The sequence below is a fragment of the Ascidiella aspersa genome, chromosome 5 (genome assembly GCF_963924565.1).
Source record: "Ascidiella aspersa chromosome 5, kaAscAspe10.2, whole genome shotgun sequence".
In the NCBI taxonomy this organism is placed as follows: Eukaryota; Metazoa; Chordata; class Ascidiacea; order Phlebobranchia; family Ascidiidae; genus Ascidiella; species Ascidiella aspersa.
Window position 1 is genome coordinate 6,402,460 of NC_139451.1, and position 66,485 is coordinate 6,468,944.

General features: G+C 35.3%; 4 protein-coding genes across 4 annotated transcripts; 2 read left to right on the plus strand and 2 right to left on the minus strand.

Annotated features, from left to right (window-relative positions):
- Positions 1 to 6,673: 6,673 nt before the first annotated feature.
- On the plus strand, positions 6,674 to 17,014 carry LOC146141637 (cytochrome P450 2U1-like). The gene is made up of 9 exons (XM_083390219.1): positions 6,674 to 6,943; positions 7,847 to 7,980; positions 10,831 to 10,930; positions 11,553 to 11,662; positions 12,175 to 12,296; positions 12,972 to 13,090; positions 14,039 to 14,183; positions 14,754 to 14,917; positions 16,706 to 17,014. The coding sequence occupies exons 1-9, from the start codon at positions 6,674 to 6,676 to the stop codon at positions 17,012 to 17,014; spliced, it is 1,473 nt and encodes a 490-aa protein (XP_083246345.1).
- Positions 17,015 to 21,621: 4,607 nt separating this feature from the next.
- Positions 21,622 to 33,597, minus strand: LOC146141638 (uncharacterized). The gene is made up of 9 exons (XM_083389755.1): positions 33,472 to 33,597; positions 31,776 to 31,922; positions 31,160 to 31,273; positions 29,125 to 29,305; positions 28,095 to 28,191; positions 27,376 to 27,491; positions 24,183 to 24,353; positions 23,732 to 23,883; positions 21,622 to 22,352 (listed from the first exon to the last, which is right to left on the minus strand). The coding sequence occupies exons 1-9, from the start codon at positions 33,518 to 33,520 to the stop codon at positions 22,219 to 22,221; spliced, it is 1,161 nt and encodes a 386-aa protein (XP_083245881.1). The 5' UTR covers positions 33,521 to 33,597; the 3' UTR covers positions 21,622 to 22,218.
- A 2,544-nt stretch (positions 33,598 to 36,141) lies between these two features.
- Positions 36,142 to 45,675, plus strand: LOC146141639 (plasminogen-like). The gene is made up of 14 exons (XM_083390220.1): positions 36,142 to 36,178; positions 36,736 to 36,844; positions 37,336 to 37,430; positions 38,473 to 38,686; positions 39,347 to 39,480; positions 39,951 to 40,173; positions 40,344 to 40,480; positions 41,114 to 41,209; positions 41,942 to 42,071; positions 42,764 to 42,911; positions 43,410 to 43,524; positions 44,136 to 44,272; positions 44,966 to 45,082; positions 45,628 to 45,675. Exons 1-14 carry the CDS (start codon positions 36,142 to 36,144, stop codon positions 45,673 to 45,675), a joined length of 1,740 nt encoding a protein of 579 aa, XP_083246346.1.
- A 1,113-nt stretch (positions 45,676 to 46,788) lies between these two features.
- Positions 46,789 to 51,589, minus strand: LOC146141640 (GTP-binding protein Rheb-like). The gene is made up of 7 exons (XM_083389625.1): positions 51,449 to 51,589; positions 50,825 to 50,896; positions 50,685 to 50,752; positions 50,472 to 50,554; positions 49,411 to 49,467; positions 48,892 to 49,021; positions 46,789 to 48,290 (listed from the first exon to the last, which is right to left on the minus strand). The coding sequence occupies exons 1-7, from the start codon at positions 51,498 to 51,500 to the stop codon at positions 48,201 to 48,203; spliced, it is 552 nt and encodes a 183-aa protein (XP_083245751.1). The 5' UTR covers positions 51,501 to 51,589; the 3' UTR covers positions 46,789 to 48,200.
- Positions 51,590 to 66,485: the final 14,896 nt, after the last annotated feature.

Sequence of the window (66,485 nt, forward strand, 5' to 3'; positions counted from 1 at the left end):
ACATTTTACTGCAATCTTCTATGGGTAGTTTGTTGTGTAGCTGTGAATAAACTCTGGGTATTTTGGTGTTTAGCCTATATACCCCTGTAGATAAAACTATGGGTATTTTGGTATTTAACTAATGTCTCTGTAAATAAAGCTAAGAATATTTGACATTTCAATTGATTAAATAGCTTCGGTTATAAAAATGGGACAAAGCCTTATGGTCATTGCGAACAAATATCGTTATAAGGTTACAAATTAGCCAAAACATAGTATTTCACGTCTCACCAGAGCTGCATTTACCTGGCATGACCAAATAAATTACTCACGCCTCAGGGTTCAGCCAGTACTATGATATGTAAGCCGTAATCGTTGGTCAAAAAGCAGCTTCAGAAGGGCTATAGACTCCAGTTGTTAACAGACATATATGTGTACATATGTTTCATTGATATTTTTAAAAAAAATGCGTTATATTTTTAAAAATTCGTAAAAACATTTACGATTTAAAAAATATTGAAACTATTTTTTTTAATTTAATTTATAACTAAAGTTAGTTTTTAAATATGTGTAAAAAAGTTTACGATTTAAAAATAACTAAAATTTTTTTTTGTAATTTGTTTATAAGCTAATTTTTTTTTAATTTCTTGAAAGCGAATAAACTTAAACCCTAAACCTATAATTAACCTAAGTTTTAATATGTAAACGCAGTCGAAGGGACTTCATCCTACAATACTGGAATAATTTAACAGATTTCGACAAAATCACTTTCGTGTACTAAGAAAGTGAAACATATCAAATCAATCTATCCAAACCGCTTACACAATGCGATCTGTAGTTGTGTAGAGGGTGTGATATTTCCCGTACATGGACCTCAACTGTTTCGTTTGTTTGCAGAACGAGTTAATCTAACAGGAAACATCATCACTAGGGCCCGCAAAAGTCAATAAAGTTAAAATTTTTTAAGGACCTCGTATGTCTACTAATCAAAGAATAAAGTTGTTTTCAGCACCTAGGGGACTGTTTCTAAGAAGTTTATAGGTTAAAATAAAGTTAAAATTTACAATAAAGTTAAAATTTTTTAATAAAGTCAAAATTTGTCAAATTCTGTTTTTTGCCAACTTTTTTGTGTTTCTTGAGAGTAATTTTTGTAAAAATCGTCGTGGAAGCATTGTAAATCAGGAACTGCGACACAACTAAACCATATTAAGCCATAAAAGCAGGAAAAATGTCACAATTCCCACTTGGATCAGCAGTAACTTTTATCGCAAATTGCCATTTTTTTTATTTATTGTTACGTATTTAAATAATTCTTATAAAATACTTTATCTTCATAAACGCGGTCTTTTCGAAGATCAACAGTTTGGATTTTAGGAATAAACTACTGACATTTTATAATACAAAAATGCCTAAGCAAGCTAAATCTATCGCCAAAAAACCGACGCACTTTTTATAATTCATAAAACACCTTGACTTTGCGACAAAATGTTACGTTTGGGTCTGAAATCGACAAAATATTATGTTTTTGAGTAACTGGCATCAATTCGAGGAAGAACTGTGGCCTCTAGAAGCAAGCAATTTCGTTAGGTTAAAATAAAGTTCAAATTTATTAAAAATAAAGTTAAAAAAATTTTTTTTAGGTTAAAATAAAAATGGCCCTAATCATCACACAAGTGTTATTCGGCAAGCGCTACCGCTTTGACGACGAGCAGCTAATTGGAATTGTTGAAACGACGGGTGGCTTGTAAGTAAACATATAGGCAGGGTTGCAATCTACTATGAACAAAAAAATAAACACGCTACTGATAACTCAAAAAAAAAAATAAACACGCTACTGATAGAATCGGTATATGGAGGGTTGGGGACATCGTAATACAAATAATCCTAAAAGCACTTGTTGTTCTCCGAATGCAGCTGAACTCAGGTTGAAACCTAAAATAAATGAAAAGTGCGTATAAGCAACATACAGATTTTAACTATTTAAAAGAAATTTTAGGGGAAATACATAACGTCTAAGCAGCGTAAAGATTAGCAGAACGTTAAGGTAATGATGTATATTATAGTTACATTAAGGTTACGGTGTAACTGAATCAAACCAACATAGTATAACTGGTTGCAGGTTAACCAACGCCACAGACTAACCAAAAAAAATTGTATTGAATTAAATATGTCTTTAACAGTTCCACCTGATTCCTCTATTCAGAATTAGACAAATACGGTATTTTACAAGTTAACAACATAACTGGTTGCAGGTTAACCAACGCCACAGACATGCCATTGCTGGTTGCGGTGCGGACTAGGTTTTCTGGTTTCCGGTGACGTACATTCCGCCATTTTCCGGTGCAGTGAACCGACTCCGGACACGTCAGTCCTATTTACTCGGTAAGCAAACATTTGCGACGTTTGACGCACATTGAAAAATACCCGCTGGAGATAAGATCGGGCCGTTTTTTTTTAAAGTGGCGCTTTAATCGTCTTGAAGGATAACACGCCACCAAATGTGGTTGTATTAGGGCTTTTTCTTCCGATTAGCCCGTAATTGCTATCAGCAGTATAAAGCAGTTTTATCCTGGACTTGTTTTCCACCTGGTAAGGTACGAACACAGCTGTTTTTTAACGTTCATTGAACTTTCCTTTTATTGAATATACTGTTGCTGTCAGCCATTGTATCAATTGTAAAATTGTTCTGCCGGCAATGTTTGTAACTTTCCGTTTAAACTAGAAAAAGATAAAGGATTTGCGAATTCGGCCTTTTTGGTTCTTTTATAAATTACACACAATGCGGACAAGTACTGTAATCTATACCCTTGTTAACTAAATCTCTTTGAGACAGATATGGAAGGAATATTCAGAGTTTAGAGTTAAAATGCCAACCCTAAATAGCACGTTTATTGATGGTCCTATATTCACTGTTTTTAATAAATTGTACTGAACAAACAAAATTGTATACTGCAAAATACTGTATACTTAAATACGAAATGTTATTTGTGTACTATAGCCCAGACTTGTACAACAAGATAATTAATTTTAACAACTAATTCTTGTCTTTTGTAGTATAGATTGTGTACTATAGATTGTATTTTTTGAATAATACAATAAACCAATGTGTGATTGAAAAAAGCATTTAATTTAACACAACTATCAGGCGACATTAAAAGAAACAATGAGCTGTGTTATACGCGTAATAAAAATCCGAAAATTTGTCAAAGAACGGAAAAGGAATTACAAGTCAAAATCGAAACTTTTGTGGATGCTCTGATTTGCGAGAAGACGATAAGCGGAGATTTAATTACTGAAGTCACAGTTAGTACACGTTTAGCTATGTTATGTATAGTGATATTTTTCTTACAACTGACTGTGATAAGAGTGGCCAAGAAAGTAAGAAACCACGAGCAGCATTTGTTACCTGGGTAACCGCAAAGAGCCACAGCTTTCACATGGGCAGAGATAAGTATCGCCTGTTTCTTCTTCCCTAACTTTACCAAGCTAGATTTATTATAAATGCTACATAAAAGCAATACTATGAAGATTAATTCAGTATAGAATCGAACGATACTACCATTTGGCATCGAGTATTGACGTGCTAAGGCAGTGGTTCTTAAACTTTTCCCTTGCTGCAACTCTTTCAAATCATCAACCAATTCTCGCACGATCTACAAAATTGCAAAAATGACAAAACGATTAATTTTTTTTTTAAACAAGTAAACATAATAACAAAACGTGAGTTAAAATCTAACTGAGAAAAGAAATAAATTACAGTAATACATTTTCTGTGTCTGATTCAGTATCCCCGCACCTCCTTGGAGCTGTTCTCATACACCTGTTTATGAAACAATGTGCCAAGTGAACAAATTCAATATAACATATGACTGATGCATTTTTTAAGAACGGTGTTATTGAGAGCTACTGCTTCGACATGTGGCTGATGCCCGGCTGATGGGTTTGGAATCTGCAAGTTCCCTTCTCAACTGACGCTTGCTTCTGCTTCTGCGTATTCGCCTTCCGACATTTGATCCGCAAAGAAGTGGTTGACACTGTGGTGAGTTGTTACATACGATCGTGCCAACTAATTTCAGTTGGAAAGGATAATGGTGAAGTTATGAAGCAAAAATATGCACTGACATTATAAAACGTAACACTTAATTGGTAAAAATTAACAGCATAGGAAGTTTTATTCATGTGAATAGTTATGTTTAGATTTACTTTTTGTGGCTGGTAGTTATTATTTAACCTAATAATCGTATTTAAGATGTGTCAATTTAATAACTGAAGTGTTGTAAAATGGAGAAAGAGTTGCTGCGGCCAAAGGAACTCTCGGTTGAGGCAAATCTAAACAAATCCTTGAGTAAAAACCCTAAACGTTTAGATAGAGCAGGGTTCTCAAAGTTCATTCCTTACGAGCCCAAACACTGTCAATTCCGTTACTTTCGAATGTTACCGGAAAAAATTTGATAAAATCTGTGCCAATAAGTCAAGACTTGTTACCATATTAGGATGCATTAATTGTCCAAAAGTTAAGTTTGTTGAAATGTATGACGTAAAGGTTTGTCACGCTTTGTGACGTCATTTAAGATGATCACGACTTGCCCCCTAGAAAAAACATTGATCTGCCCTGGTCTCCTGCTAACTCTGCCTTAAAATACTGGTTCTCGCCAAAAAAAATAGTTGCTCAGGAGAAAGAGAGAACAGTGAACAGTGGTTCTGGCTATAACTATTTTTAACTGCTTTAAAAGGAAATAATGTATAACAATTCAACTAAAATATAAAGCATCTTAATTTTTTTGCAACATCCTAATTTATAACAACACAATTAGAACAAATCGTTTAAGAAAACAATACGGTAGTTTTCCTTCTGTTAAATTAAAAATATTTTTTGTGAATTTAATATCAAAACAATTATGATTCGTGCAGTGAATAATTAAAAATTGCTTATTTTAACTAACACAAAGCTTTTTTTAACAGATAACGTTTAAGGCAAAGCATAAATAATAAGTTGTCAAAACAATAGTTAGCACTAATTTAATGTTTAAGCAATGCATAAAATTCTTTACATCTGGCAATGCATGAAACCTACTTACATGTCATCTTAAAAACAACGTGGTTCACTGACATGACCTATTGCGTGAGAAGAAAAATTTCAGCAAACTTTCTATGCCACGAACCCTAAGCGCGCCATGATCATGAAACAACCAAGATTTCCGATTAAAATCAGTAGGTGTCATTATTTCGAGTTGAACCTCTTTTCAACCGTGCATAGTGAGCGGGAAAATTTACCACGGTTGGGAACTTCCCTATAAGCAAACGTGCACCTTTAGAGATGCATTGGGTGAAAATGAACCAAAGTAACCGGATGGAACTATCAGTTCTCCTTAATGTCTTACTGCAAAGAGTTTCTTGTCCGTTTGAGACTAACACGGCGCAAAACTCGACAGGTTCGGGTTATTTTTATCGCTTACAGCGCGAAAACCTGCCTTAAGGCCGCAATACAAGGTCAAATTGGGGTCAAATCGTGACGCAAGTAGCCACGCGAAAATATTTGTATAAAAATCGCGCGAAGCTCTTGTCTGTTTAATAAACTCGCGATAAGTTACCAAACTGCATGGAAATCCCGCTTAGGGCCGCAGCTACAAAAAGGCGAGCACAAAGGGAATTGGAATCACTTCGATGTGAACCTTCGTGTGTTAACCTACAAGTCTCTAGTTGTTCTGCGACTTTGCGTATTCTGTTAAATGGCGGAATTGGCTTTATGCCTAAAAGCTTAATTAATAACTGTGAGGAATTGCAATCAATTTAAAGTGAACCTTCGTGTGTTAAGCTAAATGTCTTTATTGTTGTTCAGCCAATTGGCCATTTGTTTTAAAATGGTGTAATTGGCTTTATGGTTATGCGGGTGATACGTAATAATTGCGAAAGGAAAATATTTTGTAATTTTAAGCAAAACTGTTGTTTTTCGTGAACAATAAATAGATTTATAGAAGGTTAGTTTAAACGCTCTGAGTCGAGCCAAATTGGTAACTACATGTCCATGTAGGACGGAAGGAAATAATTAAAATAAACTAAACTTGTTCGAATTTGGTGTATACATCTGGTGCTTAAAAATGTCCCGCTGTACTGGTGCAACATTTCGTTTAAATTTAAAAATAATTGCATTGGGCGACAGTTATATAAAGACATAGCTTTACGTTTAAAAGGCAAAAAGATTCGTTAAATTTGTTTAAAACAACCTTGCTGATTAAAGTTTCGTGAATTTAGCTACTGGACTATGAATCTCAAAGGCGACCCACATTAACGGATGCTTAAAAAAAATTGGTATCAAAACGTCGTCGATTTGCTCGAATTTTTGGCTTTGAAATTCATTAACAAGTTTTGCGAAGTTCTGTACGAATCTCTTAAAGTTGAAAAATATTGCATAAAATTGTGCCAGACAGAAATACAACAGTGCTGGTTATATAACGATTAATATGGCAAATTCTAAAATATAATGGCGCAAATAGGTTTGTATTTCGCCACACCAATAGCAAAATAAACAAATAGCAGGCTAAATGTGTTGTACCTCAAAAATGAAAACATTGGAAAAAAAATGCAAATCTGATGTAACCAGTCTCGTTTTAGATTAAACGTATTAAATTTAAACAAAATAAGCAAAAAATAACGGAAAAATCTTTTTTCTGTAGAAGCAAAGTCGGCTGCTAAAATGTCGCACCAAATCATAGTGGACGTGGTGAGAGATCAATGGAAACTGATATTTTCCATCGGACTTCTGATGTGGTTTTGGTGGCAGCGAACCTGTCGCAACTTCCCCCCTGGGCCGAGGGGAATCCCGCTGCTCGGGGTTCTCCCCTGGATGAGAAACAACACGGCGGCTTGCATCAAGAAGTGGAGCGAGAAGTACGGCTCGGTGATGTCGGTTCGATTCGGAATGGAAGACGTGGTGGTGCTCAATAACCACGACGCAGTCACCCAGGTTTGAAAAGGCGATTTCGCTTTAATATAAAATATAACTTTCGCTTTGTTTTCATAAGATTTGAAGCGACTTTACCACTGCTGTTGGCATTAACGATTGCCAAAAAATACAGAAATAGACGAGTCGATATCTAAAAATATATATGCTGTTGCTGCCAGGCAAAATAATTTACAATAAACTAGTACCGGAACAGCTTTTTTTAGAATGTTGATATTAAATATATAGTTGTTGCCAGATATTGTAATAATTATAAAGTTGTTCTACCAACATACGTTTTTGTATTAAATGTGCCAACGGTTCGATGAGCTATATAGGTCATCTTGGTCACTGCAATGAAGCTGCAACTCAGCTAAATATAGATACAGTAGTCAAACAATAACGAAAAATACAAAGGACCGCGTCAGTGACTTTCTTTTTTCGACTGAATGTTTAAGATCAATATATTTTCGTATAAAATATCTCAGGCCATACAGTTTTCATGGTATTTTTCGTTAAGTATTTCGCCGAGTTTTAAGTTTATTAGTTAAATGTAGATTACCTTATTAGGGCATCAGAACGTTACCTGTTTAAATCATCGGATGGTATGGATTTTATATTTCAAAAGATAAAATTTGTTTGATATAAAACTGCCGTGCAGATGTAAGTATTTGGCCAAATTTTCAAAATGCTTAAATGGGTTCTGGTGAGTAGTATGTTCGATCTGTCTGAAAAAACAGCCATTCTATACGACCATAGCACAATATTTTTCGTCAATTTAAAAAATCGTCTTACGGCTGATTAAGCTTTTGTTGCTTTCGACTTTCTTTTAACACAATTATGTGAGAAAGTTTTTTAACATTTTATTACTGAAAAATAACGGAGTATGTAGCTTTTAGCGTTTTAACAATTGTACATCACTTACAGGCCTTTGTAAAACAAGCGAAAATCTATTCGGGCCGAAGGCAAATCCCTAAACTTGGTTTGGTTAAAGGACTGGTGACCAATGACACCCAATCGTTCACACCTCTGAAGCATTTCGGATTGAAATTTCTCAAGTTGTAAGTCGAACTAATGTAAATGTTGATGTAAACGCAGATTTTTAGATTATGTATGTTAAGCAGCCAATTTCAATTAATGTAGGGTAAGCTGTTTCACATTACAAAACATGCCTATGAACTTATTCAAATGAGGTTGAAATGATATTTCTCTATATTATTGGATATGAATCAGGAATTAAAACGCAACTATAACGGGCTGTCATAAAATAAGTAGTCTTAATAAATAATAGGTTGTTATGTGCTCTTCGCCTGAATCTGAATGTAAATATTTTAAAAAATTGGGCAACATAGCACTTGTGCGAAACCAAAATGCCTTTATTTGATTTCATATTGGACCTTGTATATTTCAACAGGGGAGACATGACCACCGTGATATCTGAACTCCACTAAATCGAAACTAAAACAAACTGCCATTGAATTTAAGGAGCATACCGTCAGGTCGCTTATAGATTTATTGTACATTCACATAATTCAGCATAGTTCGCAAACACGTCTCACAAGTAAGGCATGCATCTGTTGACTGTAGTGCAGTAGAAAGGACACTTTGACTAACGTTGCATTCAAAGCGAATGCGTTGAGGATTAAAACTGGCCAGTTAACTAGCAGGATGCAGCGCACAGGAAACACGCCAGAAAGACTTTAGCAGACTTTAGCACACGCACAATAAACACAGTACTGTTAATAACAAATACAGACGCTGATTCGCTACACCATCCGCCTTCCCCCAGGAACACAAAAAAAGTTCCTAGCAGTTCGTTGAGCCGCGCTTCTTCTTTCAAATCTTCCCAGGATCCGATCAGAAGTCGACCAACAAACGCAGAACGTCGGACATTTGTGCAATATGGAAACAGCACGTGTTGGGAACCGTGGTGTTCAATAGAGCGAAGACGGTTCATGAATTCCTTGTCTTGGCGGCCCACGAACAACTCCAGGGGTAGCTGGTTGTACGACACGATGTAACGTCTGAAATGGTACTTGAAAGGCACAATAAACAACAATGCAAAACACTTTTGAATAGCCTATAATGCAGAAAATGATCGTCTTAAAACGCAATTCTAATTTCAAATCGCAAAACTGAAGTTAGTTGCTTAGAGTCTTTTGCTCTAGAATACCAATTAAAAGGGGCAAGGTGCTAATCTCAAAAACGCGAAAACAAATTACATCGCCTAGTCCACATTAGATGGGTTCCCTAAAGCAGACATAATAACCTTGGCGCAAAAGGTTATTCTAGAAAGTTACTCTCTGCATGCTAGTAACTTCATGTGGGCTATATGACGGTTATCTCACACCGTCTGAAAGGTAAATGAGGCATCAAAGGCCTTAGCAATCATGGGTTTATAATACCCAGAGCATTTTCGCTTGCAGTCACAAAATGAGATAAATCTCGCGTTATGTTGGGAATTGGCAACAAGGTTTGGCCTTCTGCTCTGTTTTCCTTCTTATAAATCATAACGGTTAAGTGACGCAGGAATTTCAGACAAAGTGATCAGGTTATTTTGGGTGAGATATAAAACATCAATCACCATAACACGTGACCAGAGACAATAGCCGCAGTGGCTTTGACACTTTAAAAGTAACGACTTCTGTAAGTGCTGGTTGAGATAGAATCTATCCGTTTATTGGTTTTGAGATTAGGCCTAGTTATCACGAGAGGTGTTCAACCTCGATCGTAATATTTTCACCTTTAAAACTTTACCAAAAAAGGGCCATAATTTCGCAACAATAACTATAACAGTCTTGCGTAACCACTAATTTAAAGCGTCAAACGATTTTTCTCTGCATTACGGCTAATCAAATATCAATTTAACAAGCAATAACGCTGGCATAAACTAGTCAACAAACGTTTCAACAAATCATAACTGATCGGCGTAGCTTAAAAATACTTACAAGCGAAAAACTGCGCTAGCAAACCAAATGAATACATACTTTCTATGCAACCTGACAGTATGCATAAAATTTAAATCAGAAGGGTTTAATTGCGTGTTCATATCACGTCGGGCTCACCAATGTATATTTCAACAGGTGAGACATGACCACCGTGCTATCTGACTCCACTAAATCGAAACTAAAACAAACTGCCATTGTAATTTAAGGAGCATACTGTCAGGTCGCTTATAGATTTATTGTACATTCACATAATTCAGCATAGTTCGCAAACACGTCTCACAAGTAAGGCATGCATCTGTTGACTGTAGTGCAGTAGAAAAGGACACTTTGACTAACGTTGCATTCAAAGCGAATGCGTTGAGGATTAAAACTGGCCAGTTAACTAGCAGGATGCAGCGCACAGGAAACACGCCAGAAAGACTTTAGCAGACTTTAGCACACGCACAATAAACACAGTACTGTAAATAACAAATACAGACGCTGATTCGCTACAACCTAAACATATTTGCAAATTGATCGATATAATGACATTTAGATTCGTTTTGCAATACCGGCCTAAATTAGACAAAACAAATAGTTTTTAATAGCTTAAGAAGCGCACCGCTTTGAACAACAGTCAGTTAGTAAGGTCTAAAACTTTTAGTGTAAATAAGCATTTTCATCCGTTTATCTATACAAATGGCGAAATGCATATTTCTATCAAAAGTTTTAGATCTTGCTAAATGATTGTTGTTCAAAGGGATGCGCTTCTCAAGCTATTAAAAACTTTTAGAACTTTTATCGTCGGCATTATGTTTTCTGTTGAAGGGCAAGATTCTGTTGTGGTAACCATATAAGAACATGTCATTTTGAGACATTGACTCATAGAAAATCATACTTACCTGGTTGTGGCGTACCGGCCATAAATAGTTCTTTTATTGGACTGTTTCGGCTTACGTATAAAGAAGGCAACCAATTTTGCAGAAACATGGGCACAACTGAAATCGAAAAGATCTGCAACGAAGAAGCAAATTCATTCGTCAACCATCTGAAGCAAAAAGACGGAGAAATGGTGTCAATCGGGGTAAGCATTTTTTTGATATATTTTGTATCTCAGTGCAAAGGATAACGTAAAGCGGTTATTCAAGCCGCTAGTATCAAACTGTATTCAATCGAATAGCATAAAGTAGAATGAAATTGCAAAACGTCGATATCGTTCGGTTGGGGTGTCGGTAAGATAGGAAAATGTACTTCCTAACGCTACACCATAATTATTATAAAAAATGTGGATTATTAAATGCATGAAAAGTTATATATCCCCGTAGTAAATTAGTGATTCAATTAAATACCCTGTTTAAAATAATTTATTGGATGCAAAAAAAGAGAATTGTGTTTCAACAAGAAATGATTCACTATATAGTCTTTTTAATGTTGAATAATTCATGAAATAACAATTTTGAAGCATAATGGTTGAAAGTTGTATTAAGACGTACTAAGAATCAAAGCCCATACAGAAGTAGATTAAATTTAAAGTTTCGAATAAAATACAATTACTTAAATATTGTCTTCCATTAAATCAAAACTTTAGTTGAAACACAATTTTCGTATGTATCTAGTAGTACAAGTGACAAACTAAGTGACGACGTGGGCCAATTAGAGAGCTGCTGATTACGTCTATTTTCTATAAGATCCGTTGTTTTATTCAGGACGAACTTGTGAAACTCACGGGAAACATTAGCACCCAAGTTCTCTTCGGCAAACGCTTCCAATATGACAACAAGGAACTTGGCAAGATTGCACATATGATGGGAGGAATGTAGGTCACCTTTTTATAATAATAAAATAATCAAACTTAAAATAGAAAAACACTGTCGGATTAATCGCATATGTATTCGCAAAATTATTTTTTGTTTTAATAAAATGTATAATACACCTAGGATAAGAAAAGGGAAGGGGCTTTTGAACCCGACAGCAAGGTAGTTCAAATCGACATACAATCACTAACGGGTGCAAGCGTAATAGAGCGATCCGGTCAAAAAGCCTACAGGAATTTTCTGAGGTTATTTGCCCGGCTAACAATTTAATTTAAATCGACTTCCGAAAAAAATCAACAAAATATGCAAAACTCGGAAAACCACGAACCAAACCCAAACGCTAACCCAAACCATAATTCAAAAAATAAATAATCACGTATTGGTGAAGGTGTAAAAGCGCGATCCTGTCAAATAGCCACTTTCTATAAAAATCGTTCTCAATGAAAAACAATTGATCCCAGATTTTAAACCTCGCTTCTTTTCGACACAGTTCATTAAATCTTTCTTTTTTTAGGTTAACAAACGACAAAGACATGACCCTGGTTGTTCTTGTACGCCTCTGGATTCTGCTTCGAAACCTGCCGCCATTTTCCGGTGCTGTGAACCAGTTACGCACACGACAGGCCTTCTTACTTGGTGAGCTAAGACACGTCGAACTGTCGTTTATTAGTTGCAATGAACAAGACTAGACAACCAATTGCGAATAATGTGCACAAAAAGTCAACCTTCATAATAATGTTTAATTAAGATTTTATCTATCAATATGTGTAGTCCTATCAATATGTGTAGTTTGTATGATATTTGTTCGGTGAGAGAAATATATTTTTTTACATCAAAAAACAATCTACGTCAAAATGTGATGTCACAAAGCAATGTTAAATGTGACGTCACAAAGTTACTTCTAAACAAATTTTTTTAGGGAAATTTAATTCATAGCGTGACGTCACGAAGCTACGTCAAAATGTGACGTCACAAAGTTACGTCAAAATGTGACGTCATATTGTTACGTTAATACAGTTTGTGGGTGGCCATGGCCAATGTCTTCTGCAAGAAATTTTTTCCTAACTTTTTTTAAACGTTTAAAATAATTGTTTATTACAATTAATATCGATTATTATTATTGGATGGATTTATTACAAAGACAGCCTTACATGAAAATATCGGTAAAGAATAATTAAAGGTAAAGAATTACCTTATACTGGCGAGCATCACGAAAGAAGTAAACTTTTTATTGTTTTCCATCAAACTGCAACCACCAATACAGATTTTCAAGAAGAATACCATAAGTTACTAACGCACATGCTTTTGCAGAAAAAGTGAAATCGCTGATCAAGGAACACAGACAGGAATTTAATCCCGATAAAGTGAACACTTTTCTGGATGCCTACATCTACGAGCAGATCTACGGAAGCCAAAAAGAAGCATTTACGGTAAGACCCAACTGGTGCCTAAATCAAGTAAATTTACATAGACAGGTTTTGACAGTGTTGTGAACATGTCATTTCAAAATGACTTAAGTCAAGTCAAGCCTTTGCAAATATAACAAGCACAATCCAAGTCACTATGAGAGCAAGTCAACTTCAAATCATGTCATTGACATAAATTCACAACGTTAAGGTATTAAAATTGGTAAATTCATCCGATTATTATGAGCAAAAATTCAACGAAAAAATAACACCAAAGCAATATACAGCAATAAAATGGTTAACGTGCAAAATTTGCGAGTAATTTTAATTAAAAGCATTTTATGAAATCCCAAGTTATTCGACAAAATCACTCAGGTACAAGTCAAGTTAAGTTATTCAAAAACAGTGGCTTATATGAAATTAAGTCAAGTCAATGACTTAAGTCTTTACAACACTATAAGGTACTGAAGATTAAAATATATTGGAAGAGGGTATATCGTACCAAACTATTAACACTTATCTCTAGTGGTACTCTGTATTTTGGATTGTGATATAAGACCATACAAATCAATAAATGTAAAGAGCTTGTTTGTATAGGAAGAAAAATAGCATTCAACTCAAAGCATTTTACCACATGTCGCAGTTCATTTGGCAGTTACAAAGTCTTGTAACTAAATTCGAAAATATTTTTAAATATGTTGTAAAAATACCTGAATTAAAACAGTTGTAACGAGAATGTGAAAGTTTTACATAGCTTTCATTTATGTTTTGCTTGTTTGCAAAAACGCGATGTTTTTTGCTGAACCTTAATTTGTTAAATCATGATTACGTTATTAGGTTTATATTCTGCAAAAATTCCACAAAAAAAGAGTCAAATTAAAAAATTATGAAAATATCAATCTAAACTCTAACATATCATACGCACTCTCTTTATTTATTTATTTAGTCCTTTAATTTACTAAAAAATTGCAGGACTCCATGCTGGAAGGATTTTGCTTCGATATGTGGTCGATGGGTTTGGAAAAAGGAAGTTCTGTGATCACGTGGTGTGTTTTCTCCTTTGTTCGCTACCCTCAGTTCCAGGAGGCAATACAACAGGAAGTCGACCAAGTGCTAGGTATAAACAGTTTCCAGCAGTTATCATGTTTTGTGATGCGCACTGTGGGAGCATTCTTCTATAAGAATGACCTACGATACAATCTAGAGATTGAAAGTGAATAAAGAGCTGTTATTTATTCTACGCCTATGATATTTATTCTACGCCTAAGTAAAACCTTCAACCATTATCATAAGATTTATTCGAAGCGTTCAAAATGCTACTTACTTCTATATGGGGTTTAAAATTCTTACTTGGTCTACCTACAACCTCCAGCCATTATATTAAGAATTATTCGTTCACAAAATGCTACCTACTTCAGTATGGGCTTTGATATTCTTAGTACGTTAACTACAACCTCCAATTATTATCTTAAGATTTATTCGAAACGTTCACAAAATGCTACCTACTTCTGTATAGGGTTTGATAATCTTACTATGTCTTTCTACAACCTCCAGCCATTATCTTAAGATATATTTTATAAACATTCAAAATGCTACGTATACTACTGTGTGGTGTTTGATATTCTTACTACGTCTTACTACGTCTTACTACAACTTCCAACGATTACTAACCAACCACATTTTGCAGGCAACAACGGCACACCGTCTTCAGCGATCAAAAAAGACATGCCGTTGACAATGTCGTTCATTCAAGAAGTTCTGCGCTTTAAAACCATGGCTCCACTGGGATTTGAACACGTCACTACTGCAACCAGCACCTTGAACGGATACACCATTCCTAAAGGAACAACGGTATGTACATTTCGCTTGAGAGTTGGGTGTTTTTTTTAGCCAGGGCTGCGGAGTCGGTTAAAAATGTTCCCAGCCTTGGGTCCCGAGTCCGGCTTAGACTCTACAGCCTATATTTGGCCAATTCACGTAACTTAATACGATGAATATTCAACAATGAAAGACACACACAAACATATGTGTTTAATAACATCTGTGATCTAGCCCCTCGGAAGTTGCTTTATGACCAACGATTACGGCTTCCGTATCAATAGTACACCGAAAAGCCATCGCAGACTCGCCGAATCTGTCGATCTATGATGCAAGCAGAGCAAGCCAGAAAAACAACTGGCCTGCAGTGAGGTTCGAACTCACGACCTCCGGTAAAGCCGGAAAGTACGGTCCCGGCTTTACCGGCGGTCGTGAGTTCGAACCTCACTGTAGGCCAGTTTTTTTTGTTTTTTTTAGTTTTTTTTCTGGCTTGCTCTGCTTGCATCATAGATCGACAGATTCGGCGAGTCTGCGATGGCTTTTTGGTGAATATTCAACAATTTACTTATAAGGTTGCCATACAATTGGTCCAATTACAAAACATGAGTGGAAAATGTCCACCATTACGCTATTCCGCATACACAGTTTAAAGTCGGCGGCCATATCAGTTTTGCTACTGTGCATGAGCACGACGAACTCGAGACTCGTTTCTCGTAATTTACTCGAGTTCAGAGCCCGACTCCGACTCTATAGACCTGGTTGTAATAATTTGTAAAGTATTCGGTCAGGTTTACTTTTAGAGGGCATTTTTTTAGAGTTTAAAACATTAGTTAAAATTGATTTTAAATAAGGATAAATACCAATTTAAACGACCAGCCGAATGTTTGCCGTAAACGATAGGTTGGTTGACCTGGGAAACAAAATGGCGGTTTACACCGCGGAGGTAAGTAACACGTCAAATGATAAAATAGTTGAACAATAGAAAATATTCGATATAACGTTTCAATTTCACTATTCTACCTCGTTAAAAAGTGATGTCGTCTTGGGAATCGTATCGGAAGATGCTAATTGTGGTAGTGAAAACCTGCCAGATATATTTGGTGCATTTGCTTAGCAGTACTAAGCAACATTAGCCTTGTTTAGAATTTCTACTAACAGCCACTTTGTAAGCTTAAAAAATAATAAAAAAATAAATAAAATTGAAAAGTTGAAATAAATTAGAAAATAAATATGCTGTTGCTACCTGGCCTAGTATAATAAAAATAGGTTATTTTGGTATATATGTGTTAAACCAACGTTTCGGCTTATTATTCGATGAAGGCTTACCGAAACATTGGTTTAACAAATATATACCAAAACAACCTATTTTTATTATAATGCCAGGTCTTAAAAATATGATTTAAATTCAGGAAGATTAGTTCCCTTCAGTCTTTAACCTACTATTTATAGATAAATTTACCTTTCAAAGTAGAATCGCAAAGTTAGCTCGTAAAGCATCGCTAAAATTTATAAATTTATTAGCTATCGGATGTGTGTAGGAATAAAGTGTCGACAGTTTGATCCTTGATTAAAAGTCTTGGCGGTTGTTATAATAAGATGCGTGAAGTCTAAGTCTTTCTGAGATTGATTTTGGCCCACGAATAGAAAAAGGTTACCCACTCCTGGTTTAAGCATTAATGATGTTATATTGTATCGGAGCGTGATTTTTTTTTTGTTTAAAAGATTGTGTCTCACTATAGAAATAAAATGTCAAGTACTCCATTCACAGCTATGAGTACGCCTACAGCCTGTGCCAATTTAAATCTGCTAACTTTACTATAGGTTCTTGCCAACCTGCTTGGAATTCACATGGACCCGGAAGTGTGGGAAGAACCTACAGCGTTCAACCCTTACCGACACATGGACGCCAATGGGTGTCTGAAGCCTTCCAGCAAAGTCATTCCCTTCTCGATGGGTTCCCGTTCGTGTTTGGGCGAAAGCATGGTGCGCAGCGAGATTTTCGTTGCCTTCGTCAAACTTGTTCAAACCTTCGAAATGTCGCTCGGAAAAACTTGCCAAAGCAACGAGACGCCGCAAAATTTCGTCACCTGTCCTCAGTCCTTTGAGGTTTCGTTTAAAGAACGAATGTAAAGAAAAATACTTTATTATGGTAGCCGTTGGCATCGCATACCTTTAACATGTTGTTGTATACTAGCTTTCATTTAGAATACTAACCACGTCAATTTCCCAGTGCTGCAAACGAGTAGTTTTAAAATGAAGTCCAAGTCAAGTCTTTTGAAAATAACTAAAGTCCCTGTCAAGTCATTTGAAAAATAACTTAAGTCCAAGTCAAGCCATTTATAAAATAACTTAAGTCCAAGTAAAGTCTTTCAATAAATCACAAGTCAAGTCCCAGTCAAGTCATAACTAAGAAAGTCAATTCCAAGTGAAGTCTTTGTCATCAAAAGTGAACGTTAAACTACTAAAGTTGGTAAACTATCTCGATTACGAGCAATAACTCAACTTGAAAATTAACGATATGCGAAATTGCTTAAAATAATTTTTTTAGGATATATATAAAAAAAAAATTATTTTAGGATATATAACAGAATTTAATAAAAAAAATTCTTTATGTAAACACTTTATTTTAACCCAAGTATATCGTACGAATGACTTAAGTCAATTTAATTTATCCAAATGACAATTCATTTTAAAAAAAAAGTGACTTAAGTGCACTAGCGTCCTAATTCCAAATAATTAGTTGCATGCCGGTTTCATGTATATTGCATATATTTTTTCTACAATAACAAAGGTTTGGTTGGTTTCAAATGTACATGAAAAAAATAAAAAAAATAATAAAACGGGAGTATGGCGTTTTATTTGTGGCAAATTGAAAAAAATAACCATTTATTATTATAATTATTATTGAACAAAAATTACTTTAACTAAAAAAATATTCAGAATTTAGAAAGGTTAAAGTGAATTTGATTGTCGTTAAATCAATAAAAAAGTGAATTTGTTTTACTTTTACGTTTAACTCTTGAAACGTAGACTGCAGTATACCAAAGCTTCATAGCTTCATGCAGTCAATTGTGAAGTAAAAAGAAAGGGTAAAACCGGGAAGCAGGCAGCTCCAAATTTCGTTGTGTATCTTCATTAGCAAACAAGATATAGATCAGATGAATTTTTAAACATTACTTAAGGCAGGGATGGCGAACCACTGTCCCGCGGGTCACGAAGTGACCCACCACATTTCACAGATTTTTAATGACCCACTTGCCTCTCTAGAAATACGGAAATGTTATAAATCATTTTCATCAAAAGGATAAATGCAAAAAAACAGTTCTCCGTTAGATAGCTCTATACTGTTTAAATCCAGACTGCCCATCTGTGGGTCGTGCAAAACTGTTTTAAGGGTGACGATTATGCCTACATTAACTGCACTTCAACAAATGCGTGCAGAAAAGCAGACAACTAAAAGCATTTTATTTATCGCCGTAAAACGTAAAGGGTGGCGATCCTGGGAAATTAAGAGTTGGCAAACAAAAAATTCTAGAAACTCTGGTTAAACCAATAAACAATGCTGAAAAGCTTTCTGTTGAACTCTTGTAATCCCATAAAAAATGCTGCTGCATTTCTAAGCTATTTAGCTTCTTAAATTTGCGGTAATCCGAATTTGTAAATCATACAAAAATTACCAACCCAGACAATAACACTTAAAACGACGCAGCAGCAGAGCTTCGCATAAAAATAGCAAATAACTAAATAAATGAGCCACATGCGCATTTTGTAAGGATTAAGGTCAGGTTTGTGACCCGCGGGATGATAAGGTTCGCCATCTCTGACCTATGGCAATGGTTCTCAAAGTGTGGGCCATGGCCCAATAGAGGCCTCGAGACCAATTTTAGTGGGCCATAGAGCCTCGATCAGTGGGTATAGGTAGTCTTACTTATGTGTTATTCGCTATGCAATTAACACGGCAGTGCACTTTTGAATTCATTCTGTTGAAAAAGATTTCAATTTCATTTAAACCCGAAAAGGGATTATTCAGTTACTGTTAGATTAAAGATCGCTTTATATAGTAACCAGGGCGATAAGTCAATTTGGAAAATTGTCTAAATGTCCTACAACAAAGGGTTTGCGTCAAATGGTGAACCGCGAACTGTTTTATGGACCAAATTTGGGCCACGGAATAAATACGTTTGGAAACCAGTAACCTAAGGCAAACTAACTTATCCATAATTTATACTTTTATAAAAAAATAAGTGTTGAAATATTAATATTATTATTTATCATCATTTTGTTTCAAACTATTTAATTGTATTATAAAGTAAAACACCCGCAGCTTAATAAGTTAAACGCATTGTCAGTTGTTTTGTCCTTTGAGCGAACCTTTTACGTTTTCTCTGTGCAACCTTGCAGCTGTTGGGTCAACCGCCTCACAAATTGATTCATGCCAATATTTCAAGCAATCTTAGTAAATGCTTAGTGTGGCACGACCTTCTTCTAAATTTAATTTAAAGTTTGCCTTTAAACCAAACAGCCGTACATTTTTGTGCTTTGCACGACGCCATGTCACCCTTTTATTTCGACATCAGTTGCACATTTTCAACTCCTAAAATAATAACGGGTTTTTTAGCTTCGTTGTTTTATAGCGCAGTGGTTCTTAACTTGTTTCTCGCGACGTCCTTGCATATACAAAAAACAGAGAAAGAGATTTAAATAACATATTAGGTGTGACATGTGATCTTCCAGGGGAGTCATAAGAAGATTAAACTTTTCAACAAACAAACCCTTTGGCATCTTATACAAGCTTATTGGGCATCGTAATTTTGTATACTGGCCTACACCTCGCTGCGAATACACACTATAGGGATTCCTCGCAATTTCTCATGATAACTGTCAACCAAATATTTTGGTCATTGCACTATCTATTAGCAGGACGATCACCTTCAGTCGTATATATGCGTTTTGACTGCAACACTACCTTTGTCTTTCTATCCATGTATAAGCAGAATCACAATTAGAAAATGTGATAAAACCCTAATAAACAGGTACAGTTTTATAATAATGAGTTCAAATGCACATGTCAGGGAATAATAATATCCGGGAGTATTTCGCTGTGTTTTAATGCAGAATCATTGAGAGACGCCCTTGGACAAATAGCGGCGCAAAGTTTGAGAACATCTGTAATAAGGTCACAGTATGACGTCATGTGGTGTGTAGCATAGACATTATACATCTAAAAAGTATCAGGCTATATCCCATTTTTATCAGGCCATCCCACCATGCCCTTTAATGGATGTAAACTAGGATTTTAGTTGTATTTTGGAATTCTACATCGAACGGTAACCCGAGGTTTTCTTTACGGTAATTTGTTTAAGACATACTCCATTATGACGTAACTTTGTGGCGCCATCCTTGAAAAATTTTACGCGTTCCGGTAAAAACAACGAAGAAAACTTATTCGACCTGCTTAAAACACCTGGCGGCACCAGCGTGGATCAGAAAAGTTTTACCGCCAAAACTAATCTCCTGAGCGCGTCCAGCTACTTGCAATAATCTAAATTACTAAATTGCAAAGTCTTAAATTCCCTGGCAAATACAGCAAAATAAACGTTGTTGATAAGCACACAAATAGGTGTAACTTTAGATAAACCGGATTTTCGTGTTGGTTTCTATGTTTTGACTTTATTTTGTGCAGTAGACCTTTTTTGTAATGTATCTGGTTGTGTGACAGAATTATTGTCTACGTCTACTCGCACCAAAGTATGAAGTGCTTAATGGCACATTCCGCATTCTCTCTGTGCGGTCAGCATTTGGATTTGTGTACTTAAAGACCGCTATCCGCTTGAAAACTAACGTCTTCTTAGCTATCGACTGGTGCTATTCATAGTTTGAAACTGGTTGTTCGTTCATCAACTAATACAATTCTAATCACCAGAACGTCTTGTGGCGGCTCGCGAGTTAGATATGCAACTTGAAGTTGGAGTTAGAACGAAAGCGTCAACTAGAACGCTCTTCTATTTGAATAAACTATTATAAGCTCAACAATCTAAACTCGTGACTACCATATTATTTAAATAAAGAAACATTAACAAATATTTACCAAAATATATAATTAACCTAATGAAATTTCGTTTAATAAATTTTTGATTAAAATTTAGCTTAAATTTGCATTTAGCAAAGCGTTATGTTACTGTAAATAACAGTTAATATACTTATTTTAAAGAATCTTTCACAAGGCGAAAGCTGGTGGAAATGATGATCACTATTTCCAGCAATCCGTCTCTAATATATAAGGGAACTTTGCGAAATTTTTGCTTTATATGTTTTCCCAAGTGCTTTGCGTATAGGTTAGTCTCGTCCAAGCTGTGTATTTCTGCAAGATTCTTACAAAGTTAAAAACTTTTTAGTGACCCTTTATTCCTTATAAGATAGCGCTAATCTCCACCTTTAGTATATTTAGGCAGTTTTAAATCGTACATTGCCTTAAAAAAAGTGACGTACAGTAAATTTAAGTACGAAAATGACTTTAAAGATTGAAGGTATGTCTTGTTGCCGAAAGTATATTAAAAACATATTTTAAGCAATCATACTTGGTAATAGTACGCAAAACAAGTGGCATGTTTATAAAAATAGGACATTTAAAGCTTACCAATGGACCTATATGTCAATAATGATGGAACAAAATTCTATAATACGATGAACAAAATACAGTAATATTGTTTGCTGGTAACAACCAACCACACTTGAAGATATATAATTTTTATTCGCTCAAGACGCAGAATCAGCAAAAACCTGGTGTCACAATATTTGAACAGGATCAAACAAGTCAATTCACAGATATGTCAAATTGAATCAGTAAAATACCAGCTAACAACATGCAGTTTAGCCCGCTGGTCTACTTTAAAAGACAAAGCTTAAAAAAGCGTTTATCTTTAGTAAACTTGTGAAATTTTATGTTTAATAATGCTATTATAGTAAAACAGTGGCACGAAACAATGCATTTATTTGAAAGACATTTTAAAAACGGATATAGAAATTTGTTAATAAATCGCAATTTGCAAAAATGAAGAAACAATCTTCACAACGCAGTCCTAAGAGATGTTTCTCAGTTTTGTCACATTAAAAAAAATAGTGCTGTACCCGCAGTTCGAAAATACCAAATAATTTGTCAAAGATCATTGCAATTTCGAGAAGAAAAAAGTAATAGAACAACATTAAACGGCTTAATCAAGAAGGAATACAACTGATAACACAATACTATTTTATTTAGATTTATCCTGAAATCGCAATAGTATTGCATAAAAGCAAATTAATAATTGTCAAATGTGTGCTTTTGTTTTTAGTTTTTAAAAACTCAGGTTGTCAATTTTATTGTTGAAGGCCAGCCCATCAGTCCATTTTGTTGGAATTGACTTTCCAGATGCCCCAATTGACGCCGCAAGTAATGTTCCAACAACCGAACCACGATGGCAGTTTTCTCCTGGTAAATAAAGAATTAGTCAAAAGCAGTAATGCACTAAGCCAGTGGTTCTCAACCGGGGTGCCATTTTCAACGCTCAAGGGGGCCGAGAGATATTTCAAACTATTTGGGATTTCAATTCTTGCTCTATTGGTAAGCTTTCCAATGCAATTTTTTGTGTTTGAGAAAAGTGGCAATAATTAAAAAGGTTTTATCGACCTTATTGCACAGTTAATGTGTTGTCTCAATTCTAGTTTTCCCAAATTAGACATAAAAAGCATAGTATGTAAAATTATTTAAAGATGCGTGGTTAGAGAATGAAAATTTAAACCAGTGGTTCTCAACATTTTATGCTTCGTGTCCCCCTTTGAAAGCATTGTGTTTAACGTATATATTGTACCCGAACCAGACCTTTATAAACCGGTTTTGAAAAGAAATTTAATCAAACCAGAGCTGAACCGGAACTTTTAAATTGCTCCGAACCGAAACCGGAATGAAACCGGATTTTGAAAAAAAATCCTTGTACCCGAACCGAACCTAAACCAGAAGTAAAACGGTTCCTGTGTAAAACACAAAAATACTACCAAAGAGTTCTTGTTGGAGCATATAATGGTTGGAGGTTGTGCTAAGACGTAGTAATACCATCAAAGCCCATACTGACGTAGGTAAGCATTTTGAACGTTTCGAGTATCCCTTCATGCATTATGGATGCCTACTTACGTAATTACCTACGTTAACAACGACAACGACAATCGAAGGGGATCAACAGCCTGTATCTTAGATAGGAAAGCATACATATGCACAATGTATATTCACAAATGTTTCTGAAATACTGGCTGTTGATGCTTTTCGATGGATGTTATATGTACGGACAAGCTGCAGCAGGAAATGATTCTTAGGTTGATTTTCTTGCCTCCTTCTAAACCTGTGTATTTTAGTCGGTAGGACGACGGCCCCCGCTATGAGGTCGTAGGTTTAAACCTGACTTCAGGCTAGTTTTACAAACAGGATGCAGTAGGGAATGGTACTATGGTTGCTTCTCGACTCGCCCCCTACTAAACCTGTGTAGCTCAGTTGTTAAAAGCGACGGTCCCTGTATGGCGTGCAGTCGTGAGTTTGAACATCACTGCAGGCTAGTTCTACAGACAGGATGCAGCGGGAAACAGTGTTATGGTCGGTTTTCGGATCTCTCCCCTTGAGCCTGTGTATTTTCGTCGGTAAAGCAACAGTCCCTGTATGACAGAATTCGTGAGTTCGAACCTCACTGCAGGCTAGTTGTTTTAGCCTGGTCTTGCTTGTACTACAATCCTGATCAGGCTGACTGATTTCGGTAAAGCCTTTTCGAAGGCACTTTAAAGTGTGTTGAATTAACGATGAGAGTTTATTTGTTAAGCATTTACCTCCTACGTTGACATTTGTTAAAATGCCGGCTTCAAAGTCCTGATGGTAGTATCTGCAAATGTAAAGCAGCAAAGCAAACGAGCTGTTAATGTAGCAAGCGATTCCCAGTTGTCTGCCGATGTCTTGAAATGCACTTAGCTTGTCGGAGGACCTAAAACATTAACCAAAAACATCAGAGATCTAAAAACAGCTCTTCCGGTGCAAAACGGTTTTGTAACAACCGCCTTTCGGGGCAGGAAGATGCCAGGTTACCCACATACGTTGCCTGAAAGAGCTAATAGTTTTATAAGCGTTCAAAAATTAACCTCCTATATTTTTATTTTTACGCTACATGGAGTTTGACTATAAATAAGAAAAAAAAATACGAATAGAAAATTACGACCGTTTGGGCTGTATTATACTTAGAGGTTACGTTATTGACTCAAGTCATTACAACAATGCCAGCTGTACCGTTCCACAGTGGCGTCAAATGACTTGAGCATCGCTTTGGATGGAGGTCCAAGAAACTCAAGGAGTGCTTTTTCCGCCTCTTCTTTGAGCGAAGAGCCTCTCACTACAGAGTGGAGAATGCTGACGTACATTCGAAAGGGTTCAACTATTCCAGATATAGGATGCGTGAGGCTGTTCAGTGGGAGAAAAAATCGCAAATTAAACACGGCTGAAATAACAAGATATCGTTACATTGTGGACCAACAGTGTTGTAATGACGCAAGTCACTGTTTTCAAATAACTTGACTTGACTTACGTCTTTGGGCCAAATAATTTGACTTGGTTTGACTTAAGTGTTTTGGACAAATGGCTTGGGTTGAAAATGGTTTTCATTCGCCTTTTTTTTAATTAGGTTGTTTCTTTCAATTTTACACATAAGCAATTTATTTGTCATATGATAAGTTGATGTTGTTTTTTACTTGTAATATTCCTATAACCGGACAAGTATACACGTTTTCATAAATTAACGTTTTATGAGGGTTTTTTTAACTTGAAATTGACTTGTTCTCATTATGACTTGACTGCGACTGCGACTGAAATTGTTATTAATTCGTAAATACATAATCGCTATTTGTTCGTAAAGACGAATGAATTGACCGGGACTTAAGTCATTTTAAAATTACTTGTTGACAAAACTGTTGACTAGTAAACCCACGTTCCGTCCGTGTGTCATTTGCTATCTATAAAGGTACGCCTGAATTATTGTTTTAACTTTCCTGAAGGAAACCACCACAACTTCCAGCTACGACAGTGCATAATAATTAATAATTAAATACCAATGTGAAAAAATGCAAAGTGGGCAAAGAAAAGAATAAAGCAAAGAGTTTTCATATATTCTTGTATGATAGTGTCAGAGTAGTAACTGCCCACTTTCCCAAAGCGGTAACATAATACTGAAATGTGTACATAAAAATGTGTCGGAGTAAAAGATATGGCTGCTGAAATGTGTCGAAGTAAAATATATGACTGCCGTCATATCTATACGGAACAACGTCAGTGCATATACAAAACAACAAAGTCTGTTATATAGCGGAAATCGAATGCTTTCGCAATTTTCAAAGTAGTAAATAAAAACGCATGTTTTTCTTTCTGTGAAAAAAGACAGCGGATATCTAATTTTAATTATTAAGTGTCACTCACCATCCTGACTAACTAAGGCAATTAATGCAAGATTACCAACACAAGCCAAAAAGTTTTACCAGCTTACCTTGAGTGTACTGTTTAGCTTCATAAAAATGTTTCGCCATACTACGATGTATGATACATTATTCCGATACCCGATATTTCGGACAAAAAGCATTGCGATTCGATACCAAATGACGTCATAACTATACTGAAACAAGCAAATATAGAAAACTAAATGTTCAAAGGTAATTTCTACAGATTTTTGATCCAAACTGTGCTTTAGTGTTCAGAAGTTTAATGACCTAAAATTGTTAAATGCAACCCTTATCAAATTTGGTCGACGGAGCTGATACGGATTTTTTCCGAGATGCAAGATTTTGATTTGGACTTGGCCTAGCGCTCTGGGGCCTCTAGTGGTTTACGTGTTCGTCAGATAATTCGTGATAATAAATAGAAACCAAGAACGGGTGTACCGATACTACTTCTTTACGGGTATCGGTCCCGGTCCGATATTATGACATCCCTATGTGTTATGCAAAATAAATTCAATGTGTATGAACCTTACAATTAAAATTATTAACTAAACCAGGGGCGTGCAACCTGCGGCCCGCGGGACCAAAATATGTGGCCCGCGGAGTGCTTTGGTTTTTGGGCCGTACCGCAAAACACTTAGGTAACTGTTAAATTGTTTGAAACCATATATAGCATGTAAATTTCAGTTTATTACAGTATGAGGTGGGAAGCGATTTACCTAAAATTACCGCCAACAGTCATTTTGACCGTAAAGCAAATTATAATTCCTCCACGATTAAAATCACCTTAAACGATATCCTTTTGTTGAGCTATTGTTTTGAAACAACCATGGAGTTATAGCTGCAGTAGCTGTTTCAGTTAATTACTAGTTTGTTCATAATTTTGATCAAACTTTATAGCAAAATTCCTTGGTTGACGACAGCAGAAAGCGAAAGTAATTCCAAAGTAATTTGACCTGTTAACAAAATAAAACTACAAAAATGTGATTTGGATGCTGTTGCGGAAATTGTACAAGTTGTGTGAAAGTGTTCAAGTTGTGTGAAAGTTGAATGTGTGGATTGCCTTAAGCGCTGCAGTTTGTTTTGTTCTTGAAATGGATTTGAATAGCTACTTGTGGTCCATATAGCAAAAGTATAATAAAGAATGGGGTTAGGTCGTTTTACCTCATTTGAAATGTAATTGTTTTTCAATCAATTTTAATGTTCATGTGAGTTGTAAAAAAATAAACAACTTTCTCTCTGCGCAGCTAAAAATGAGTTTTTTTACCGAAACATCTTGATCTAAATAATTTTTTATAGCTAAGAAAATTTGTTACTTCAAAAAATGCATTGTTCGGTTAAACGTACGTGTGTGAACAATTTTTTGGGCTTTCATGAAATCCTCTCATCGCTCAGAACTGACTAATGCATACCTAGTGAATAAACGGGTTGCCAGCACTTAAATTCAAGTGAACCTAGATAGGGTAGTTGGAAAAGCAAGCCATTCAAAGCTTTCATTAAAGTGATATTAAAACCTTTCCGTTGATTCTCAATAAACTAAAAACGAAACGGTTTAATTTTCGTGGTAGTCATTAAAACTTATAGTCGACGAGATATATGCAAGTGGCCCGTGGTTTAATCCGAATACACATATTTGGCCCGGCAGTATAAAAGGTTGCACACCCCTGAACTATACAGAAGAGAAGACCAACAACATATTAAATCCAAATATGCAGTAAAAACTACGACAGAAAAACATCTTAAATTGTCCTAAATTTGGCGGAATAAGTCGTCAATTAAACGGAATAAGGCCTAAATGGACAAAATAACGCCTAAAACTGTAGGGACAGGGTATGAGACGATCGTCATTTTAGCGCCTCCTTCGTAGTGGTTTTACGTAGTGGGCCTTCAATAGCTCTAAAAATAGTACTTTGGGCAGCGACAAAAAAGTTTGCCGAAAACTGCTATACAATATATTATAAAAGTAAATGTATTTATAAGAGTAAGCAGTCAGTTACCTCAAAAAAGTTTCAGCGATGCTCGTTACTTCCTCCAACGGCCGATCAATGAAGTAAAGAATGATTGGTGTTGGGACAACGAAGGCTCCAATAACCTCCAGCTGTTTATCTGGAGGCTAATACATAAAAAATATAATTTTTAATTTAAATGTAAATATTTCGAGCTTCGCTACCCACTAACACCGCCCGTTAACCGCTCTGAAACCAGAATGATGCACAACTTGTTGATTTGCAAGTCGATACGACTTTGAAACAGTTTCCCGGGGAAATTACGGACTGTACTATCAGTATCAATATTTTTGAAAAATGTCATCCTTTTTTTGTAAAGTAAATTACTGTCCTTTGTACGTTGAGATAAGGTCAAGTCCACTGAACATATCTAACACATTGTTTGGCTTGTCAAATGACAAAAATAATAGGCTTGGCGATGTGAATATGACAGACTAAACTAAACAAAAATCATGTGTTTTAATTCAGTGCCCACGAGCAGATACACATAGATATGTATTTAATACATCAAGTGGGTCAACGACATAATTGCCGTAACTATTATTTGTCAACAACGCTTTTTTCATCCTATACCTTGGCAAAAGTACTTTTTCATCGCTTCGTTGCCCATGAGCAGATACATTCACCAAATAAATTATATTTAATACACCCAGTGGGTTAAATAGGTGCTAGGACGAAATTGCTGTAAATAATATTTATAAATCTTACACCTTGGCAAAAGTACTTTGGGATCGCTTTGTAAGAAATTGATAGAGGTCTTCTTTGTTGGTCGGTTTTCCGTTTTTCACCCAATCAGAAAACAACGATCTATAACAAGTACAAAGGCTTGTTATATTTTTTATATAATTTTGCGATATTATACCAAACCGAAAAAGTTTAGTTTTATGTAGCAGTACATCACAGCCGCAAAGGCCAATACAAATATTTTATTAATATCTGATAACGGCTTGGATTGAAACCATGGCAAAAAGTTAGAAAGAACTAAATCAATAAAAGTAAAAAAACTAAAAATTACAGAAAATTGCTAATTGCGCGAATATACCACATTTTAATACTTTAAAAAAATAAACGTACAAAAAGTAGTCACCTACTACCAAGCGCGGATCATAGATTTTTTTTAAGGAGAGCATCACATTTTTTAGTCATGACGTTACACGTGACGTCATAAAAAGTAACCCTAAAGCACAAAATATTTCGTTATTTTGTTGAAGATTTAGTTCGGGGAAGTTGTTTCTGTATTTACATAAGCTATAGATTACCAATACGATGTCTATTCGCGTAAAGGGGAATGCGCCTTTATATCGTTTAGGTTGCCAAAATTTCAATTTTCGAGGGTGCGAGAATACTAGAAATATAATTCAGATTTTAAATTGATTTTCATTTGCGTAAGTTCAAATAGTAGGCGAATGGCAGTAGGGGAGTCACGTGCCCAGTACCAAATTTCGAATCCGAAAGCAGTAAACTGTAAATTGTAAACGTGCAATGGAAAATGTTGAAATATTTTCCAAACATGTATTATGGGTGGATCAATTATATGACACCGCTATAATTGGACTACGAGGTGAACCCGGAACTCGATAAAATCGCACATTTAACCGGGGTTGAACTCGGGAATTGGGAGTCGGACTCGGGTTTTCAGCAGCCCTATGTACCATGCGATTTTAAATCAGCCCTAAAATATATGCGTACATTAAATCCCTACAGTGTGTTAATGTAATTCTGTTTGAATATAACACAAACCTGTGCCACGATTCTGCATAGGTATCGTTGTGTGAGTCTGGGGTGGTCATGAACTTAATGTAGTCTACAAATATCTGTTTGATCACTTCTTCGTCGCTAGCAGTTGCCTTGCAAGCTACGAGGGTTTCCATAACGCGAAAGGCACAGTGGCAGTTCAAGGTGTTGTCGCCCGCTTGCATACCTGGAAAAGAAATCGCATTTTACGGGTATTTTCTTGTGAATTTTACAATTTAAGATGAAATCAAAAATCTCTTTTTACGTTTTTTTCTCAGAAATTTACAATTTACGACAAAATTAAAAACGAATTTTAGTTTTGTTTAGAAATTTACAATTTAAAATAATATGAAAAATCGCATTTTACATTCTTAAAAATTTACAATTCAAGATGAAATGAAAAATCGCATTTTACGTTTTTCTACTATAAATTCACAATTTATTATGAAATGAAAGATTGTATTTTACAGTTTTTTCTTAGAAATTTTGCAATTTACGATGAAATTAAAAATCTCGCTTTACGGTATTTTTAAAAAAATATTCAATTAACGATAAAATAAAATATAGAACTTACCTTTTTAAAAGAAATTTACAACTTATAATGAAATAAAAAAAACGCATTTTACGCTTTTTCAAGAAATTTACACTTTACGAGGAAATGAAAATTGCATACTACGCGTAACGAAACATACAACTTTTATTGCTAAAATAAAAAAAAATGATTTACAGTTTTCGTTTTCAATCTTCATAAAAACAAATTATATAATTAGCCTTGAAAAATTGACCCTGGTATCCTAATATTGATAAACAATCAAACCTCGAATAGTGAAACTCAATATTTGAAACAAAAAATAGGTAATTTTATTTACGGTTCTAATCCAATTAGGTAGTGTTTTTGAAAATATTCTGGGAAATAAAAACACAGCGTTTATAGTTATATAGTGTACACTTTTATCACGAAAACAACAATATATAATCATTGTCACTTAAATATGACAAAACCCTTTTTTCGTATACGCATGCGCCGCACCAAACTTGAAAAGTAGTAAGGTCGAAAACTGTCGTAAAGTTGAAATATCAATATTAGTCAACCATACGTATTGTTGGTGAATAAATTAATTATTTGACACCCCTATGAGTATTGCTGATTATATAATCCAGTGTATTTAAAACAGGTTCCTCTGGCAATATATATTATTTTCTACCAACGTTTCGGCTTACTATCCGGCAAGCCTTCGTCAGGGACTGACACACAAAGCCAACAAGACACACTTGTTACTTTGTGTCTTGTTGGCTTTGTGTGTCAGTCACTGACGAAGGCTTGCCGGATAGTAAGCCGAAACGTTGGTAGAAAATAATATATATTGCCAGAGGAACCTGTTTTAAATATACTATGCCTGGTAGCAAAAGCATATTTATCTAATCCAGTGGTCGACAAACTTTTTGTCGCGGTCCAAATTGCTCTGTTCAAAGCTATTGAAGGCCCACTACGAAAACCACCGGCGGATTCAGGATATTTGATTTTGAGGTGAAGTATTACACGACGCCTTCATTGCCAAAACACTGCCATGCCGTGAGTAAAACATGTTATAAAACGAATAACACACGCGCGAAAATTTTTGCGTTTACATATAGTTTATAAGTTGGCATTGGTAAAATATATAGTTCGAAACAACCGACAGGCTCTCAGGACCACATTTGGCACGTGGGCCTTTCCAAGCTGAGCGAATTTAAAAATGCTATGCCACACCAAATTTAAAAATTCTATGCCGCACCAACAAAAGTGCAATAAATTTAAGGCTATCACGCGGCCACAACTGCATGATAACACTTAGCTATTCAAAAGTAACTCGCGGCCCACAGCTTGCCCACCACTGATTACATAAATGCGTTAAATACAGGCTGTAGAGTCGGAGTCGGACTCGGGACTGAAGGCAGCCCTGATTTTCAGCAAAACTGATAAACGAAGTGTTATTAATTTCTTCGAAGTCTTTAAAGACTCACATAAAATATAATATATAATATATAATATAAGTTGTACCTTGGTGGTAATGCGAATGGACGGCCGTTTCGCTCCAAGCATTTTCCTTGCCGTGCAAAATCACGTGACCGATGACGGAGGGCGTCGATTTTCCGTCGTCTCTTCCACTTCCACCTTAAGCAACGTTTGTCGATTAAATTTCAAGAAATTGAGGAACGCAAAGCTTGCTGACACTAAGGAGCAAATAGATTGTCGAGTCAGACTCAGAGGCTGTCAAACTGTGCGTCGCGACGCCCTGGTGCGTTGTTTTAATTTTCCAAGGGCCTCGCACAACTCATTACTATAAACTAGTATCGTTTGATTATTTATTATGAATTTTATCAAAACTCGTGGTTTACATTTATCTTGAGTAATGCGAAAATCTTAGTGTGTTATTTGCAGCGAGGTATAGGCCTTTTAGAGCAGTGGTTCTTACCCTTTTTATTTACTGCACCCCTTTCAAATCACCTGAACCTATGACTATAGGACACCATTTTTGTAAAAGACTTGACTTTGACTTGAGTTATTTTTCAAATGACTTAATGGGGACTTAAGTCATTTCAAAATGTTTACAAGACTGGTGTACTACGTTACCGTGGGTCAAAAAACGTGCTACTACAAATACAAAAAAGCAGACCTTTGTTGGACGTGCGAAGAATGCTCGTCGGGTGGTTGTCCTTGGGCCTTTCGTACTTCGAGATCCAGCCTTGGAAATCGCGCTTTATGGCTGGCACGTCGTAATACCAATGTACAGGCATCGAAACAGCGTCGCCGACAAATAAGCCTGATAAAACATAGTTACTTCGAACACTTGTTGAAAGCTGACTGTAAATAGCATTTGCGAAAGCATGCTAATTGCTAGTGTAGGGTTTTAACAAAGCGGAATACTTCTTCAGTTTATGGATCCTAAAATAACGATACAAGGCTGAATTAACTTTTAGGCGAAACAAGCACGTGCTAAGTGCACAAGCATAATGGGCACCACAGAAAGTTTAACAGCCAAAACTGATGCACGTAGATGCACTTTAGTGGCTTCGTCACAAACCTGTCTTAAAAAGAAAAGGCAAATTTGGTTTCGAGTATTATTGCTTTATAAAGTACAAAGCCACATCGCCGTCTCATAACACAAGTTTACCTTTGTGAGAAAGCAAATGAGTTGGGAACACAATGTAAGTCCTTTACAAAGGGTGGATCCATAATATTTGTTTTTGGGTATGCTTGACAATTTTTTAACACAAATTTTCGTCCCAACCTGACGTCATAAAATGATTAATCGTACAATATCTGCTTTTCTCGAGCGAAATGGTGCGCAAATATACAGCTAAAAGGCAGTCTGTTTGCGCAAGCAAAAATCATATATTTGGTTATTTTTGTTATGTATACCAGACGCGTAGGGTACATAAAGGACATTTATGTATTTCTTAAAATAATGACATTTTTGGTTTATAAGAAATTGCACTTTTGTAGTGTTTAGGAGTTTAAAGTAGACAACACTTTATCTTTACATAGCGCCTTTGGGCTGCACAGATTTCCCTTAACGAGCAGAAAAACTTAAAAAACGACAAAACTTTGCAAAAAAACATAGTTTAGGCGGTTTTGGTATGAACGTTTAGCCCACTGAAACAATCGAGTACAACCCTGTTCCAAGAATTGATTGTTTGGCGATGTTTAGCAGAAAAGAATAATTTGAACCCGGGTCAAACGCAGTGCTACAGAGCAAACAAAACCGCTGGTTTATCCAAAGGCAAACAATAAAGCTGTAAGTTTCATGTGGTGTGCCGCAATAGTAATTTAATCCTATTTCGATAATGCCGCCCTAAGGATTATCGATTTAACTCGCAAAGTACGCTTGTTATAAGTTCCAGCTTTCTAATTTCAAGAGAGGTTTTATCGCATGTACTTTTGATTATTTATCGTGCTATAATAATGGCGGTTAGTAATCCAATATTCTCTGAACGATTGTCAAACGCCTTTCACTTTACCAATCAAGCAGTGAAAACGAATGTACAAACGTACTTTATGTTGTGTTACCTTTACTACACAAAATCCAACACCAATCCAATACTGCGAACAATCTATGTTCATGTTCATATGCCCTTAAGATTAAACATGTCCTTAAAAATGATACTGAAAGAGTTGAAGAAAACAATACAATTTTACTCCGGCCTTAACACAGCAGTTACATAACGCACATTATCAAGTTACAGAAATACACCATTGGACGCCAACAACAGTGTTTACAGCAGGTCCAAATTCCCTTAATTGCCCGCGAAACAGCATTCTGTACAACAGCATTTAAAGCAGAAACCAATATTTTCACCAGGTCTACATACCCTTTATTGCCTGCGAAACAGCATTGCGTACAACAGTTGGATCTTTCATTCTGCCAGCAATTTACTTGAGGCAACCAGCTTGAAAGCTAAGCAAGTGTAAAAATTACAGTCAAAGGCAGCAACAGCACAAACGCGTCCGTATTTACAATTGAGCCGGTCTGTGATTACGTAAGGCTGCCTTTTTTCTTTTTTTGTCCACTTGGCAAACAGATCTCTCTTTTCCACTGTACTGCGACAACCTTAGCCATTAGGGTTACATCACAAGCGTTGGAAATTAAAGTTGTATAACAAACCACAACATGCTAGTTATGGTTAAGGCATTGCATAACAACACAATTCTACGCAAAAGGGTTTGTCAGACTATACGAAAATTTTATTTTACGATTGCTTTACATTTTCTAGCAATAAACTACTCTGTCCATGAAGCTAATTGCAAATAATAACAGATTTCAGTTTGGTAAAATCATCAATGAAATTTTTTTTTTATTTCTGTTGTTTTCTTATTCAATATCCATGAATCAGCGATTGTGTGGGAAAATTAGAAAATTGGAATCATTATTTCACCAACTGTAGATTAAATTAATTGGTTGGCATTCGATTGCTTAAAATGTTCGTTGTAACTAGGGCGATGTTTATTTACCTAAAATAGTAGAAGTTTTGACATATGTTTTTGATGCTTTACTAACAACCGGTGGAACACAACAGTTAATTTCTCGGGTTTATGCAAAACTCAGAAAATTCTAAGTTTATATTTTTCGCAAATAAGTAAGACAAACAACTACAAAAATGGCAAGAAAATAAGTTCAGTGATTCTCAAAGTGGGGTCCGCGAGACAATTTTCTGGGACCGCGAAGCACCTAACAAATAATCAACACGACACTTCAAAAGAAAAAAAAAATTGTGCAATAAAATTTTCAGGCAACTTACTTTTCCAAACCAAGCTTAAGACACGCAATGTAAAATAATAACTATGCCGTACATAGGCATAATGTTTTTTTTGACAAACGAAAAAAAGCCAAACTTAGGCTCGAAATATGTGCGAAGTGACATTACGCTAACGTAATTCAAACGTGTTTTCGCTCGTCATCACAAGCTACGATTATTTTTCATTCACGTGATTGCATGCTTTGAGTTGAATTGTGCATTGTGGCGTAATAATGTTGCGTTGTGCTCCAGAAAATTACGATCCATTCACAATAAAATGTTCCAGTGTCAATCTGCATTTTCGGCACTACTTTTCATTAAGCCAAAAGCTGGAAACCAGTTGGATGTGATTCACGATTATTGCATTGTTCAAAACGGAACCAAACATAGCCGAGCTGATAACAAAGAAGCAAGTGCACCCTTCCCGTTAATACCATTAAAGCAACGTGTTATTTTGTGTTTATTTATGTATATTTTGAAGGGGACCGTTGCGTTATTTTTTTTTTTAATTCTGAAAACCACTGGGCTAGTTATTTAGAACATTGTGGTGTGATCAGTAGTTGATATACAAGTTGAAAAAAGTCACAGCAAAATACTGTTCAATGCATTTCTTCAAATAAAAGCAAATTTAGTCCGAAACATTCTTTTTTTTTTATTTTGTGATGGACATCCGATTCCTTTAAACTTTCATCGTTCTTGACCAGAAATGCTTTGGGGACTTCCCCGCTATCGGGATCCGGCACTCCGATAATTGCAGCGTCAGTGACATTTGGATGAGTCAGCAGTAATTTCTCTAGTTCGGCTGGAACTACCTTCAATGAACACATGTAAAATATCATTAAGTAAGTATTTGTCCGACTCGCTATGCTTGCGTATAAACCTATTTGTAATTGTAGGTTGAGTTTAGACGTTTATAGAATTCTTAAAATATTCCATCATTTGTAATTTAAGATTTGGGTTTATCGTAGATTTGGGTTTATCGTACTAGCTGAAGCACAAACCAAGTTCAATCGGAACCTAACGTGATGTGTGGTTCATTCTGTAAGTTCGCGTATAAATGCTCCAAAGAAGATATTGCACGTTTAAAATGCTGTTGGCTGTAATTCAAAACTAAATTTAAATAAAAATATTAAACCGAACGACAATTGTAAAACTTCACTACAGTTTTTTGGTAGTTTTGTAAACGATTTTCACTTAAAACAAGTTTAACAAATTTGACACAATGTGTAAATGTTGACTTTTGTTTCAAGTCAAAAAAAATCGCCCTATAGTTATAACCTTACTTTTTTGCCAAGTATAACGTTTATTGCTTGAATTAATGAAAGGTGATTAACGAAATGCAGATGTAACTCTGGGTAATTTCGGAGGATGTATATTTCTAGTGAGTTACGCCCACGCAGTTGTTAGAAAAACAATACGTTTTAATGTGCCGTGGCGCGATTTCAATTGCACGGCTCGGGAATTTACAAACAGACTTTAGACATTAGAAGCTTAAAAAAACTCATAACGTCGATTCTCACAGTTAGTTTCAAACAAGAAACAGCCGAAACGAATTTCGGCCACTTATCAAAATACTTAATGCGGCAGACGGCAATTATCGACAGGGAATAATCTTTTGTTATTTCTGGCGTTCGATTGTCTTCGATTGAATGGGCGTCTGCATTCTTTGCCCGCCTACCTGTATAAAACCTAGGGGCGCGCATGCATCTTCATAACAAGTGTTGAAAGTACAACAGTGAACAAGACATGGCAAAGATGCTTCAACTGATCGTTTTGTGTCTCGGTAAGTAAAGTTCGATCTAAAATGTAATGTTTTTGCGTTAAAATTGTACTGTTTCCTCGCAGACCTGGACAACTAAACAATTCTAGTTTTCTAATTTTCAATCAATTAGAGCAAAATGCGACTAATTCTAATCTAATTTGTAGATTGCTTGTGTGTAATTCTAGTTCTAATCTACTTTGGATTTGACCAAAAGTGCTATTTTGTCCAACTGCATTTCAGTGTAAAGCGTGCGCTATGGTAAAACGTATGAAAATCCACATTTCTAACAGAATAAATTGCGATTTAAACTAAATTAATTGTGTATCATAAAACTTAATTCTTGTTTAAATTCTAGTTTATATTCTGGTTTTCAAAGATCCAACAATTCAAATTCTAATCTAATTCGAGAAAACTGAAATACTCCAATTTTATTTCTCATCTTACTTTAAAAAGTTAAAATAAATCTAGTTTCGTAATTTCTAGAGCAAGACAGAAGTGTCGTGTGTTTTCTAACTTTGCATTCTAGCATCACGCAGTGTATTAGGTGTAGGCAATAATATCAAAACTGTCATTTAAAGGCCTACGCTCGACGTTCGGAATGGACGACGTTATGATGTCTGGAGTTTGGACAACTTGGTCAAACTGGGAGACCTGCTCGCAAACGTGCGGAACTGGAGTCGAATACAAGTAAGTTGTAAAATAAATTTAGAAACTAAATGAACCTTAGTCATTACAGCTACCGTTGGCTAATACAGATTTTCACAAGGATGACTAGGACATAAATCCATGTGTGTCGTTAGTTATTCAGCCGACTAAACCCTTTTTAATTAACATAATGCAATGAACAAGATCAAAATTATTAATTTCCTATCTATCTTCGCTAAACTACTGAAACCAATAAAGAATTAAATTACGAAGTAGATATCTTAAGCTCTTTATTTCACAATAAAATTTTACATTTTTTTACGGTTTCTAATTAGAAACAAGATGTTAGATTTATTAGAAAATAATGTAAGCCAACACTTGTTATCTAAAATTGCTAAACTGTTGAAATCAATTAACTTAAATTAACAGCAAATTATCTGCGTTAAACACTTATGCAATAATATTCCCCCATTTTTTTTGACAAAAACAATCGACATTTTTACAAAATTAATAGCGTCATTTTTCTGTTTTAGAACACGTAATTGCACCGATGGAATCGCAGGTCGCGGCGGTTGCAGTGGCTCTTATTGGGAAGCAAGGAGGTGCAACCAGCACCCGTGCCCAACAGGTTAGTAAATAGATAGGGATGTCCGATAATATCGGTTCGGAGCCGATACCCGATTCCAAGTAGAATTGGTACTCGTCCGATACTAGGGTGGTTTCGGTGCCGATCCGATAACAAAATGAAATGGGAATTTCATCCGTGACTTTTGTTTCACAATAAAAACTAAAAACAGAGTTTCCTTAAAAGGTAAATTTATCACACTATAGCAAGTTAACCACCAGAGTTAACATACCTTTATACAAAACAAATTTCGGCCTAATAACCTGCAAAAAATGACCTCTAAACGTTTCAATTTTTTGGTTTGTTAAAGTATAGTAATGACGCCATAAGGTATCGGTTAAGATCGCAATACATTTGTGCAACATATCGTGTATCTGTAACGAAATAAAATGTCAAGTATAAGGCATCCCTAATAATAAGAATGTCCGATATTATGGAAGCACTCTCCCCTCTTTTAAAGGACCTTTACTCAAATTGTGCTAAACAATCAATTTCAGTAGCGGCCTAGCGCATTACATATCAAGAAATTTAAATTTTGCTTTGTGAAACACAAATTCACGGCGATTACAGCCAGTGATTAACGCGTGAAGCGTGCGAGATTTAACAAAACCTTTGCGGTAAATAACATTCCGAAAGTCGAAACGATGCACTTGCCATGTTAGAATGAAAAAAAGCAAATTTTTTCCACATTTGCTTTTAAGCGCTTTTATGCAGACTTGTTAAAGATGCAAATAAAATTCATGAGTTGGGAGTTGTTAACCTAAATTTTGAAATCTAACATACTAAAACACGTTTGCACAATACAAATACTTATCTGTTCCCTTCGTTTTTTCTGCAAACGTCTGTGCATTCTGTTCTGTGAACAAATTAAACACTTAACAAGTGCCTTATATTAATTTAGCAACACACATGTTGTCTGACTTTTAGGTAACATTCAAGAACTAATAGGAAATTTTTGGAATCACACATTACTTTCAAATCCAAAAAAGGCTGCAGCAAAGTATCGACCAACAAAACTTGATCGTAATCGATATTTTCCCGCCAGAAACAAAACCGGCTGCTGACGTAGTCTCTGACGTCACAGAAGGCTCAGGCGACCCGAACGAAGTGACGTCACGTCCCTCTGACGTCAGCAACAACACCGGAATCTCGTGTTTCGAAAACGGGAAGGCTGTCGACTACAGGGGGACATTGTTTCACACCCGCTCGGGATACACTTGCCAGAAATGGACAGATCGACAGCCGCACTACCATACATTGTGAGTGTTTTTCTTTGCTCAAAATCAATGAAACGCAAAACTGTGAAAACATATTTTCTTATACAATGCAAAAAAATATTTTTCTCGTACAAAGTGCTCTATGTTAACTCAAGATTCTAAAGTGACATTTCGTATAAGAAAAGTAAACGATGATGTCTTTAGAATAGATGTTTTTTCTAATTACGTTTTTCGTTTAAAATTCTACGCGTTTCCTATAAAATATTCATGTAGAAAAATAAATATTTTTATAAAAAAAAATTTTTTTGTCTAAAATTCTAATCGTTTATTATAAACTATATATTTGGAAAGATAAATTGTTTTTTTTTAATTTTTACCGTTATTAAGTTATATCTGTTAATAACTGAATAATATTAAAATAAGGTTGTAAGGGAATATTCATCCCCGGTAGTGTAAATTTTAAAGGGTTTGATGACAAAAAATTTGTTTAAAATTTGCTCCACCAGGCAATATATCAATAGATAGAAATCCCTTTTCTGCGGTCAACTTAATTAACCCTGGGAGTTGACACCTGCTGCATCAACCTCGGCTTATACCTTCATTTACACCAGGATAGCGATTCTATCTATTAGGGATTGGCTAAAACAAATCCCAAACGATTTTATTAGCTGGTGTTTAAGCTTGTTATTTATTTTAATCCAGCACACCACAGCGTTACCCCAACAAAGGTCTCGGCGTTCACAACTTTTGCCGCAGCCCTGACGGTGACCACACCCCTTGGTGCTTTACGACCAATCGATACAAGAGATGGGAATTTTGCAGTGTTCCAGTATGCGGTAAGTATAAGAAATAGTCTGGACTCCAGTCATAGTTTCTTACAGTATTGTAATGACTTAGGTAAAGTGCACCTAAGCTTTTTCATTAAATGACTTTACAGTTTTCGGGCAAATGATTTTACTTGATTTAAAGAAGTCTAAAAAGGTCGTGAGTTAAAACGAAGTTTTTTCATTAAGCATTTTTTATAAAATTGGGTGATTTATCTTAATTTTTTTACATCAGCTAATTTGCTTACTGTATAATGTGTTTTTTTATAATTAATTGTTAAATTATCGTAATTAGACGAGCTTTCCAATTTTAGTTTAACGTTTAATTTTTGTGGCAAAGATTTGACTGCGACTTGACTTTTTATTTATTCAAAAAGACTTATTTAAGTTTTTTTACGAATTACTTGAATGGGACTTAAGTCATTTCAAAACTACTTGTGTAAAACACTGTGCAATAGGTTTATGTTTGCCTTACATTACAGCTATTACCACAACACCCAAACCAACCACTACAAAAGCAACAACAACAACAACAGCAACTACTACTACAACTAGTACAGCGGCGGTAACCGTTGCACCCACCAACTCCCCGGTCGGTTGTTTTAACCCCCAAGCCCCAACGGAGTACAGAGGCACCCAATCGTTTACGAGCGGAGGAATTAAGTGCCAAGTGTGGGATTCGTTCCAGCCACACGCCCATATTTAGTAAGTAAAATTGTAGTTTCAAGGATAGGTATTTTTAAGCCTGCTCTTTGGAGTCAGGTGAATACAACAAACGTGTAAGGGAATTAAGCAGCCGTCGGCCTCGCTTTAAGGGCCAGCAGCGCCTTACTTACCCGTAGCAACACACCTTTAACGCTAAATTGATATTGCAGCACCTCGTCGCGATTTCCCAACAAAGGTCTTGGAAGCCACAACTTCTGCCGCAATCCTGACGGCGACATCAAGCCGTGGTGCTTTACAACCAATCCGGGTATCAACTGGGCTTATTGCGATGTGCCTGTTTGCCCACGTAAGTTACATATATTCGCTTTTCAAAAGGGCTAACTTCTAACAGCAATGGAGTTAATCAGAGTTTATAACAACAACTGAATTACAAGAAAAAATTGTAATTATAAGCAAATAAAAAATAAAAATAAAATAATAAAAAGGAACAAAGAGTTACATTGATAAAATTTTTGTATTTTAAATAATAAAACAGATAATGAACTTTAGAAAACACATGTCTATAGCAGCAACCTGTAACTAAGTTTCAACAATAAGCAGTAACTTATTGCCAACTTGTAATAGTACTGGTAATCGATAAAGTTGTAAAAAGTTCGAGCAAATCTTTACATTTTGACTCGGTTTGGCTGAATGACTAAGATTGAGTAGCTAAAGACAATCACAAGCATTTAATTACTTTTTACATTTAATAAAAGTTCATTTTGGAAACATTAATAGACCTATTGTAGGTCAATAACAAAATAAAGGTTACAAATTCGATTGGGATAAATTATATAACCTTATCTTTGTTATATACTTGTAATAATAAGGCACAAGTTCAAGCAAAATCATTTACGTTGCGATTCGGCTTGGCCAAATAACTAAGGCCGGGTAGCTAAGAATAACCACAAGCATTTAAATACATTTTTTATCTAATTAGAATCGACAGCGCGTCCAAACCCAACAACCACGCCGACAACCTGCGGAAGGACTTTTGAAACCCTGGCACTCGATTTGCCCTTTCGAATTGTCGGAGGTAGGTTGAACTTCTGCCGTCCCAGTCATTTTACTTTAGCGACACCCAATGGCAAGGCAAACGCTATTTTTCTAGCCGTTAGGTGGCACTGTTGTAATACAGGTTATAAAAAACTTGCAGCGCATTTTTAAGTACAATTATTTATTTCAGCAATATACTCTAGCAAAGGTAGCAATTCAGGTCAGACACAATTAACAGATCTTAAAAGATATATGTATATATATATTGCCAACAAAGGCATCGTCAGTATATCTTAATTCAAATGAATTCATTCAAAAAAATATATATTTATATCTTTGAAGATCTGTTAATTGTGTCTGACCTGAATTGCTAGCTTTGCTAAAGTATTTTGCTGTTACTGATCAGGAATTAAGGTCGACATTTTTCTTGCAAGGGTCAGGGTGATTTCTATTATCACATATTGACTGCAACAATTATTTACTTAACAACTTAACCATTTTTTAAGATTTATTTTTTATATTGTTTGCTACGTTTTTCGCTTTATTGTCTAAATATCATTACCTGGTTTGGTAAGTTGGTATGTAAGTCAATGACCAACCGTAAATTGCACTGTTTTTGCAAAGTTGTAGACTTTTATGCAGTGTAGCCTAATAACCAGTGTATTTACACCAGTGTGCTTAGCAATTAGAAACTTCTCTAAAACAAACTCGTTCTTTTAACTGGAGTTGTATGCTCATATCCTTCATTTATTAAGGCATTATATTTGTTTAGGAATCGAAGCGAACCCAGGAAGTCTTCCGTGGCAAGTCTCATTGCGTCGAAGTTCAAGCAACGGTCATTTCTGCGGGGGATCCATAATTAGCTCAAGATGGGTTATCACCGCTGCCCACTGCATTTCAAGGTACCATCAATGTTTAGTTTAGAAAACAGCTAATAAATTTAACCGATAAATCGTATTAAAATCTTGACAAGCTTTCGCACAGCCGTTTTTTGTCAGGTCAAAGTAGAAACCTTGCCAAGATTTAAATACAATTTGGTGTTAAACAGTCGTTAAGAAATAGACAAACACAGCTACAATCAAAGAGTGCTAATTTTGGTACGACTGTTGATTAATGTTTACAGATAACAGTTGCACAAATCCTACGCCTGTTTTTTTTTAAATCTCTTAGCAATGTTGTTTAATATGGACAACTGTAAGCTAAATTAAAATTTAAAACAACCTGTCCTTATTGTCTCTTCGAATAAAAGACAAACAAAAAAGATGTTAATCGATTTAGCACACCCTCGATTGTCAAAAGTTTTTTACTTATTTTATAACAGCTAATGTTAAAATTGTGTACCACTTGAACTTTGCGGATAAAACATATATTATTTTATTGCGATGGTTCAGTAGATTTCAGCAATCAATTGACGAAAGACTAAATTAAATAAACATATTCAACATGTTTACAATTTATTTATTGCGATAGGTATTGCATATTTTAGCAATCATCACCAATGACTAAATATCCTACACTTCTGACCATGCTAAATAAATATTTTCAGAACATATATATGCCTTTTATTTATTACGATGTTTGTTGAACATTGCAGCAATCTACCCAGCGCTTATTTCGGTTATGTGGGAAAGCATCAAAAATACCAAAGAGACCCAACTGAACTGAAGATCTACTTCTCGCAAATCTTCCGGCACGCCGGATTTAACTCTTTTTCGTTGATCAACGACATCACACTACTTAAGGTAAATTTTATAGGTTATATAGCTTGTACTTTGCCTAACCGTTGCATAAGTCACAACTGTTGTAATTAGAGTAACCGTTTGTTGGGAATTTAAACCTTAACTTCCGGGCTTCCGGGGTATTGATTCTTCTTGGTTTGTTTAGAAAACTTGCAAAGAATAATTTTCAAAATGAGAGGCGAACTAGAAAAGAACCGATTAAGCTTAAAATATTTAAACTAAATTACATTGTTTAGTATCACTGAATACTGCACCTATACACCAAAAATGGCATCATCATGTCTGCCAAAAAAACAATTATTGGAAGATATATTTGGAATTTTATGATATGGATAAATCATTATTAACTAGAAGTATTCAAACAAGCATAGATCTTTAACCAAACAATAACAATACTAATAATATTTAACCAAAGCCTACCAAAGCATTTCTCATGCGGAAAGTTTATCTTACTAATTAAGCTGTTATCGATAATAAGCGTATATGAAATGTTCTCAACAGACTACGCAAGACATCCCATTTACCGAACGTATCCAGCCAATCTGTCTTCCCCAGCAGTATAAACCAGCAGAAGACGGTCGCATCACCATGGTGTCCGGTTGGGGAACCACCCAGGGTGAGAATATTGTCATGTGGTGTCAATGCAATTTCTATGAGTCTGTTTTAAATGTCAGTTTAAAGTTCGGGGATTTTAAGTTTTAATGTGTATTTATACTGGCCGTTGTTTTGTCAAGCCGCCACGCTAAGGATAAATCTGTTAATTATGGCACATTTCGCACTTGTTACTAGTTTACCTGAACCTTAAAAAAGCACGACAGTCACATAAATATTATTCCACATTGTCAAATAAATTCCGGGTTAATGTTTTGTTATGACACATCTAAGTTTTGAGAGCACCCGATGTTGTTAAAACAACAAATTTGCCAACGTCAATTGGGAATATCCAATAATATCGCATATGAGCCAACAACGATAACGCCACCATTATATGGTAGACAAGACGCTTTCGAAACGGCTTATCAAAATCTTGCATACTATTAAGATATTACCGGTACACAAAATGCCTTCAGAAAGACTACTATATAATGGGTGCCGTTATTGTTGGCCAGTACGACTCCACATGGGCTGTGAAGACAGAATACACACTGTGTATCAGTTGATGATTATTCCTGTTCAATATTTAGTCAAGATCTCTTAGATTTTTAACCATTCGCTTAATGACAACAGGAACTGGATCTTCACTCGTGCTTCGCCAAGCCAGCGTACCCATTATCGCACAGGATAAATGTAAATCGATGATTGACGGCGTTCTGGACGGGATGGTCTGCGCGGGTTACGAAGATGGTGGTCGCGATTCCTGCCAGGTAAAATAAGAACTGCCGCTGCTACAAACATTTTGAGAACAGTGTACTATATAGCGCACTTATTTTTACTGAAATGCCTCTGTTGTAAACAAGTCATTTTGAAATGAACACAGTCCCAGTCAAATCATTTTTGAAAGAACTTGAGTCCAAGTCAAATCATTTTTGAAAGAACTTCTAAGTCTAAGTCTAAGTCAAGTCTTAGCAAAAAATAGCAAGTAAATTCACAATCCAAGTCATTGGTTGGCCAATCGAAGTCACAGTCAAGTTTTTATCAAAAAAACTCCAAGTCAAATCATAAAAAATAAAACGATAAACTTTTTTTAAATTATTAAACTCGTCCGATTATAATTATATGAACAAATGCACAAAAAAATTTCGTGCTAAAATTGAGATAAATAGTTTAACATATTAATAAAAGTTGAATAAAAACACTTATTTTCAATCATATTAATTTGACTTAATTGCTTAAGTCCACGTTAAGTCATTTGCCAAAAGACTCAAGTCAAGTGAAGTATTTTAACCGAAACGATGTACGTCAAGTTAAGGCGGTTGAAACAATGACTTAAATGCACTTAGGTAAAGTCATGACAACACCGTATACACAACTAGTCCCACGCACTAATATAAAAGCTAGGATGTTCCGAACTCCTATAGAGTTTATATCCACGGCCTTTGAATTTGATTTGTTTGCAGGGAGATAGTGGCGGACCCCTTGCCGGCCGAAACGATGCCGATAACTTCGAATTGGTTGGAATCGTATCTTGGGGTTACGGATGCGCCGAAGCAAATAAACCAGGTGTATACACTCAGGTAAGTCGCTAAGCACTTGATCTACTAACTTAGAAATGAAAAACGCCACAAACAAGTTGTCGGAACCAGGTAGATTTGCATTTGTCTAAATACTCTGTAAGCTATCCAAGGACTAACCTAATTTATTTTATTGTACGGCCTCTTTTAATTTATTGAACTTTCGGGACTCTTCCGGTTTAACAATTGCAAACGAACCTTTATTTGATGTTGAAAATTAGAAAAGATGTATTCAAAATGTTCAAAATGCTACCTACTGAATGTGCTTTGATAATTTTACTACGTGTAACTAAAACTCCAACCATTGTACTCAATATGGGTAGATGAATTATATGACATTAGTATGAGTGGATTGCTAAAAAAACACCTGGTTTTTTGGACTGGTTAATTTTTTGTCCGGAGTCAGGTTATTTTTAACCAAGTTTGCAGTCGTGGTAGCTTCCACAAGAAAGCCCCTAGCTAGCCTATTGGCACCAAACGTATAGATTAGTGCTGAAAGCCTGTTGTTCTTTTTAAAGTTAATTTAATCGATTGTTTTCCATTTTTAGACGTCCTACTTTCTACCATGGATCAATGGAATTATGAACAACAACTGAGAACCGTTTCTTAAGTGGCGCAAAGATTTACCGAGACAATCAATTGCGAAACTACGCTGACTTTTATTATTTTTTATTTGTTCATTTGTTTGTTTGTTCGTTGCCTTTTGTTTTTTAATAAATTTTTACGAAATATAAATGTGATTTTTTTTCAAAATTCAGACAACGGTTTGGTGCGAAGGGAAAACTTTGGTTACAGGTATGTTATATGTTTAGTGTTAAGGATTAAACTACTTGAGAATTTGTAATAGTTTTCCGTTTAGCAGAGTGCTTTGCAACCGGTGTGGCGCAAAACCATACCAGGTGTGTCGCGAAGTTCCCGAAGGAGCGTTACTTTTATTTTTAAGGGCAGTGGAATTAACACAAAATGTTACATCAAGGCAGTAACTTTGACCTAATACAATAATCCAGGTGTAACTGTTTGAACTTCCTTAATATCTAAATTCCTTTAAAAAACTATGTTACGTTCAATCGTCGGAAGACAAATTTCAAACAAGTTTTTTTTTTAAACTCAACTAACAAGGGTATAAATGTAGAGAAATTGTTTTCAAACTTTATACATAAGTGAAAGGGGGGTTAACCATACGCTCGAAACCCATAAAAACTATTGTAAATGTATAATTGCATTTTGTGAATGTTTAAATTAATCTTGCCTGCAGTTTAAAAAAAAATAGGAAAGTGCAAAGCACAATTGTAAGTTTCATTTTTAGACGAACATGGCATTAAAAGCCCTCAATGTTTTCTATTGCAAAGGGATGCAGTTTTTAGGACTATGGTCGGCTTCGGTGTTTTAGAAAGACCGTAACACCGTAAAATCAGAATACAAAAATGTAATTGGTAAATTTTTCTCATTTTTCTCCTGGTCTGCCTAGGATAACTGCTTATGTTGTCTAATGTCGATCGCAAAATATTTCTTAGGTGTGCCGCCGAATTGTTTTAGCTCTGTCGGTGTGCCGCAACCGAAAAATAGTTGTGGAAGATTGGTTTAGCATAGGCAATAACTATATATGAAAACAAATAGTTTTAAAAAAGAATAAAATAGTTTTATTGCGAACTGTATTGAGACAATATTTTTCTTCTGCCTTTGAAAAATCTTTAACCCTTTGGTAGCTTTGTTAACATTTAATAATGACGATAAAAACGGTCTAGCGAATGTTAACAACAGTCATAATAAAAACAAAACAACGAATAAATAATCGAGCTTAACGTCATTCCCATACTGAAAAATAAAATCACAACGAAAGTTGAAATTTAAAGAAAATCTAACATGTACATGTTCTACTTAAAAGCGAAAAAACCAACTAGAACAAAAGGCAAAAAATAAACGAAATTCAGTGAAAAATACATAAACAACCGGATTTTGAGTTTTCAAATTAATTTTTTACATACACAAAAGAATGTCTAGTCAAACACCAAAGTCTCTAAACAGGCAACTTACCCATTTGAGAGGAGACTGATTTAACCAAAAAATATACACACTGGTACATAGGCACTGTCCAATTCTCTTAGATCAGCGGTTCTCAACCATTTGGCAACATTTTTATTTTGAGGTGGGCCACAGACCAATTTAAAAAGCTTGATTTATTAAAGAATTTAGTTTCATTTGTGTCACTATACTTCATTTTGCAGGAATAATGGCTTGGAGAGGAACTAAGAAGGAATACAAATCAAATTGAAATTTATTGTTCGGCAGCAAGCATCACACTGATGCACGGTTGAATAAATAGTCTGTTTTGAATTATGTTCTGTTGTTTTTCGTTCTAAACCTATTTTATAGTGTTTTTTCTTTCATAATATGTATTGAGCCAGAGAATTTATGTGCAATAAAAATTGACCACGAAAGAAAAAGGTTGAGAACCACTGTCCTAGGATGTTATGGTGAAATCTTTAAACGTTTTAAAGAGACTGCAAACTTACGACTTAATCACATTATTTATAGATTGTTGCATTTAAACAGCATTTCCGAAGTTTTAATTAAACATAGTTTGCGGCAAGCTATACCAGAATGTTGAATCTAATTAAGGCAGAATTAACAATGTAATCGAAAAATGCCAATCATGGAAAAGAAGAGAGTCAATCATGGAAAGAAACGTTTGTACAAAAATATAGTTCACTTTTTGGATGCAATCTGTTGCTTAATCCAAATTTAAGGGTAAGCAAAGTCAAATCAAATATGAAACATTTAGATTTTCGGACTTAGAAAACAATAAACATAATTTTGATTGCTGAGCGACGGAAACAATTTCAACTTATTACAGTGCTCAAAAAATGATAAAATCCACACAAAGGGTAGTTACCTATCGCACAATAGCTGAACAAACCTATTGTTTTATCCTTAATGGCAAATATTTGGGGATATATAATGACAATAAAGCAAAGAACCAAACAGAATAGCACCACTTAGCATAGTACTTCGTTCACAAACAAATATCTCTAGAAATCTTTCTTTTTTCTTGCTGGCATCCATTGGGAATTTTGGCACAGCCAAATTTACGCTTAGGTTTATTTGGCAAAGTTGTGTAACCCTAGGAAATAATGCACTTTTTCTCTTCCGGGAGGTTACCGTCCTGCCTTTCCATCTCCATTATAATTCCTTTAAATATTTCTTGCACGTCCTGCAAAAATAGGGATAAGTTTGTGCCATGCTGAACTATATTAGTGCAAAGTGTATTGTATTGCCATTTGGGCCAGTAATTCTCAAACTGTGCACTTCGAAAGATTTCTTAGTATGCCAAGAAATAACATATCCATATTACAAATAGGCATGCGAACCATAAATGCACACTACCTATTGCAAACTATAAACAGTATCAGGCTAATATGAAGAAATAAGGGTTCACATCAGACAACACATGGCTGTGGTTACAATAATACTAAGCCAACTATTCTTAATCCTGAACCGCAAGCTAAACAAAACTAATGTACAAGATTTTATGGACTAATAGAGAAAATAGATTGTCATTTATAGAGAAAGTTTCTTGCAAATAATATTTAAACTCTAAATTTGCAAAAAAAAAAAGAAAACAAAATACAATTAATTACGTTCCCTTTACCATACAATGTGGGTATGTTTCAGAACATAGGTGAAATTAATTAGGTAAGTTTTTACTTACAAGGTCCCGTTTTAGAACATATGTACAATTAATTAGGTTCCCTTAAATTGCAAGGTTATGTTTCAGAACATAAGTACAATTAATTATGTAAGCTTTTACTTACAAGGTTATGTTTAGCTGATGTTTCATGAAATATTGCTCCCCAGGATTTGGCCAATGTTTTGCCCATGTCCGTTGACACCTTTCTTTCCATATGCAGGTCGGTTTTATTTCCAACAAGGACCAAAGGAATTCTACAAAAAGCAGAGATATGAGTGAGTAAGAAGACTACAGAAGACTACCAGAGTCCCAAGTCCGACATGTGCTGTTCCAAATTTTAAAACTGATTAGGCCGCACACTATAAATTGTAAAAATGGAAGCATTTTGTGGAGTATTTTCCAACCAATTATTGTGAGTGGATAAGTTATAGGACAACCCTATAAGTGGACTGCACAATATATAACTTGTTTTAGTTACGTAAATCGGTAAAATACAGGCTGTAGAGTCACATTCAGACTTGGGACTAGACAAAATTGTACATTTGAAAGGAGTCAAATTATATTTACTCTCCAATTTAAGTTTGTCATGTAACTTGGGTTAGTTTGTTTAGTTGTTTTTTTATAAAGAAATAGTATCACTTACTTTATTCCGCCAACCATGTCTAGCAGTTTCTCGTGAATAACCTTTACCACTTCAAAGCTGAAAAAAAGAAGAAATGTTAAATTAAATTTACATAATTTATATATATAAAGTTTTTTAATTTCATGTGGCACAACACTGTTATTGTTTCCCTAATGAACTCAATTTATTGATATGGGACAAATTATCTTAAATGCGAAAGATTGCCAATTCTTGCACAAATCACCAACGATTCATGCATGCTACTACAAAAAAACAAAGTCTTACAGTTTCACTAATTTGGTAAACGAGCGACGCTGACGAAAGTAAAACTACATTACCAAAGTAAAAAGGCAGCTTAATTAGAATGAAAAATAATGCGGTTCAAAGATTTGCAAATTGTCTAACACCGAGTACAATTTCGACTGGTCAAGTGCTGATTGAAAAATCTTAATCTCATAGCAACCCTATAAAGGAAAGTTTTATTAATTACAAAACCATTCTAAACAGTTTCTGTGTGAAACTAATATACTAAAGCTTATAAATGTATACAGAATCAGCCAATTAAGAAACCACTTGTTTTACCCGATACACAAAACCGATATTGAATTTTTATATTTTATAAAATATGGAAATAATTTAACCACTGCAGATAAAATGCAAACAAGATCAAGTTTAACTTTGTTTTATATCATAATCTTATTTTATATATTACTTTGTATGATGTAAATCAAACACTTTTTCATATCAGTCCGCTATGAAAATGAAAACAAAGAACAAAGAACTAATTTAAAATATAGCAAACTTGATTGTTAAAAATATCAGCAAATAAATTACCCAAAGTTGACCAATATCAATATATCAGTAAGAGCAGGAATATCGGCAAATATTATAAGTGTATTATTATAACAGTCTGTCTACTTAAGTTACACTGGCCACGCCGCTAGATATATATTCGGAGACTGACAGATTTCTTTATGTCCAAATGCATCCTAATGTTCTATATACAATTACTTCTAAAAAAAACTTTCTATAATTGTATAACTAAAAAAGGAAAGATAAATATATGTATATAAATCATAAACCTTTTCAAGGATGTTACAGAGTAAGTTAAAATGTATCCGTGAATATCCAAAGCATACGAGTCGGGAAATAGAGAGTATTCATCCTAAAAAAGAACAAAATTAAACATATCACTAAAAGTTAACACACTCAAAAGCCTATATATATACAAAATAACAAAAGGATTTATCTTTTTCTTTTTTATACAAACTATAATATTGTTTAACTTAACCCACCTGTCCAGCAGTATCAACAATATGAAGGGTGTAGTCTTGGTTGCCCACTTTAAGCTTTCGTGTAAAGGCTAGTAAATATTTATGGCATGTCCGTTATAAATGGGGAACACTAGCGTAGATTATATATTAAAAAAACTTACTGTTTTCAATTGTTGGGTCGTAGGATTCCACAAACTGATTTTCGACAAATTGAAGAGTGATTGACGATTTTCCTGTTATATACAAAAGTTGCTTCACAACAGATCTATCGTTTGCTTAATGTTAGAATATTGAAACTTTTCATAAGCTTGGTCACGTTTTGGAATCTTAAGTTTTGATGTTAGTTGTAAATGAAACACAAACTTTGAGAAAATTTCCTCTACGCAGCTAAAAAGCAGGAAAAAGGCATACAATGCAATTCGGATATTGCGACTATGAAGTATGTATTTTAAGTCTCTCAAAAACAAGTATTTTTTTCTTTGTTTTGAAACCGGTCATTTTGACTGCTCAGTAATTCTGTAATTCTAGATATGTCCACAATGCTGTAATTCTAAGGTGTTAACCATGGTGTACAATTGTCCTCATTGTGTCAAAATTACTGAATCTAATGCCTACTTTTTAATATAAAATGTACATTTAAAAGTAAAATTATAACAATTGTAAACAAAAAATAAACTTTTTATACCAACTGAACAACTAAATCGAAGGCCTACATTTTAATGTAAAATGTGCAATTGAAAATATTTTTTGTTACAATTCTTAACAAAATAAAAAACTTTTCTTACCAACAGAACGATATCCCATTATAGCAAGCTTTCTTTCTCTGGGTGGTGGCATGTTGAAAGTTTATCTTTTAAAGCACATTCAGTTAAAACACAGCTTCACTTATTTCGAATGATTTATAGTTTTCTGGCCTTGTACTATATCTGTGGAAAGGCAACAAACACATTTTTTTCAAATATACCAGGTTATGATTAGGTCCTGGTCTTACCGAATTTCTAAATCATCAAAAGTTTATAGGTTGGGTTTTTATTAATACGTAGCCTGACTCAATGGAGACGCTTTATTTGGTAAGAGTCTGGCATGCGCTTGCTCAAGTTCTGAACAGATAACCCAAATTGTTAATCGTAAAGGTTAAATAGCATGAACATACAACATTTTTAACATATGTTTTGTGTCAGGGTAAGCTATTAGACTCCTATGAGCTAATTTGCATTGCTTGGAACTTTTAGACAATATCCAGTGCGTCAAAAAATGCAATATCCTACAACCATATATATATTTTTTTTAAATTGTATAATTTAGAAATTCCATTCTGTCGGCGGAGTCGGTTAAAACCCGAGTCCAACTCCTGAGTCTGACTCTGGCCAAAAAACTAAACCCAAGTCCAGAGTCCGACTCCGGTCAAATGTACGATTTTGTCGAGTCGGGAGTACGGCCCTGACTCTACAGCCTGTTATCCGCCAATTTACATACCTAAAATAACATGGATATTTAGCAATGCACATAATAATGGGGTCGTATAATTCATACACTCACAATAAATAGGTTGGGAAATATTTCACAATATGCTATCCTAGCTATACAATTTCCAGTTGGCGGCCATATCAGTTTAAAATGTGGTACTGTGCATGCGCATGTCGGACTCAGGTTGTCTTACGTAGTCTTTTTTGTGGTCTTACTCGAGTCCAGGGTCGTGAGTTAGCAGACCTCACCTCAGGCCTATTATTTTTCTAGCCTGGCCTTGCCGGCACAACAATTCTTATTAGATTACCGGACTTCAGTTCATACCTCTAAAGGCTCTTTGTGCACTATGCTTTAACAATTTATAAAATCGTTCAATTGTTAATAAAAGTAGTGTTTGTGCTTTGACGCCACATATTTTGGTAAAAATTGGCTTTAAATGCTAATATTGTCAAGCTTGATAGATCAACATTTTTGGCTTAGAATTTCATTTTAAGCTACACTACATGTCCGTACATAGTGTAGTCAAGAATATTGTCTATTTTTTTTTTGAATTTTTGCTTGCTTTTATGTAAAACATGGTTTTCCTAGAGAAGGCTCTCTGCCAAAACAATTGGTATATTTCGGGTGCGGGCAAGATATGGTAAAATAAAGTACTTGGCAAGCCGAATTCAGTACTGCCATAGCCTGCATGTTTTGTCACATAGTGGCAGCTAATGTTGTACTCTTTAAACACAGCATAACTTTCATTGCACAGCAAACATACTGCTTTTTAGCCAACTTGAGTGAAAAAGTACTTCTTAAATTCGTGCCACTCCTTGCCAACCTAACATTTCTTGGCAAATCCACAGAAAAATTATTACTGTAAATTCTAAATCTAATTTTAACCTAAAACAAACTATCTAAATACACAAATTAAACAAAGAACTTAAAAATTTGTTGTAGTAAGCAAGTAGATGGGGATTGCGGTAGACTGTTGCCGCTGACCACATTATCATGTACGACCGGAAACTGTCTGCGGGCCGCTTGAAATCCCGTCGCAGGCCAGTTACGGTCAGTGGGCCGTATGTTGCCCGCCCCTGGTATATTTCATAGAGTGACATCAAAAGATAACAATAATGTAGGAGCATGTTTCTAAAAGACAGATAAGTTGTCATATAAGTTGTAGCTTCAAAAGAATGTTAAAATTTGCATATTTTGTCAACTTTTTGGAGAAAAAATAAGTTATATGTCACAAATTAGAGCCAATTCGTAAAAATCAAGTTCAGCAGCATCAAAATATCCTGAAACCCCTAACAGTTTTGTGTTGACCAGTGTTATAGATTAAAGATCAAGCTAGATGTAGCTGAATGTACACTACGGGGCATGGGTTATCTGATGCAAATATGCACCATCAAACAATCTAGCACTTATCAGGCATGTCGTTTCGGTAAAGCAGCGAGTAGATTGGCGTAAACCATGAGTCCTTCTGGTTCATGGAGTTATGAAAAAGGTTAATCAGGAAAAAAATTTATGAATAAACCAGCTTTGTGATGATAGTGCGGTATCATGTCTATTTTACAAATTAGCAAAATTGAACTACAGGTTTAGCCAGAGCTGAGCTGTGTCTTTAGTAGCCAAGAATGGGAACTTTGGATTTTGCCTGGGGGAGACAACTTTGCAGGCTAAAGTTTTGCGACTGTAATAACATTTCTGCCCAAATTTGCGCAGCCGTAATAAGGTTAAATTTGTAACTTTCACGGTTGAAAATGAAGTACTTTACTAAAAACCGTTTGCATGTTTAAGCTATTTTTACGTTGATTTTACACTAAATGCACGGCTAAGACCACTGCTAAGCGAGCAGCAGCATTGGGGATTTATTTATCCCTCGCACAGGCCTAACTTTTTAACCTCGTTTTTGGTTGCAGATATTATGAATTTGTTAGTTTCCTAGTATAAAAGAACATTTACTTTTTTCCATAAGGTTTAGGTCCTATATGTAGGTTACGGAAGACAAGGATTTTATAAACCACTACTTGGCATTTCTCCTGTTTGATTCTAGGTATTGTGGTGAGGTTAACAAATTTGGAATTTCTTGAGCAGTTTGTATGCTGTTATGCTGTTAAAGCATAGTCTACTCAACATTTGTTAAAGCTTGGACCTACCTGGAATGTAAAGAAATTATAGCCAGACCTTCAAGTTCTAGTTTGTATGTTATATGATTAGTTTGGTTTGGTGGTTTAAATAACCCATTAGGGTATAGTTTTTGTATGGTCTTTTTAATTTATTTTTTTATCTAACCACGTTGCTGCTGCAAAGTTTTAATTATTTACGATAGTGAAGTCAGTTGGTAGTTGCTGCCAAAACGACGGTTTAACTAACTTTGCACCAGAAAGAGCGGTTTTGGCGCTGATCTATTAATCTACCTTTTTCACAGTAACGAAACGAGTTGTCAAATTTGAATTTGCAAGGAAGAAATAAATATGAGAGATACATACACCAGTAATAAAACGTGACCGACTCAACCGAAACTAAATGCTTACTCGCACCCAAACACAAATAGTGTTAGCAATATAAACCACCAGACAAAAATGTTGTAAGATTTTAGACCAGCAATGCGATTTTCTATTCATAGATATGTTGCCTGGTGGGGCAAATTGTATTGTGTAGTGTCAATAGTTTAAAAATTAAAATGTTTTTAACAAGATATACTACTTAAATACTTGAACGCAATCGTTGCATTTTACGCGATTCAACATAAACCTTGATTCAAAAAATGCTTAAAAGTTTTTGTAATTACATGTACATCGGCTGGATATATTATATCGATTTAAATCGAAAAACAGGAAATCGAAGTTTTGAATTTTCCGGATGTCGTTCAAGCCAGGGGCGCCCGCAGAAAATTTTCCAGGGGGGGAGAGGCAATATATATACTTTTCTCGTAAATGAAAATTGCCAGGGTAAAAAAATGTTTACTCAGTGAACAGTGACAATCGTTGAAAAACGTTTGTGGACAAAAATCTGGCTGATTCGATTTTAGAAAAAAAAGGGAGGGGGAAATGTGTTTGGGGGATAATGATATAAGGATAGTACATTAAAAGTATGTGTTTGCTACTAAAGTTCAATTAAAGGTAAGTTACTTTTTTGCAAGTAATTTGTAGATTTGGATCTGTTTATTTATCCGAAACAGTTGGAGTATTCAAGTTGGAGATTTTAAAGAAATGAGGTTTTCATACTAACAATCCGAAATTTTAACAATATCTGTTGCAAAAAGGTCGATTGATATAGGCTAATTGTTTTAATACTTATGAGTTGGTATGGCACAAGAGTATAAAAAAAATAAATAAAAAAAGAAATAAAAGGCAGTGTATGTACGACCTATTTATAACAATTTACCTTTAATATTGATGCAACAATTCTAATACCCATAGTCCTATTTTGGTTATCTTGGATGTTTTGTCCTACTTTTGTAAAATATTTTTAACTTATACGGCGCAATGTATACCATTACTTGAATTATGACGTCACGTTATGACGCATCTTGTGAAAATACCTCTAACACTTTTTGATACGACCCTAAACAAAAATCCTTGAGCCGCCATTTCCACACAACAAGGCAGTTAAACTTTTTTATCAGTGGGGTATTTTTGTTTGGCATAGTAGTAACTTATCATAAGACCCTTCGGTTGCTACCCTACTGATCAAAAATATTTTTAGTAAACTTTGGTAAAGTAATTTTGGTAAATTTTGATAAAAAAGAAAACCAAAATGTTTTGGCGGGCCAGGTCAACAATAGGATCTCAAATTCCGCAAGCCTGTTATTACGTTGGAGTTGTGCGCAAATGTACAACTAAAGTCGATTTGGTGGTGACAAGGCATCGCGCAAAGCGCCTAAAAATCGCGAAAGCTTGATTAAAAATGCAAACTTTGAATTAGATTTAGAGAGTGACTTGACGCATAGAGCATTAACTAGATTCGTACATTTGTACATTCCTTGATCTCTTTTCATTGAGTGGTGGGCTTTAAACAGCTAAATGGTAAAATACGTTACAATTTTGCACAGACCGACTTACCTTGCTTAGGCCTCAGGCTTTAATGTCAGTACCGATACAATGGACATATTGCAAATACGGTATAAATCGTGAGAAACACAAACGTGGCATTAATCCAATTGGGTTGATAAATGTGAATCGGTATGTTTTAGAGCAGTGGTTCTCGTTTTTTTATATTCCTTCATTACAAGCTTAAGCACTGTCAATTCCTCCCCAGCAAAAACACGAAGTATTCTACTTTTTTATTTATCACTTGGATGCATCCTGCTAACAGAAAGTCAAACCTACAGGGAAACAGTAAAAATGCAAAAGACACATCTGCGCTAAAAGCCAAGACTTGTTACAAAATTTGGGTGCGCTAATCGTCTGAAACTTAGCCTAAGTTCGTTTGAACATACGATGTATAAATAGGTATTAATTCTATATCTTCTCCTTGGCTCCCTTTGGGAAACCACTGTTTTAGAGGTATAGGAAACGGCAAATATACTAATTTTCGTTAATATTTTTTTAGACCTTATGGGCCTACTGTCGATCGAAGAACAAAAATCCATTTACAAACATTAGGCTATAAGTTTAACAAACTTTCACTTTAACGGGTTACACAGTACAGAGGGCGACTTTAGGCTTTAAAGAACCCCCCAAAAACGCGTGAAACTAACAAGAAATACAAAAGAAATTGCACAAAACGCGAAAACAATTACCATTTTAGTATTTAAACATGCTAAACTTGAGTTAGCGGGACATAGATCCGTCCTTGGAAAGAATGGATATATATGTTACAACCAATCATGTGGAAAGTCGCCCCGGTTTTCTTAATCCGGCCTGTGATTTATTGGAAAAATAAATCGCGGGTCGGATTAAATTGCTTGGCGGGCCAAATCAGGCCCGCGGGTCGTATTTTGCCCAGGTCTGCCTTAAGGGGTTCATTTTGCCCCGTGTTTACCTACACATAAATCAACCTAAACATTACACCAATAAAAATAATCGCATTTTGAAATTCCAGGAAGGGCAAATTTCATCTCTAGGTTGGAAATTTATAGATAGCCCATATCAGGTATGGCGAACCTTTTCATCGCGCGGGTCACAAACACGACCTTAATCCTTACAAATGGCACCAGTGGGTCATATATTTAACTATTTCCTAGTTTTAAGCGAATCTTTTCTGCTGCTTGTTTTAAGTGTTATTGTATGGCTTAGTAATTCACGGTTTTTGGAAGATTTCCACATTCGCCCCTTTTGTGGTGGGTCACTTCGTGGCCCGTGGGCCAGTGGTTCGCCACCCCTGGCCTATATCATAGCTCTATACCAGTCTTAGGTCTAATATAAGCGCATTTATGTACGACTTACAATAAAAGTGTTTTTTAGTGAGATTATCTTAGGTTTCAGTGAGATTATCGTAAGTTAAAGCCAAAAAAGTTGAAAAATTTTTGTTATCTGTATTCAGTCTGGTTTTAGTTAATTAACAGTGATGCTTTTTCCAATACATTCAAAATTCATTGCTATATGTTTGTTCTGTGTCTCACTTTTTATGACATAAATTAATTTTTCATATTTAGATTGTGTTGTCCAAATGAAAAAAGTACTGGGAAATTACGGAGATAAAGAATTAGATCTTTAGAGCCACGCAGATAAGTCACATAATTAAACACGCCATTCCGCTTTCAAATGAATACCGCTTTCACACAGGCTGTGGGGTGCACTGTATCTTGACAGGAAGCTAATTTTAGGCTAAAGCAATAATAAAAGTGGAAAACTTATTCTCGTCTGTATTCTGGTGTTTAGTTGTGTTTTGCTTTTAATATGCCGTTCATCGTTCATTGAACTTGGTTTAATTAACAGTGATGCATTTTCCAATACCTTCAAAATTCATTGCTATAGGCTATGTTCGTTCTGTGTCACACTTTTTATGCCAATAAGTGAAATGATACTTTATTGTAGTTTGTCAACAGGGCTGGCATAATTTCAACGTTTGATAAGATTTTACATTGCAAATAATATTTAAACATCTCTTAATATTTGATATTCAAGCTTATTTGGTTAGGATTGATTATCGTGTAAGAGACCCGAACAAAATAATTGCGTTGTATTTTTAAACGTAATCCTAGAGGTTTTATTGCTAAAATGAAAATGACTGTTCAAAACTATTTGACACGAATTTGCTTCACTGGATCCATTAAACTAACGATGGCTACCTTGGGTTCGCAGGCGCTGGCCCACAAAATACATCTAATATATAAAATGAAAAAGTTTGTGAGTGGTCAGCATGTTCGCGTTTTAGGGAAACAGACAGAGAAACGTATGGCTCATATTGCTCCTCTTAAGCAGTCGCCTGGCAAGTGGGTAAAATAAAAATAAAGCCGTGTGCTCCCAAACAGAAAAAAATTTGTTTCTTTCTATGAGAGAAAGTCTCGCATCTCAAGCGAGCGCCGTCGCAAACCAGTCACGAGTGAGCAACTTTTATTTTTAAGGCGTTTGTTAGAAATTCTGGATCGATCAACGTCGCTACATATTTTGTTGCTGTGTATAAAAAACCGTGTGAAAAGAGTAATTTAATTTAAATCCTTATAAATCAAGGGACGACCAGCGCTTTGATGTTCTACAATAGGCTACACGTAAAGGCAAAAAAACACGCAATACTTGGTAGAGTTATACTTGGGCGCGGAATATTGCGTTCATTGCAGCAGTTTAACAGAAAGCATTTGTTTTTTCAATGAGGATTTTCTTAAGTTTGACGCAGTTTAGCACCGGGATCACGTATTTGCTTAAATATCACGCTATCAAGCAAGTCTAAACAAATTGCTGCTACAACCTGAAGTTTTACGTTTGAGAGTTATTGTCAATTGACAAATGTCAAGGGTTTTCGTTATCTAAAATATGTAGGACATGCTTAGCCAATGGTTGTGTGCTATAGTCGATTATTGAGTCGTCTCATTTGAAAAACATCACACAACAGTGGTTGCATGTTAACTCGAAAGGGCGGGCATGCGACTTCTCGCAAAATCTCTTTGACGAAAAGGGTAAAACGTTTTCACACATTTAGCAGGCAATAACCTGCGTGAAGTACATTGCCTCGGTAAAAATAAAGTTCCATGTGGCAAAGTTTACACTTTTATGTTTAATAGCTTTTTGCAGTTTGTTTACCAAGTAAAAGATAGTCTAAGTTCGCAAAATATTCCGTTTATTGCAGCGTTTTCCTTAACATTCTTTTATAAAGGCATTAACACACTTACACAGAAAACTTACAACAACCCTAACCTAGTTTAAACTACGCAACATTTGGACTGATTTAGCAAAACATCGCGTGTATTGTAGCGGTTTAAACACTCAGCAAATTTACTTTTCAAATCGGATTTGTTTTCGTTGGATGCAGTATGGTATTTACCGTGATATACTTCATTGCTTGAATTTCGCACAATTTGAACAATTGCTGCTACGACTTTACGTTTGTTAGTGATTTTCGATCGATCTAAATACGCGAGACGTGTTTAGCCACGTTTGTGTGTTTAGTAGCTCAATTAAAACAAACACACACCGTTGCATTTTGGTTTGATGTTAAATACCCATGTTTTTTTTAATCATCGACTATATCATGTGGATTCATCAAGCTTATACAATGCTGGTAACATGTGAATTAGTAATTATACGGCCACAGTGCGTTTGCGACTTTCGTTTGGTGACCTATTTCAGACACAAAATTTCAGACACTGATTTTTAGGTTATAGGCCTACGTCAATTTTTCATCTTAGATTGTGTTGTCCAAATGAAAAAAGTGCTGTGAAATTACGGTGACAAAGAATTAGATCTTTAGAGCCACGCAGATAAGTAACATAATTAAACACGCCATTCCGCTTTCAAATTAATGCCGCTTTCACACAGGCTGTGGGGTGTTACTCTGCGGGGAAGCATTAGGTTAACTGATTTTAGACATACGATATGACATGAGACACAAAATTTCAGACACTGATTTTTAGGTTATAGGCCTACGTCAATTTTTCATCTTAGATTGTGTTGTCCAAATGAAAAAAGTGCTGTGAAATTACGGTGACAAAGAATTAGATCTTTAGAGCCACGCAGATAAGTAACATAATTAAACACGCCATTCCGCTTTCAAATTAATGCCGCTTTCACACAGGCTGTGGGGTGTTACTCTGCGGGGAAGCATTAGGTTAACTGATTTTAGACATACGATATGACATGATTTGAATTTTATATTTAGTGACACGCCATACAAACGTTTAGGCATAAGCAAATTTGTTATGACATTTAAAAACATTTTTTGCATTATTTATGCCTCTTTCGAAGTTCTTACGTTATCCGTAACATAACTTTCGGGTTATATGCTGATTCCATTAATTATAGGCTATTAGTTTAACATGTTACAACGTAATGTGCAATAGTAATAAAGAGCCACAGTATGATGGATTGTTTCATTTTGTTTAACCAGATTAAATTTAGGTAGACTTCGTACATTATGATGGTCATTGTAGGTGTAATTATTTTTCAACCAGTAAGAATAACTGGTAAATATTCTATTTAACCTGGGCAACGCCGGGTATTTTGTCTAGTAACCCGTATAACAGGGGTGGCCAACACGTCGATCGCCGAATCTCTGTTGGTCGATAATATTTCGTGTTTCTCAAATAAGCGTTCGCCAAGCTATCTTCACAAAGAAAGGACAAAAAACAGTCCATAAACTTGGATAAACTCAAGAAACAAGTAGTGTAGTTATAGCAGGCGCTGGTCCGTAGAATACCAGCTTGTATTAACATATTTTATCATACCGGTTCTTTCGTGGATTTGTTATGTGGAAAAATACTGCAAAACGAAAAACGCGAATTGCCTTTAAAAAATTGTTGTTCTTTGTAACGCTTTTTGGATATAGCCTACACGGTCAAAGCAATGTTCTATGTTTGTTTACTTAGACAACATTTTCCTGTAGCGCACATAGTTCTGTTTTAAATGTGACCTTAAACCTAAAAAATTAATGGACAATGATGCATACCAAATCTTTGTTTTATTCTTCAAGGATTAAGCAATTCAAGTCGTAAGACAAGATGTTAAAAAGCAGCCTATATAAAACACGAAGCGCGAATTTTTTTGCCGTTTTAATGTTACCCAACAAATTCCACACACATACACACACACACACACACACACACACACACACACACACACACGCACATCACGTAATACTTTTGGGGCATACTACGTTTGAATCTTTAAATACTGCTTAAATTGTATGGATTTAACATCGCAAACGATTGTTGAATAGAAGTTGCAATTTTAAATAAAAAATAGTTGAGAAAGTTTGTTGGTAGGATTTTTTTTAGAAGATGTGGTCACAGAAAAGGTTATAGACAAAAGGGAAGCAGCACGCAGATCGAAATTTCACCGTGTAATTTCTCAGGAAGTAAACAATATAGCATAAATTTTCACACACAACTTAAATAAAGTAATCTGACCACATGCCACCCTTTTACACACACGTGCACACGCACACACATATAAAGACATGGTTAAGACTAAAGAAATGGTTAAAAGTTTTATAATATTTGTGCTATTTTGTTAATCTTGAAGTGCAATGTAAAGTGCCTTAAACTTAGTGAATTTTATGTACTAAAATCTTCTCATTAAAAAGATGTATTTAAACCTAAATAAATAAAAGTATTGTCAGTTGCGATAATGCTCCGAATCTCGTATTCCTTGGTTTCTGCTGAAAAACATTCATTTAACACTTCCGTTAAGCGTGACATTAAAGCGTGCAACGCGCAAATGACTTGCATTTCTTGTGCTGTTTGGCATTAGTAGCTCAGATTTTGTTTTAATGTTTAATGTTTTGAGAACTTATATACGGTTTATTATTGCAGGCTAGAAAAAGTTCGACATGTCACATTACTTCGAGTCAAAAAACATTACCCAATTGTACGTCAAATACCGTCCGAACTACAATTATGAAGTTGTAGAAACTGTGATTGACTATCTCAAAAAGAAGAATAACACGAATAGAGAAAAGTTTGATTTGATGATCGACGTTGGCTGTGGAAGTGGACAAGCAACCAAACGATTCGCCAAGTATTTTTACAAGACTATAGGTTTTGACGTTAGTTTAAACCAGATTGCTGAAGCTAATTTAGCAAATCAAACGGAACATGTCACTTACAGGGTTGGAAAGGCAGAAAGCTTGGATGTTGCCGACCAAAGTGTGGATTTGGTGATCTGTGCTACAGCTGCACATTGGTTTGACTTGCCTGCCTTTTTCAAAGAAGTTAAGCGAGTTTTAAAAAACAATGGCTGCTTGGCTATATTTTGCCAGCGCATTGATGAAATTACACCCGTAAATCCCGAAGACCCTACTGTAGGCGTAGCGAATTACGACAACACAAATATGCTAGAAGACTATATCCGCAAAGCTGCGAAAGACATAGTAGAAACTGAACTTGTTTTTGATGGTTATCGGAAAATATTTGCGATGATACCCTCTGCAGACAAAGAACGTTGCGATTCAATTCAAAATCACCGCGATTGAAACCTGCAGGAAGCATTGGGATACATGTCCTCTTTTGGTAGCTTCCAAAAATACATGAAAACAAAAATGAGAGAATTGATAGACAAAAACGTCATCATAACTGATGAGCTTTTAACATCAGTAGATCTTGTGCAGCAGTTTCGATCTAAAATCAGAAAAACATGGAACATAGCAGATGAAAAACAAGATTGCGAAGTAAAGATGAATGGAGATGCAACCCAGCATATTCTAATGGCTTGTCATCTCGAATAAACGTGCACTGTATCTTGACAGGAAGCTAATTTTAGGCTAAATCAATAATAAAAGTGGAAAACTTATTCTCGTCTGTATTCTGGTGTTTAGTTGTGTTTTGCTTTTAATATGCCGTTCATTGAACTTGGTTTAATTAACAGCGATGCTTTTTCCAATACCTTCAAAATTCATTGCTATATGTTCGTTCTGTGTCACACTTTTTATGCCAATAAGTGAAATGATACTTTATTGTAGTTTGTCAACAGGGCTGGCATAATTTCAACGTTTGATAAGATTTTACATTGCAAATAATATTTAAACATCTCTTAATATTTGATATTCAAGCTTATTTGGTTAGGATTGATTATCGTGTAAGAGACCCGAACAAAATAATTGCGTTATATTTTTAAACGTAATCCTAGAGGTTTTATTGCTAAAATGAAAATGACTGTTCAAAACTATTTGACACGAATTTGCTTCACTGGATCCATTAAACTAACGATGGCTACCTTGGGTTCGCAGGCGCTGGCCCACAAAATACATCTAATGTATAAAATGAAAAAGTTTGTGAGTGGTCAGCATGTTCGCGTTTTAGGGAAACAGACAGAGAAACGTACGGCTCATATTGCTTCTCTTAAGCAGTCGCCTGGCAAGTGGGTAAAATAAAAATAAAGCCGTGTGCTCCCAAACAGAAATATATTGTTTCTTTCTATGAGAGAAAGTCTCGCATCTCAAGCGAGCGCCGTCGCAAACCAGTCACGAGTGAGCAACTTTTATTTTTAAGGCGTTTGTTAGAAATTCTGGATCGATAAATGTCGCTACATATTTTGTTGCTGTGTATAAAAAACCGTGTGAAAAGAGTAATTTAATTTAAATCGTTATAAATCAAGGGACCACCAGCGCTTTGATGTTCTACAATAGGCTACACGTAAAGGCAAAAAAACACGCAATACTTGGTAGAGTTATACTTGGGCGCGGAATATTGCGTTCATTGCAGCAGTTTAACAGAAAGCATTTGTTTTTTCAATGAGGATTTTCTTAAGTTTGACGCAGTTTAGCACCGGTATTACGTATTTGCTTAAATATCACGCTATCAAGCAAGTCTAAACAAATTGCTGCTACAACCTGAAGTTTTACGTTTGAGAGTTATTGTCAATTGACAAATGTCAAGGGTTTTCGTTACCTAAAATATGTAGGACATGCTTAGCCAATGGTTGTGTGCTATAGTCGATTATTGAGTCGTCTCATTTGAAAAACATCACACAACAGTGGTAGCATGTTAACTCGAAAGGGCGGGCATGCGACTTCTCGCAAAATCTCTTTGACGAAAAAGGGTAAAACGTTTTCACACATTTAGCAGGCAATAACCTGCGTGAAGTACATTGCCTCGGTAAAAATAAAGTTCCATGTGGCAAAGTTTACACTTTTATGTTTAATAGCTTTTTGCAGTTTGTTTACCAAGTAAAAGATAGTCTAAGTTCGCAAAATATTCCGTTTATTGCAGCGTTTTCCTTAACATTCTTTTATAAAGGCATTAACACACTTACACAGAAAACTTACAACAACCCTAACCTAGTTTAAACTACGCAACATTTGGACTGATTTAGCAAAACATCGCGTGTATTGTAGCGGTTTAAACACTCAGCAAATTTTCTTTTCAAACCGGATTTGTTTTCGTTGGATGCAGTATGGTATTTACCGTGATATACTTCATTGCTTGAATTTTGCACAATTTGAACAATTGCTGCTACGACTTTACGTTTGTTAGTGATTTTCGACCGATATAAATATGCGAGACGTGTTTAGCCACGTTTGTGTGTTTAGTAGCTCAATTAAAACAAACACACACCGTTGCATTTTGGTTTGATGTTAAATAACCATGTTTTTTTTAATCATCGACAATATCATGTTGATTCAGCAAGCTTATACAATGCTGGTAACATGTGAATTAGTAATTATACGGCCACAGTGCGTTTGCGACTTTCCTTTAGTGACCTATTTCAGACACAAAATTTCAGACACTGATTTTTAGGTTATAGGCCTACGTCAATTTTTCATCTTAGATTGTGTTGTCCAAATGAAAAAAGTGCTGTGAAGATACGGTGACAAAGAATTAGATCTTTAGAGCCACGCAGATAAGTAACATAATTAAACACGCCATTCCGCTTTCAAATTAATGCCGCTTTCACACAGGCTGTGGGGTGTTACTCTGCGGGGAAGCATTAGGTTAACTGATTTTAGACATACGATACGACATGATTTGAATTTTATATTTAGTGACACGCCATACAAACGTTTAGGCATAAGCAAATTTGTTATGACATTTAAAAACATTTTTTGCATTATTTATGCCTCTTTCGAAGTTCTTACGCTATCCGTAACATAACTTTCGGGTTATATGCTGATTCCATTAATTATAGGCTATTAGTTTAACATGTTACAACGTAATGTGCAATAGTAATAAAGAGCCACAGTATGATGGATTGTTTCATTTTGTTTAACCAGATTAAATTTAGGTAGACTTCGTACATTATGATGGTCATTGTAGGTGTAATTATTTTTCAACCAGTAAGAATAACTGGTAAATATTCTATTTAACCTGGGCAACGCCGGGTATTTTGTCTAGTAACCCGTATAACAGGGGTGGCCAACACGTCGATCGCCGTATCTCTGTTGGTCGATAATATATCGCGTTTCTCAAATAAGCGTTCGCCAAGCTATATTCACAAAGAAAGGACAAAAAACAGTCCATAAACTTGGATAAACTCAAGAAACAAGTAGTGTAGTTATAGCAGGCGCTGGTCCGTAGAATACCAGCTTGTATTAACATATTTTATCATACCGGTTCTTTCGTGGATTTGTTATGTGGAAAAATACTGCAAAACGAAAAACGCGAATTGCCTTTAAAAAATTGTTGTTCTTTGTAACGCTTTTTGGATATAGCCTACACGGTCAAAGCAATGTTCTATGTTTGTTTACTTAGACAACATTTTCCTGTAGCGCACATAGTTCTGTTTTAAATGTGACCTTAAACCTAAAAAATTAATGGACAATGATGCATACCAAATCTTTGTTTTATTCTACAAGGATTCAGCAAATCAAGTCGTAAGACAAGATGTTAAAAAGCAGCCTATATAAAACACGAAGCGCGAATTTTTTTGCCGTTTTAATGTTACACAACAAATTCCACACACATACACACATACACACACACACGCACACACACATCACGTAATACTTTTGGGGCATACTACGTTTGAATCTTTAAATACTGCTTAAATTGTACGGATTTAACATCGCAAACGATTGTTGAATAGAAGTTGCAATTTTAAATAAAAAATAGATAGAAATTTTACCGTGTAAATTCTCAGGAAGTAAACAATATAGCATAAATTTTCACACATAACTTAAATAAAGTAATCTGACCACATGCCACCCTTTTACACACACGTGCACACGCACACACATATAAAGACATGGTTAAGACTTACACACAAAGAAATGGTTAAAAGTTTTATAATATTTGTGCTATTTTGTTAATCTTGAAGTGCAATATAAAGTGCCTTAAAC

Coding starts and splice junctions, on each gene's coding strand:
- LOC146141637 (XM_083390219.1), top strand. CDS start 6,674: ATGTCGCACCAAATCATAGTGGACGTGGTGAGAGATCAATGGAAACTG. Junction 6,944..7,846: donor ACCACGACGCAGTCACCCAG/GTTTGAAAAGGC, acceptor CATCACTTACAG/GCCTTTGTAAAACAAGCGAA. Junction 7,981..10,830: donor GGATTGAAATTTCTCAAGTT/GTAAGTCGAACT, acceptor CCAATTTTGCAG/AAACATGGGCACAACTGAAA.
- LOC146141638 (XM_083389755.1), bottom strand. CDS start 33,520: ATGAAAGATCCAACTGTTGTACGCAATGCTGTTTCGCAGGCAATAAAG. Junction 31,923..33,471: donor TGTTTCGCAGGCAATAAAGG/GTATGTAGACCT, acceptor ATGTTTTATCAG/GCTTATTTGTCGGCGACGCT. Junction 22,353..23,731: donor AACAAATGTCAACGTAGGAG/GTAAATGCTTAA, acceptor TTTATTTACCAG/GAGAAAACTGCCATCGTGGT.
- LOC146141639 (XM_083390220.1), top strand. CDS start 36,142: ATGGCAAAGATGCTTCAACTGATCGTTTTGTGTCTCG. Junction 36,179..36,735: donor ACTGATCGTTTTGTGTCTCG/GTAAGTAAAGTT, acceptor TGTCATTTAAAG/GCCTACGCTCGACGTTCGGA. Junction 40,481..41,113: donor CGATGTGCCTGTTTGCCCAC/GTAAGTTACATA, acceptor TTATCTAATTAG/AATCGACAGCGCGTCCAAAC.
- LOC146141640 (XM_083389625.1), bottom strand. CDS start 51,500: ATGCCACCACCCAGAGAAAGAAAGCTTGCTATAATGGGATATCGTTCT. Junction 49,022..49,410: donor GACATGGTTGGCGGAATAAA/GTAAGTGATACT, acceptor TGCTTTTTGTAG/AATTCCTTTGGTCCTTGTTG. Junction 48,291..48,891: donor CATCAGCTAAACATAACCTT/GTAAGTAAAAGC, acceptor CTATTTTTGCAG/GACGTGCAAGAAATATTTAA.